Source organism: Mus musculus, chromosome 16 (assembly GCF_000001635.26).
Source record: "Mus musculus strain C57BL/6J chromosome 16, GRCm38.p6 C57BL/6J".
In the NCBI taxonomy this organism is placed as follows: domain Eukaryota; kingdom Metazoa; phylum Chordata; class Mammalia; order Rodentia; family Muridae; genus Mus; species Mus musculus.
This window is the reverse complement of record NC_000082.6, coordinates 30,003,104-30,073,284: the sequence shown is the minus strand read 5'-3', so window position 1 is coordinate 30,073,284 and position 70,181 is coordinate 30,003,104. Positions and strand designations below refer to the sequence as shown.

Below are 70,181 nucleotides of genomic sequence, written 5' to 3'. Positions count from 1 at the left end.
ACCATTGCAGAGGTTTCAAGTCCATTTACATACAGACATCCAGCACCACTTGTTGAAGATGCTTTCTTTTTTCCATTGAATAGTTTTGGTCTCTTTGTCAAAAATCAAAAGTCTGTAGGTATATGATTTCATTTCTGGGTCTTGGATTTAATTCCATTGGTCAACCTGTCTGTTTTTGGCTAATACCATGCAGTTTTTATTACCCTTGCTTGAGGTCAGAGATTGTGACACCTCTAGAAGTTCTTTTATTGTACAGATTTTTTCATATGAAGTTGAAAATTGTTCTTTCAAAGTCTGTAAAGAATTGTGTTGAAATCTCGATGGGAATTGCACTGAATCTACAGATTGCATTTGTAAAATGGCCCTTTTACTATGCTAATTCTACCCATGAACATGGGAGATCTTTCAGTCTTCTGAAATCTTCAATTTCTTTCTTCAGAGACTTAAAGTTCTTGTCATACAGGTCTTGCACTTGTTTGGTTAGAGTTGCACCAAGATATTTTCTATTATTTGTGGCTATTGTGAAGTGTGTTGTTTGTCTAATTTCTTTCTCAGTCTGTTTGTGTTAAGGAGGGCTATTAATTTTTTTTTTTTAGTTAATTTTGTATCCAGACACTTTGCTGAAGGTGTTTATTAGGGGTAGGGGTTTTTCTGTAGAATTTCTGGGGTCACTTATGCATACTACTATGTCACCTGTGAATAGCAATACTTTTGACTTCTTCCCTTCCAATTTGTATCCCCTAGATTTCCTTTAGTTGTCTTATTGCTCTAGCTAGAATTTCAAATACTATATAGCCAGAAACCAGAAACACCCTAAATGCACCCCAATTGAAGAATGGATAGAGAAAATTTACACAGTGGAAAGCTACTCGGCTATTAAAAACAAGGACATCATGAAATTTGCAGGTAAATGGATGGAACTAGAAAAGATCATCCTGAATGACTTGAGTGACCCACAGACCAACATTAGGTGGAGGAGTTCAGGGAGTCCTGTGAATGAGTCAGGGTAAGTCTGAGGGAACGGCTGGAATCAAGGACATCACAAGAAGACCTACAGAGTCGACTAACCCGAGCCCCATGGGGGCTCACAGAGACTGAGCCACCAGCCAAAGAACATGCATGGGTTGGACGTACATATCTGTAAGACATGTAGCAGATGTGCATCTTGGTCTTCATGTGGGCCTCCAAACAATTGGAGTGGGGAGTTTCTCTGACTCTCTTGCCTGCCTTAGAATCCCTTTCCTATAGCTGGGGCTGCCTTATCTGGCCTCAGTGAGAGAGGATGCCCCTAGCCCTGCTGGGACTTGATAGGTTGGTACCCCTGGGAGGCCTCCCCTTCTATGAGGAGGAGGGAGGAGTGTGAGGGTGGGACTGGGAGGAGAGGAGGAGGGCTGAGATGGGGTGTGAAATGAATAAATTAATGACAAAAAACAAAATAACAACAAAACCACAGCACAAACAGATGGATGATTTGATGTGCTCAAGCATTTAGGGAACGAGACCCAGACCATGTGCTTCCAACCTGATTGCTATGTTGCAGTAAAACAAGAACAGAGGCAGGGATGTAAGGCCAGCTTTGCCCTTTCTGAACTCTGACAGAGCTTGTATTTTGAATAGTTAAATACAAAAAACGATAGTAAAACATTAGTTTTTTTTTTTAAAGAGTAAAACTACAACTTCTCCATCTACATTTTAACTGTCTCTGTTCTCTTTGACAACCAAATCCTAAGTATTTTTATTTTTATTTATTTTTGGTTTTTCGAGACAGGGTTTCTCTGTATAGCCCTGGCTGTCCTGGAACTCACTCTGTAGACCAGGCTGCCCTCGAACTCAGAAATCCGCCTGCCTCTGTCTCCCAAGTACTGGGATTAAAGGCATGTGCCACCACTGCCCGCCTTCAAATCCTAACTTATTTCTGTTGTTTTCAGACAGTGTCAGGTAGCCCAGGCTAGCCTAACTAACACAAAATTGACCTTGTTCCTTCACTTCCTACTAGTTCTCCACCTCCCAAGCGCCTGGGGGGATTGCCACCACACCTTGCTCCTGACTTTTTTTTTTTATTTTTAAAGGTAAACCGTTCTATTAGAGAAATGAGGACAGCCGGCTATCCCTGTGGTCCAGGCAGGCGGCTTTGGTCTCCAGTTCCAGTCGAACCTGTGCCAGAAAACAGCAGGACACTAGGGGACACCTAGAGCCTGTTTGTCCTTTGTGTTGACTTTTTCTCCTCCCTGCTTGAAGGGAAAAACTTCCCTGGTTTCTTCCTCAGCAGGAACTCATCCGTCTGGGCGCCCTCTGTTTAAACTTAAGTCCTGGCACCTAATACATCACGCGTGGGATTAGTCACAAGCTGGGCTGTCTCGGTGGCTAAACAGGACTGCATTGCCACCAAAGTTGTCATTTTAGCGCCAGCTGCAGGCTGCCGGGAGCTTAGTAGGTGCTCAAGGTGCTTAGAAACGAGGCTCCCCTCTCTTAGGGTCCCCAGCATCCTTGTCCGGTGCAAGGCATTTGGGGTGGGGGATGTCCGAGGTGGTCCCTGCCTGCCTTCTCCTGTCCCGCTGGCCTGACTCCTGGCAGGGCCCTGCAGGCCTCCGGTGCCCCGACCCTGGCCCCCGCCCAGCTCCGCGGCTTCTAAACGCTGCCCCGAGCTACCGGGAGAACTGGAAAAACACTGGCAGGCCGCCCCACCCCCAGCGGGTCGGGCGGCCGAGACTCTGCGGCTGGGGCCTGCTGCCTGGGCGGCGCTGGCCCGGGGCGGGGAAGCGGGGGCGGCGGCCTGCCTGTCAGCGGGAGCGGGCGCGGGCTCGTGTGTCAGCGGCTCCCGCCCCTCGCCGCCCCCGCCGCCGCCCGCCGGGCCTCCCGCCGCCGCCGCCCGCCCTCCCCGCGGCCTGGCAGGCTGCCGGCTGCACAGGCGGGGGTTCGCGCCGTTCTCACGACCTCTCAGGTTGCCTGAGCTCATCTGGGAGCTATTCATTTCCTGCCAGAAAGCAGCCGGGCCTGCTGGGCGAGCCACCTTGGCCGCAGGGCCGCCGGGGCCGGCCCGGTGTGGCTGCCCTGGGCCGCTCCCGCCCGGCCGCGGTCCCCGAGGCCTCCCAGGAACCCCGAGCCACCCCGGCGGGCGCGCGGCGGGGGCAGCTCGCCCGCCCATCTGGTTGCACTTAGAAGCCCGGAGGAAGTGAGCGGCGGGTTGTTACCGGCCAAAGGGTGTGGGGAAAGTTAATTGACTTTAATGACAGGTTCCCCGTGACGATGTGGGGGTCTGGTTAAACCTCTGGGTCCCCACTGCAGAAGCGCGTGGGAGGGGTCAGGATGAGACCCCGAGGAAGGGGCGAGCCTCAGTTGCTCACCCAGAATCAGGCCCTCACCTCTATCTACCTCTGTAGATTGCTGCCAGAACCTCCGGAGAGCAGAGAGGCTCCAAGGACCTTCAAGGAGAGGCCCTCGAGGTCTCTGGCCTCAAGGACAGAGTTTGGAGCTGTGTCTTATCACAGGAGAGATCTACTCATCCGGATCTGGTTAGAGGGGCAAGGCAGCTGGGTGTGCCCTGAGGTGGTATAATTAGGCCAGGCCCAGAGGATCTGTAGGGATGCCAGAATAAACTGGAATGCTTCATCTCCCCAACCCCCAGCTACTGATTTAAGAAACAGCAGGGATACAGGAGGCAGCAGTGTCTAAGAAATAAATCTATAGCGTTTATGAACTTGGACCTATCCTAGAGAAGGGAAATGACTTATCCAAGGTGGTGCCTGCCATAAGTTCAGTGGTATAGAACAATGTAAAAGCTCCCAACGGGGATATAGGCTTTCTTCTACTCCATATTATACTTGAACAGGCTTCATTTAATAATGTAAATCCAAATTACGGGGGGGGGCACTCCTTTTCAAAAAGAACAAATGGTTTCTTTTCCTCTCACTTCTTCCTGAAGCTGCTGCGTGACACTTTTGGTGACATTAATAAAGATGCATGAAGAAATTAATTTCCCTTGTAGCCCCCTCCTCCATAGATGTAAAAGGAATTACTTTTATAAAATTGAGTTCCTGATGTCTTGATTATTTCTACTACAGAAGCTAGGAATTCTTGGTGGAAACAGAGGACTTTAATATCTAAATTTGGGATGTGTCTTAATGGAGTAATTGTTACTATGTTTATGTATAAACAAAAAGGAAAACCAGGAAAAAATGGAATGACAAAGTATGCGTTGAATACCTTTCTTGGGCAGAAAATAAGGCAAATAGGAGCCAATTAAACAAAACAAAACAAAACAATCTTTTAAACCTCTCTCTCCGGGGGTCGAAGCTGAAGGTCCTGGAAAGAACCGGCTGCTGTCTGCTAGATCATTCCTGTGATAGAGCCGCACTCGGCGCTGGCCTGTGGGAAAGGCTACAGCCAGGCGGGGGAGAGGTAAGGCTTTTGAAACAAGACAGAAAATCGTTGGCTTTATCTTTGTTAGGAAAGCTTCAAAGATTGATCTCTCCCGCCTCATCCTTCTCCTCCCAGAAGCCGCCGCTGTAAGGGAAAGGGGGTAGGGGGTTGAGAGGCGGGCGGGAGGAGCGGGGGCTGGGCGGAGGACTGGCCGGCTGTGGGGGAGGAAGGGCGCGCCGGCCAGACCCACAGCGCGGCTGATGTGTCTGGTCTCGCAGGGCTCGTGGTTTTCATTTCCCCAACACCTGGATGCAGTCAAACACCTGGCCAAATCTGAGAAAATCTGACAAGCCTTTGTGATGGGATTTGGAAGAAATTCCCTGCAGATCCTGGCACAGTTTAAAGCTGTCCGCTTTGAGTTAGGACTTGTTAAGGAGGGTTGTGTGAGCTGAAACCCGAGACAACCCTTTTGCTTCTATCTGGAGCCCACATCTTGCCTGGAAATGGGGCATGACCATGCGAAGGGGTCGCTTGCTGTTTGTATTAAAAGGGGAAAAACGGCCCGTGTGCCTGCCAGCGCAACCCCCACATGCTTTCTCCATTAAAGTCAAGCGCAGAAACTTATCAGAAACATATGTCTGCTGTTAATCATCTGGCCCGGGCTCCACTTGGGAGTCTAACTAGTTGTACCCTGGCAGAGAGAATCTGTTGACCTTTTCAGCTTGCTTGAAGAGGGTGAAGAGAGGCATTTCAAACTTTGTGATACGGGTGCCAGGGGATGCCTAGCTACGCCTGAGTAAGGACAGACAAATGAAGGTCCCAATGCTGGAGGGCTGCAATGTGGCTTGAGCGCGCTTTTACTTTAGGAGGCCAGTGGCTACTACAGGGAGTGAGTTGGGAGCCGCCCTTTGGAAGGTAAAAAAATAAGGACTGTTTATCAGGAAAGCCCCATCAAATGAATTCTCATAAATTAGGTCTTCTTAGATCATTGAGTGTTGCTGAAAGGTTTGATGGTTCCTGTTTAAAACTTTAAAAAATACATCCTATTTCTGAATTGCCAAACTACATGAATTTCAAGCCCCACCACTTTTTTTTTTTTACAAATTTTGAAATAATCAGTTCTAAGACATAAAAGCCTTCACTCTTTTATTATATTTTCTCAAATAAACTTCCCCAAAGGAAGATATTTTAAGAGCATTTTCAAACATCTTTGGCATCACATAAAAAAAGAAATCTCGTGTAAAAAACGAAATGTCATCTCAACTTTTATAATACAAAGGCGCAATCCAATATGAACATATAAAATATATACAAATGCAGTGCATGGTCAGTCACTTAATACAGCTCTCTACAAAAAGTAACTTTTTAGAATTAAAAAAAGCAACAAAATAACCACCAAATTATAAAAGTCTCTCCTAAAATCCAAGTTCGTTTTTAGTGTCCGTCAGAAGAGAGAGGTGGGCTAGGGACTTTACGGGTAGCAGTGGCCTGAGGCTCTCAGTTCCGCCACGGTCTCCACATGGAGTCCGAAGTGAGCGAGGAGCCACTGGAAGGTGACACTGCGTTAGGACCCACCGAGGTCCCACTGTTGCTGGTGTAGACCGGGATGACCGGGCCGCTGTGAGCGAAGGCCCCGTTGGGGATGAGAAAGGCAAATTGGCCGTCAGGAGCCGGCACCACTTGGAAGCCGCCAAAAACCTTGGCAGCCTCTCCAGCCTGGCTGCCCAACTTGCAGGGTGCGCTGCCGGGAGGGGGCGCCGCGCCCCCGGGGATGGGCACAAGCGGCGGCGGCGGCGGCGCGAATGGCGCGTGCTGGGGACCGGCAGGTCCTGACGGGGGCGGCGGCGGCGGCGCCTGCAAGGCGGGGTGCGCCTGCCCGGGGTAGGTCATGGCGTTGATCTGGGTCATGCAGTTGGCCAGGTGGCCCAGCAGCCGAGTGCGCACCTCGGTGTTAACGCCCTCACACGTGGACAGGAAGCGGGTCACCTCGTTCATGCACTCGCTGAAGCCGGCGCGGTATTTCCCCAACACGCTCGGGTCTGTGCTGAGCGCGGCTGCAGGCCAGAAGGAGAAAAGATGGGTCACCGAAAAGCCCTGGCCCCGGAGCCATACAGCCTCCCGCCCTGGGAGGTCCCCGCAGCGCGCCTCCGGAACCACCTGGGGTTGGGAGGGTTGGGTAGGCTAAGAACAGCCAGCTCCTTCTCCCTAGGTTGGGGACATAAGCCAGGACACTCCCTCCATCTAAACCGATCTCAGCTCCAGATCTGCCACCCCTAGTCCCGCGCGCGACCTGACCTTGGACAATGCCACCCAAGGCGCCTTCCAAACCCCACTTCCCCTCCTGCGGCAGGGGTTGGACCGGTGCTAAACCACTGACCCCTACCTTCTATCCAGCCCCAAACTTCCTCAGTCTTACGTCCTTTCGCCCTCACCGGCTTCTACCACAGCCAAGCTGCCCACCACCCTTCTCGGCTACAGCCTCTCCCTCCATTTCCGGAGCAGTAACAACTTGGGAGCTGTGGCTATAAATAAGACCCAGACCGTGGGAACGCGGAGTGAGCCAAGGCAGTAAAATGTAGCTGAATGCCTCTCACAACCGCGGGCGGAAGTCTGGAAGAAATCACCGCGGGCCGAGAGGGACACCCGCAGAGAGGGGACGCACGCGCGGTCCTTACCGGTCATCTGCGCCCGCTGCAGGTTCCGGAGGTGCTTCACAGTCATTTCCAGAATGTCTGCCTTCTCTAGCTTGGAATGCCGGGAGCTCTGCGCAGAAAAAACAAGGGATGAAAGTCAGTCCTCCTTGTCAGCTGCCTCCGAGTTCTGAAGGTCCCCGCCCGCATGTCCCACATCCCAGGGCCCGGCGGCCTCTCTCCCGCCAGTGGGAACGTAGTGCTGGCGGGGTAAGATCCACATGCAGCAGGCTAAGAGCTTAGTTCTTTGTGCCTGGGAAATGCCATTCCATTCGTAATTAAAAATAAAAAAAAGCATTGCTCACTTACATCTTTCTTAAGTGCATCCAAAATCAGTGTTTTCAGTTGGCTTAGACTTTCATTTATTCTTGCCCTTCGCCTCTTCTCCATGATAGGCTTTGATGACTGCAAAGGGGGAGAAAAGAGGTCCTGAGTTCCCACGGGATCTGCCATTTCACCCCGAGGTTTTAAGAGAAAAGTAAAAGGAGTCCCGCTGTGCACAACCCACTTAATTTCTAGACGCAGGTACTGTCTTACCTTTCTGTGCTCAGAGGCCGTCTTTGGTTTGTCCGGTGTCGTGTTGACACTGGCTGGGGTAGCAGCCACCGGGGAGGAGGAATTTTTCTCCATTATATCAGCTGGCATTTTCGTTTTTTTTTTTTTTTTCTTCTCAGTCCCCAGAGAATTTTATTTTTGGAATCCTTCACGCAAAAAAAAAATAATTTTTTTTTGCTTACGTCCTTTTACTTGACTTTCATAAGAAAAACTACTGAGCAGTTGAAGGTTTATTATGTCTTAGGGCTACTTAGTGATCGGTAGCACTATTCCAGGACCAAGGAGAGAGGTAGACAGGGGATTCCGCTGTTATCAGCACCAGCTCCAGATCCTGTGTGATCCGCAGGCCCTGGCGGCCTCTATATATATCTGGGACTGCACGCGAACGGCTCGTGTGAAACTTCCCAAACTTTCTTTCCCACAGTAACTTTCAGCCAATGGGAGGAAGAGACACGCGGCACCGCTCGTGGACTGCGCCCCCCCATTGGCCGCTAGGCACAAGGTCTGGCGGCCAATGGCGCGCGCCTGAGCCCGGGGCACCGGAGGCTACAACGTCAATCAAAAGGATTTTAACCCTTTGCTAACTCTTTCCTCTGGGCTTTGCTTAGTTTTAGTCTAGTCTATTTCTTTTGTGGCCAGGCCTTTGGTTTTTATTGTTCTTGCTGCATGCAATATAACTACTTTGTATAATAAGTTCATTTGAAAAATATTTTGAACAGATATAGGCCAAGACAAAATTTAGTGATTGAAAAAAGGAGGGAACAAGGTAAAGAGGATGTGTTACTCTAATGTCTTCCGGAATTCCCGCTCGAACTCTGTATGTTTAGGGGAGTCAAAACTGCTCATGAGGTTGGGGAGATACTAAACCCCACACGCTAAACATGCCCTTACCGTCCCCCCAAATGCCTTCACAGCCAGGGTTTTCGGAGCAAGGTGTCTTTTGGATGCTTGTCTCCCTCTAGCCCATTCATTCCTCTCTTGGAATTGCAACCTTGGACCTCACGCTTCTCCAGAAAACAATCAGAATAATTTCCTACTGGGCAGAAAGGAAATGGAATTTCAAACGAAAAAAAAAATGAACAAGGGGGGCTTTGATAGCAATGCGACAGGAGGGGCGCGCTCGTTCCTCCGCCACTCTCTCTACCTTTCTCCCCGCAGGCTCCCAGTTGGCAATACGGATAGACGGCGGGCAAGGGAGTCGGGGCTCTCCCCTCCTCACCCCGCGGGCGGCCAAGGCGGCCTCGGCGCCCCGCGCGCGAGCCCTTTAAGAGCTCCACCAGCCGAGCTGCAGTTTGACATCAGCCGGCCGGCGAGGGCGCGCCTGGAGTCGGAGCACGTGCCAGGATGTTTTATTGCCGCCGCGGCTGCGGCCGGGGCCCAGAGGATGTGTGTGTGTGCGTGCGTGTGTGAGTGTGTGTGCGCGCGCCCCGGGGGCAGGGAGGCGGGGGCCGGCGGCGGCCGGCCGGGAGGGAGCGGGGGCCGCCTCTGGTCCCCGGGAGAAGCCAAGAAGGTAAATAGCAGCTGCTGTGCTCGAGCCTGGGAAAACCCCGCCCCCTGCGCCTGGCCAGGGCTCATTGGCGCGCGCTGCGTGTGGGGTGTGTGCGTGCGTCCGTGTGTCCGGGGCCCCCTCCTCCGGCCCGGGCGAGCCAGGAATCCGCGGGGGCGGCGGCCCGAAAGCTGAGCCCCCGCGCTGGCCTCCCTTCCCCCGCCCCGGCCAAGGTCAATCCTTCCGGGCAGGGAGCGCACGCCCAAGGGTGGCGATCGGGGAATTCGTGGGCCCCCTTCCCCGTCCCCACCCCCCATCGCCACCCCCCACCCCCAGCCCGCCGGGACTCCGGGCTTGGGGATCTGAGCGTGGCCGAAACCACCCGGGTGACTGCGGCGGGGGAGGGGTCCGGGCGCCCGCCGCGGTCACGAGATGCCTGACCGCACTTAGGAAGCGGCCGGGTCAGCCTCCTGCCTCCGCTCGGCGGCTTGCGGTTCCAGCGGCTTCGCTGCCGCCCGCCCCTTCCCCGGGTCCCTCGCTGCGTCCAGGAGGCTGCCGGCGGACGGCTGGGAAGAGACGGGCGGCTGCGTGCTGCCGGCTGGCCGGGGCTGCGCGCCGGGAGTCGCCGCCGCCGCCGGGTGCCACGTGGCGGGCGCCGGGCCGGGAGCGCCAGGGCTCTGGCGGCGGCCTCCCTGGGGGATTTGCCGCGCGGCGCGGGCGGTGCGCACTGCCCGGGCGGCTGCCTGCCTCCCTCCTGCCTGCCCTGGCCTCCACCCGGGTGCCCCAGACCCCTCAGTTTTCCCGCCGCCGTGAACTCGGGGCAGCTCGGGATCCCAGCGCGTTGTTTGATCCCCGCCCCCAGTCTTTCCCGCGTCCGGGAGGCCTGGCACACAAGGCGCACCGGCTCGTCCCTTCGTCCCCTCCCCCAACCTCCCACTGAGATCATGTGAAAGATTTCTCCAGCTCTGGTCCCGGACGAGGTGGTGCTTCCTTGACTGCATGACCTTGGGCAAGCCCCCCCCACCCCCCTTTGTGATGGAACGCCAGACACTGTTAAACCCTGGGATTACCACGATGAGAGATAGAGTGGCCGCTCCCACGGAGTATTTATTCTCCAACCTACTGCAGGGGCGCACAGAACCGGGCTTTCTGGACAATGCTTGGGGATTCTGTTTTTCCCTTTGGGGGCTTAGATCGTGTTGCGGGGGGTTGAATCCGGAGGGGTGCCTTTAGGTCATGAAGCCTTCATCGGGTGTAGTTCATTAACAGTGCCTTTAGAAAGCTCGTTGCCAGGTATCTGTGTGGTATGGCTGCCATCTATAGATTCCCCACAAGATTCCCCTGGGAGTGCCTTTAAAAGAGGCAGTAGACAGAAGTAAAAGGATGTAGAGAATCCAGAACAATTAGTCATACGTTAAGCTTCTAGTAGGGCTACTGGTGGAGAGGATCTGTATTCTGTACCTCAGAAAAATATGGCTGAGGTGTTGGAAATATGCTGAGTCATGGGGATGGAGAGGAAGGGAGCTACCGATGGCGTTTAAGGCACAGAACCTGATGTCCTCAGTTATAGAACACTCACAGCGGGTGTAAATGGACATGTAAGAAATTTGAGATCACCACACACAAGACCCTTGGGCATCCTGCTTTATGAAGGACTCTGAACCTTCCCTTAAGACAATGAAGAGCCACAAAGGAGGTTCGCAGTGGAGAAAAGACATCAGGGCTCTCCTTAGGTGACCCTGAGGAAAGTGTCAAGAGCGGACTGCAGGGCTTGGAGACACAGGCCATCTAAGGGAATCAGACTAGTAGAGAGGGCTCCTAAGTGGCACAGGTAGGCTGACATGCTACCTACTTGGTTCAGGTTACCTGACCACTAACCACACACTCCACTGACTTGAGTTAGAAACTTGTTTGCCCTGGGCGAGCTGTTGTCTATTATTTCACAGGCTTCTAACCATTTTTATCTTCTAAGCCTCTCTTCTACCCGCCAGGACAGCCCTCCCCAGAGTTTGCAGATAAACCTTTACCTCAGTGTTTGACTTGCCTTTTGGGGAGAGAGGGAGAGAGAGGGAGAGGGAGAGAGAGAGAGAGAGAATATATATATGCTGCAGAGTGGGCCGGTCCCTATCTTGTTTGAAGAAATGATAAACAATGCCTTCTTTGTTACCCTGCAACCTGGACCAATGAGTTTGGGCACTCCTTTCATGTCCTAAACAGATGGGAAAGTAGTGGCTGCTGAAAGAAAATCGGTTGCTTTTTAAACAGTGGGGTTTTCCTGTATGTTTGAAAATCCTTTAGGTGAAAGGTGGGGTTACCTTCTTTTCAACCCCAATAACCTTCTTAGGCTTCTTTGAAAGCTATTTAAAAAACAAAACAAAACAAAACAAAAACCCTCAACAACAACATTCTCCCAGTGGGTGGGGTGGGGGCGTTTACCCCCTCTCCAGGTTCCCTCCAAGACCCTTCTTAGGCAATAAGGTCTGTTATGACTTTGACTGCTGTCTGCTCTTAAGCCCTCATGCCCCAACCTAGGATACCATCGTCCCTTCTAACGTTTCTCTAGTCTGATTCTATTGCCTCTTGGGCTTTGGTTCCTGGCAAACCAAGAAAGTGTGTGGAGGATGAATAAGTCACATAGGGTCTCCCAGTGCAGCCTCATGCTGTCCCATGGGTCAGGGAGTTAACCACAACTCCTTAACTGTCACTTTAGAACATTTACCCGCTAGAGTGAGCAACTGACTTCACATACACAGTTCTAAGTAGAGGGACAGCAGACCCATGTGATCAAACATTATGTATATGTTTGTGCCTCTGCACTGCCCTCTTGAAATAGTGTTAAGAAGCCATGGAGGTCCTGAGTCTTGACTCTGCTAAGTATTCAAGAACAAGGTCGCTTTGCAGACAGACCCCATAGATGAGGTTTTAGTCTCTTACTCTGGACAGAGAAGGTTTGTCAAATTGGTGCTGTCCACCCACCAACGCCAACGAGGGCAGTGAACTCAATATCCAGAAAGGCTTTTTCGACTTGAAAAGTTCCAAGGAATGTTTTTCAGTCATATCTTCCCCTACTCCCAAAGCAGGAGGAAGACGGAGTCCTGTGCCTCAGTGGGGATGTTTTGAGTGGAGGTCTTTTGGCTCCCATTATGGTGTCAATAAAACAGAATCTTAAACACTGCTTTGTGCCCAGTAATCAGTTGTAACGGGGGCTTCTCCCTGCCTGTCCCCAGTGTAACCCACCACCCGTGAGGGTCTGACTTCTCTGTCTTGCTTTATCACCTGTTGGCTTTTAAAGCATAAAACAAGTATCTGTAGCCTGGGAGAGACTCCCCTTTCCCCACTCGGTTTTTGGGACTGTTTTGTGGGTTTGGTTTAGAGCTAGGGAGGGGTGGTGGTGGTGGTATTTTGCCCGAGGACTCAAAGCTTTTTTTTCTTTCTCCCTCGCATGACTGACTTTCTCACACTCGGATTCCCTGCAGCCTGCCAGAGATGGAGGTTGCTGCCTTGCCAAGAGCTCTCCTGGTAGGGCTATTGAAAGAGCTCAGAGTAAGCACACACTGGGCGGGGTGGATCGCTCACCTCCCCTCCTACCTGCCCCGCACCTGTACTGGGAGCAGCCCTACACATATCACCTGATCACAGCCCTTTCAGACACCGTGAGAAAAATAAAGCCTAGGAGAGAAGAGACGTGTTTGCCTTTCCCCTGGGGTGGCAGCCAGCTAGCTCCTTGCAGCTGGGAGTGTCCAGAAACACATTTGACATTCCAGGCATCCTGTACTTGCATGTTTGTCTGTGGGTGCCTCCTGGCGAGACCGGGGGCAAGAAGGAAGCTGGAGATCATTTTCCTGTGGCCTCTTTTTTAGCCTGATCTCAGGCAGGCATTTAGATGGCATCTGGCATCAGTATCCTTTACTGAAATCATCATCACCATCGTCATCATGATGTCTTCTTAGATAAGAGTCTTTGAGCTCATCACAGAATCCCCAAAGAGAACTTCTCATAACCCTCAAAATGAATTCGAAATTGTTCCTCTATATGTCTTTATGTCCCCTTTGTGTCTATCTAATAAATATGTCTCAAACGAACAAGTGCCTCACCTTCTTACCCAAGGATGACCCCCAGATTTTGGGGTCAGAAAGGTTTAGGCAATCTGTGCCTCCTAGTGGGCACCCTAACCTCCAGAGAGGGAAGGGCTAGCTGGAGGAAATACAGCAATGTAAGCCTTGAGGCAAGGGGTGAGTTGTGGGGGGTGGAGGAGGCATAGCCCAGGCTTACCCACTTCGGTAGTACTGTGGCCCTCAGGTTGTTTTAGGGTGGGATTTACAGAGTTCCGGTCACCAGCCAGGGCCTGTATTTTAAAGTAGAGATATTAATAATGAGTCTTAATTTCTGCAACCCCAGAAACCTAAGCTGATCCCTGGCCAGCATTTAGATGGAGAAAGGAGAGAGATGTCTACTGGGAAAAGCAGGTTCGGGAATGCTTGGAACAAGAGTTTGGTTGCCATGCAGAGGCACTGGAAACAACTGCGAGACTGCATTCCATCTTTGATAAAAATAAGTCGCCACTTCTGAACAAAAAAAAAAAAAAAGGCTTGATTCCTGGCCAAGCCCAGACGGTGCTAAGAGAAGTCGGGAGGGGGTGGAAAACAGAGGCTTTCAACATTGGCTAATAGCCTGTAATGCTCCCCCGCCCCCTAACACTCACTGGAGCCAGCGAGACCAAGGGAATGTGCACTTCCCTAATGGGCTCTGGAGGAGGGTGGCTGCCAAGAAGACCTTCCTCAGCAGGGTGGGGGTGGGGTGCCCACGGTCTGCTCAACTCTCCCACTTGGCTGAGGCATGGGGGACTCAGGAGGCCCTAACTGTGCTCATAGCCAATAGCCTAACCCTCAGTGAGACTTCTGTGAGGTAAGCCTGAAGGCTCAGAGGTGGGGAAGGCATTTCCAGGCACCATGGGATGCTACCTCAGGACTGAGGGCAAGAAAGGTTCCAGCTGGGTTAATGACTGAGGCATGTGAGGACAGGCTCAAGGGCTCTGGGAAGGTTAGGAATGTGGGGGTGAAGCTAGGGCCCTCAAAACCCACGACCTGAAATTATGTGGCTTGCAGATAAGCCACTCAAATGGTGACATCAGACCCGAAGTCTCTCTAAAAATCAAAACCAAAATAAATATAACTGCCCAGAAAAATCAATTGAGTAAAATTCAAGAATGGATATGATATGCGCTGGGCCTGGTGATGCTGGTCTATAAATCCCTCTGAGGCTGGAAGATTACAAGGTCAAGACCCACCCGAGTTAAAGAGTTCAAGACCAGCCTTGGTAACTTAGATCGTGTCTCAGAAAGTCGAGGGCTGGGGATACAGCTTAGTCTTAGGAGGCCCTGTCTAGCATATATGAGACCTTACATACCACTCCCAGTACCTCAGCAGGGTGTGTGTGTGTGTGTGTGTGTGTGTGTGTGTGTATGTGTGTGTGTGTAATGGGTGAATACATACAACATATTTTCAATCTCCTCTGCTCCGCTCCATCCTCCAGTTTATCTCAGATTATAGGAAGCCACAGGCTCCAGGCACCACGGAAAGAGATTCTTCGTTCATGTAACAAGTGAGGAAACAGGCCAGGAGGAAATGGCTTGTACAAGTCCGTGGTTGCCTCTCTAGAGAAGGAGTAGCCAATCCTGGACCAGCCTCAGGCTCTCCACCTTTCGATCTAGAAACTCGCCCTACCCTCTCTATAGGAGAAGAACACTTTGGGTCACTGCATTACCCGGTATTTCAGCTGAGGAGGAAGAGGCCCTGCTGCGGTGCACCTTGGGTAATCTGAAGCATGGAGCTTTTAACAGACATCCCTGAGTTTTCTGGACTGTCTTGCCCAGGTTTGCTTATCATCCTGTCTTCTCTGTGAGGGAAGGAATCTTGACTCCTCAGTTCCAGGAGACAGAAAGGAGCCACAAGTACAGGCAGCCTGGCCCCTCCCAGCCATCCAAGCTAAGCCAAGCCACTTGGCCTTCTCTCTTAGGGTTAATCTTTATGCACTAAAACAATGGCTCCCAACCTGTGGGTAGAGACTGCTCTAGGGGGTCAGTCAACCCTTTCATGGGGTTGCATATCAGATACCCTACATATTTACATGATGACTCATAACTAGCAAAATTACAGTTATGAAGTAGCAATGAAATAATTTTATGGTTAGGAGTGACCTCAACACAAGGATCTGTATTAAAGGGTCACAGCGTTGTAAGGTTGAGAACCATTGCTGGGACAGGAAGATGGGGAGAGAGAATAGTTCTGTCCCTGGAATTTGAATCTTCAGATGCTAAGTTTTTCTCTCAGAAACATGACTTTAGGGGAGAGAACACACAGAGAGAGAGACCTTGCTTGAGCTTTGGGCTAATACCACATTTATCCAAGGGATGGGTAAGACAAATAATGATTTCCCAAGTTGCTGAGAGATGATGCTTGTGTGTGAACTATATATTTTCCTTTGGGATGCTGAACTTAGAGAACAGTTCAGGAAGAGAGTCCAGGGAGATGGCACAACTGTCTGCTATAGTCTCCCTCGGAAGATCTTAGAACGTGACATCGGCTTTCCCACTGAGGTTCCTTGAAAGAATTCTAGAACTTGTTCCCTTTCTCAGTGGTTAGTCATCTGCCCTGTGTGGTCTGTAGCACTGTAGTCATAGATCAAATCTCACAGAATGGAAGTGGGTTTTCATGGCGCCAGGGAATGGGGTGGAGAGACTGCATCCTGCTCTGGGGTCCGCATGGGGGGAAGAGGTTCCCGAGAGGTCACGGGATGGTTCAGGACAAAGGGAGACTCAGGACCAAACTTTAATCTCTGTCATCCCTTCAACTTCTGTGGGTGTGGTGGAGACTATTTTGGGTCCCCTTGGGGTTGCTCAGTATGTGGACATTGTGTGGAGTATGAACTGAGTTTTTCCTTTTGTGGGACTGAACTGCAACAGGGCCAATCTTGGCTGCTATCCTAGAAGGCCCATGGAAAATGAGCTCTCTGGAAACATGCTGGCGCATGCCAAGCTGGCCTGACCTCACAGGAGAGGCCTCTTGATCAAGTATGTTGTTAGCTCCTGGAGGAGGTTGCCAGGCACTGTGTGACTTGCACAAATATCCAGCTGGGCCTTAATCTCAGCAGGCTCCCACAGTCACTTAGGAACCAAGTACCCAAGTTCAAGTACTGTCCTGCATGATCTATACCCTCCTCAGTTACTCTCAAAGGCCTGCTGCTGGGGACAGCCAGCGACTTGGTTTCTGGACTGGTCTGTTGCCTTGGTGGAAGGCTCCTAGTCAGTTTGCCTTGTTTCTAATGAATGCTGTTGACTGTGAATAGAGTGAAGGTTAGATTTTTCCATTTCTGGTTAGTTGATTAATTCTGCACAACAAACTTTTTGAGCACCTAGTATGCGGGAGTCAGAGTTATGTATCTATTCGACAGTTACTTCCATATCTTCCCACTATACAAATGTTATTCATCTGTTTGGAATGGTGACATTCCAAGTTCATAGTTCAGAAATGCCACCCGACACACACACACTTCCTCTATTTTATTATTATTGAATGTTCATTTCATTATTTATTTACTTAATTATTATTTGTGTGTGTGTGTGTGTGTGTGTGTGTGTGTGTGTGTGTATGGTGCCAAGAATTGGAACCAGGTGCTCCCTAGGCAAGCAGTGTACAGTTAAGCTATATATGCTAAGCTGCATCTCACACTCCCAATTTCCCTTGATTCTCTAGTAAATGAGCTATTTGGGAAATAACCTCCTGCAGAGTAGACACTCTGATATCTGGATCATAAACACAGGAATCAGCTTCGATTTAAGGAGATCAGTTGTATGGGCAGTTAAGGGATCCTCAGGCCACACTTACTTTCCAAACTTTTAACTGCTTAGTCAGAGGGGTGGGTTTACCTTTGACCACGCCCAGTGATCACCTGTGGGCAGCCAGCACCCTCCTGGATACTCGTTTCCTGAGGAATCTGTGTCTGTCCGTGTTTTCCCAGGCCTATCTTTATTGATGGTTATTAAACACACACCAGCACACAGCAATGTGCAGGTACAAAGCAATTCCCAGGGTAAGGTACGTGGGAAGGAGCGAGATACTGCACTCTCAAACAATTCTCCTGTAATCGCAGCCTGCCATATCTTTGTAAAGTTAATAAGTAAGATTTAAGCAGGCAGGTCCCATCATGGCAACGCAGATAGAAAGGGTAAAAGTGCCAGTGGGTAGGCCAGGCATCCTCCTGGAAGACTGGCAGAGAAAACGAGAAGGGCAGCTGGGACAGGTGACCCCAGTGGGCCCTCACCCAGGCCATGCACAAGGGCAGCAGATGCCTGGGAGCTGAGACCCTACTTCTTGCGTCCCCTACCGTCCTGCTTCTCTTTTCCTGCCAGCTCCTCGTGGGAGATTCTGTGCAGTCAAGAAGTAGATAGTAATCCTATCCCGACACACTGGGTGAAGTGTGACTGGGGCACACAGAACACCTGTTTTTATAGAGCAGCCCAACACACCTGTGGTTTTATGGTGCCGAGTGATAAAGGAGGCTGTAAAGTCACAGGGGCAATGTCCTGCTATTTAAATAGAGCCTTCCTCTGGGAGTGGCGAGTGATCTCCAGCTGAGGTTTGATTGGCCCGATGATTACTCGCATTAGGAATGTTGGGCATAGACTGTGTATGTGCTCAGGAAAATCGGGCGAGCAGAGTACCTGCAAGGCTGACTTCCTTAGGAGACAGGCTGCCTGAGTTCAAGTTGGAACTTAGGTGATTTCTAGCTGTGTGACATAGTAATTCATAGTAATTCAATTTTCTTACACACACAAACACAAATAGAAAACATACAACTGTATATAATATATAAATATATATTTCTATATAAATATATAAAATATATTTTATAATATACTATATATTGTATATTCAAACATATATTTATCTATATAATATCTTATCTATTTATTTATGTAATATACTAACATATACTAATATATAATAATGATATATTATATGTAATTCATAGTATACATAATATATACTTGTATGTAATATAGGTATTATAGATATATGTATGTATTATGTATTAGCATATTTTAACATATGTAATATATGCATATATATATGTATATATAATACTTAAAATAACTTGCAAATATAATGTACATGTTTAGATGCTTTCATTTTTCCTATATGTGTATTTCTGATAACTAAAGTACTTCCATTCATCTAAAAACATTCACAGAATGTTAATATTGTCAAAGAAATAGATGGAGAAGCACTATAATGAGTTGGTCCATGCCCATATTTGATAGAACAGAAGCTTCAACCTGGTTAAATGAATCACAGCTCTGCAGCCAGGAGAAAGCTTTAAAGATGATCTGCCTCTGCTGTTTTTCCAGGGAGGAGGGTTGGCTAGCGCTTATTTGCTGGCAGATAGGGTGCAGAGCTTGGTGTGGCCTTGACTTCTTTGCAGTGAGCCTGGGCTCACAGAGAGGAACCGTATGCATGGTGCTAAGAGCGTCTGAAAGACTGTGGGCCAGGGTATGGGGTGTCCTTCTCCCACCTTGCCCAGCTCAAGGGACGGGGGACCCAGGACTCCAGAAAGATGCTCAAGCAAAGAAACAAAGCCCCAGACTTACTTAGGAAAGTAAGATTGGTGGATAAGATAAATATCCAAGACCTTTCTGGCTGGCTCCTTGTCTGTGTGGGTGGTCTCAGCTGGGGCACACCGGGGACAAGAGGCAGCGCTGTTCTTAGTAGTCAGCAAGACCAGCATAACCTGGGACTCATGACTGTACTAGATCGCTTGTTCACCTGCTCATTCAGCCATCTCCAGGCCTTCTGAAGGGAAGTGAGACACGATTCATGCTTGGCACCTGTGGGTGATGGATGGAGGTGATGCCCTCCATCCACTGCCCCTTGAGGAATGAGCTTCAGTTTGTTCGTTATTGTTGTTCATTGTTGCTGTTGTTGTTGTGATAGGGTTACATGAAGCCCAAACTGGCCTTGGGCTCCAAATCCTTCCACCTTCTACTCTTTAAGTGGTGGGATTATAGACATGTGACCCCATGTCAAGCTCGAGCCCCAGCTTTTGGCCAAGAAGCTTTAATTTAGCACACATAGGACACCATAGAAGGAGAGAGGGGCTCACTGATAACTGTGCATTCGGCATCATCCGCTGGAATTGGCTTTATCTTTGATAGAGCTGGTGTGCTTGGGACGTCCCTGTCACCATTGGTCACTTTGCTCCCTGGTGTGGCTACAGCGCAGCAATCCCACCTCAGGCACTTGTATCTGCCAGCCCTGGCTGAGAAGGTCCATTTTTCTTTAAGTGTGTGAATATTAAGAAGGCAGGTGTTCCATGAAATTCTTAGGCCATCATTATTCAATAGCTGGCAGAGGCCCCAAGGAGGGAGCCCTCTCCCACCTGAGTATCTGCCCTGTGAGCCTTGAACCTGACAAGTCTCGAATAGTTACGAAAGTGCAGTTATTTTCTGAACAGGTCAAAGACAAACTTTATGCTTTGTTAACTTGAGGTGGGGGCAGGGAGACAGAGAGGGGGAAGGGAGGGGAGAGAGAGAGAGAGAAAGACACACACACACACACACACAGAGAGAGAGAGAGAGAGAGAGAGAGAGAGAGAGAGAGAGAGAGAGAAAGAGAGGTGGAAAAATGGCTCCCTTGATTGTGTATTCATCTATGTGCCTATTTAATGATTAATACTAGCTCCTGGGCCATTGTTTGATGTGGCCTCTGCTGGTTTGAACAGGCGGATACTGATTCACTCTTCAGGCATTTAGGAATCACAGGTGTTTACCCTGAGACAATAAACGAAGGGGGGAGATACAATAACACCCAAACATGCCAAGTGCTTTGACCGGAAACGGAGGAATAACACCCTCTTAGGAACCCAAACCCATGTGGGTCCCGCTGTTTCCTAACTCAGAGCAGTACTGTGAGGAACGCCCCAGACGGGGGCTTGAGTGTTGCTGACGTTCTCTATTGCTTGTGGACAGATCTGAGGCAGTCTTCACCAGTTCTCATGGCTTGTACAGTCATCGCAACTTGCCACTCGTCTGCAAGAGATGCTAGTCCTTTTCTTGTCTCTGTGTGTTTTGTGTGCGCATGTGTTCGTGTGCATGTAGAGGCCAAAGGTCAAGGTTGGGTGATCGTTCTCTAGAGCTTTCAGCTGTATTTTTTTTTTTAGACGGGTTCTCTCACTAAACCTGGAGCATGACAATTCAGCTAGACTGGGTCACTAGTGAGCCTCTGGGAGCCTTCTGTCTCTGCCTCCCAGTGCTGGGATTAGAGGTATGTACAGGCTTTTGACACGGGTGATGGGGACCCCGACTCAGGCCCGAACGCTTGTATAGCAGACACTTTGCACACTGGAGCCACCTCTCTAGGCTACTTGAGAATCTCGTGTCTTTATTCTAGGGAGGCTCCGGGGGCGGGGGTGGGGGTGGGGGTAGGGAATTAGTGTAGCACTGTGGAAGACCGCCTGAAGGAGGGGCCAGCAAAGGACACTTGCTCTGAGAGAGCCTGCAGGATGACAGAGTCATGACATTAAAGGATTACAAGAACCACACAGAGAAATCAGGTGGGAGAGGCTGCAGACTCAAACTGTATGCTCTGGCCTCATAGAGAAGGCGTTCCCTAAAACACCCAGGGAACAGCTCTCTATCTAGACTGAGCAGGTGCAGAGGCAGGACTTTGCCTGCAAGCTCTAAAACCCTCAGGAGGCCCTAGTGAACTAGCAGGGAGGGAGCGAGAACAGGGAGTTACAGTGGCCCAGTGCTGGACCACCCAACTACACCTCAGCCCCACTGCTTCCTCAGACATGTTTGGTTTTTGTTGTTTTTGTTGTTGTTGTTGTTGTGTGCTGGGGATAGAACTCAGAACCTTTGGCTTGCTAAGCAGATACTCTACCACTCATAGCCTGTTTTGGCTTTTTTTTTAAAAATGTGTATCAGCCTGCTTCAGTTCATCACCATCATCAGCATCAGCATCCGCATCATCATCATCATCATCATCATCACCATCAGCAGCAGCAGCAGCAGCATTTTCCATGTATGGGTGTTTGTCTGAATGTGTGTCTGTGTACCACATGGGTGCATGGTGTCCTTAAATCTCCTGGGACTGAAGTTACAGACTGTTGTGAACTGGCACGAGGGTGTTAGACTTGAACTCAGGTCCACACTGGAAGAGCAGCCACTGCTCTTAGCCACTGAGCCATCTCTCCAACCGGGTTCAGCCTTTGAAAAGAGTCTCTTTGGTTGCTCTGAGGTAGACAGAGATGAAGGCAAGAATGCCATCGTGGCATTGATGGGGGGGAGGTATAGATGGCTTGGAGCAGCATGGTAGCCAGAAAGGGACTGGACTGGTATGTACCAGGAAAGTAAGCTGACCATTGCTGGAAGGTGTCCTAGGCGGCTAGAGATGAGGCCTCTGTCCTCCCTCACCACTCTCTGTTGTCCATCACTGGAGCCTTCCACAGTCTACACATTTTGCTTTATACTTCACGCAGATTCATGGTTCCTTTAATATAAAAACTCCTATCTCTGCCTCTCCCTCTGCCCAACCCTTTAAGTAAAATGCAATTTCCCCGTTCCCTTTGGCTATGACCCTTTGTACCCTGGACAGGGGCAGGTGGGGGAGGAGACACCGTGTTTTACTGGGACGAACTGTCAGATGGTTTCATTGCAAATGAACGCAATGAAAATTTTAAATTTTTAGAAGTTTTCAATAAACCAAAACGTATATCCTGGAAAGTGGGCCCTTAGTCTGCAACCTCTGAGTCCTAGCTCCCGTATGCCTACCCAGGGATTGTCAGTGAGCTGCTCTGAAGGTCACAATCAGCACAGCCAGCTGTGGGGTGTCCTTTCTATTGCTGCCCTTGGCTCTGACCATGTAGAGGTGCCACACTTGAGTGGAACTGGAATAGTGGCTGTCACCCTGCTTGGTTGGCTTGGGTCTGTACCCTGAAGGGGAACTTGTTGAGACTCCCCAAGTTGGCTGTTGTCACTCCCTCAAAATCAACCGAGCAGGAGAAAAAAAAACATATCCCAGCATGCCTTGGGAGGGGAGGCAGGTGGGAAAGCAGGTGTGAGGAGGCCAGCACTGAGGAAGATGTGAGGGCAGCTGTGTCATGCCTCCTGCTCCTCTCGCACCTGACAGCCTTCAGCTGCTCACCTGGAAGGCAGCACTCCCTGCCACCTTTCCCGTGGGAATTCAGTGCAGCGCTGCAACCCCTGACCTCTGGGCTGTTGCCAGCAGCTCTCCAGCCTTTCTCCCGTGCCATCACAGCGACATGATGTCATTTTTATTGAGGCAAGATTAGATTTAGAAAAAAAATTTTTTTCAGAAGCATATTTCACATGATATCTGGACCTTGCTTGAAGAATTGTCGATTTCAATTGACTTCAGCTTTTCCCACCAAAAGAATATACACATACCACACATACACACACATACAAACACACAGAGAGAGAGAGACAGAGAGACAGAGAGACAGAGAGAATGAATGAAAATATTCTTTTTGTCTCTTGAAGTGGTCACCCACATCACCTCTCCCTTGGTGTCACTCCTGTGACCACGAAGACATCAGGGAGCTGAGCACCTGTGCAGTGACACATGATGGCCAATAGACCCAAGACCCAAGAGTTCTTGTGCTATAACCAGAGAGGGACTCAGCCTGAGGCCAGTCACAGTGGTCCTCAGAGTGCCACAGAGGATGCTGACCTGCAGGACATGGCACAACTAAATCAGAAGCATTTTAAAACTATTTTCAGAATTCTTATGCTGAGTGGTGGTGTCTTACATCTTTAGTCCCAGCCCTGGGGAGGCAGAGGCAGGAGGATCTCTGAATTGGTTACACAGAGAAACATTGTCTTGAAAAACCAAAACCAAAACCAATCAAACAAAAAAGACAAAAAGCAAGCAAACAAACAAAAACAAAACACCTTAAAACAACAAAAACGACTTCTTCTCTTTGGAGGCAAGATTTTTTCCCCTCCACCCACACACTTGCATTTATTGAGCACCTTCTATGTGCTTGGCTCCCACAAGGTGCAAAAGCAAAGGAAGCAAAGATAGAACTATTCACTTTATTTATTTATTTATTTATTTATTTATTTTTCATTTGTTTGGTTGTTTGGTTTCACCTTTAAAGGAAGACACAAAAATGCCTCTTTGCTTACAGGTGCCAATTTAGTCATTGAAGTGAACAGCGTGAGGAACCACCCTAGAAAACATGAGAGCTAATTATGTGGCTTTGATAGGAAATCAGAGAAGAAGAAACTCGAGGAAGGGGCTTGCTGAGACCCTAAAGACCACACACCGCATGGTGTGGGAACCTCACAGTAGAGACATTGTTTACATATGGTGGCCATTTAACTAAGGAGCCTCCTCCTGACCTCTAACCGGCTGATGATCTCTGCAACAACCTGAGAAGCCTGGTGTGTGTGTGTGTGTGTGTGTGTGTGTGTGTGTGTGTGTATGTGTGCGTGTGCCATTACTTTACAGGGCTGATTGAATGTTTGCTGAGCAAGACCATAATTTATAGCTTTTGAAGCAGGTTCAAGAATAATGAAGAGATAAGTCCCATGTCTGCTAGCCATCTGCAGAGCCCTGCTTTTCATCGTAGACGTCCCGAAAACACACATCACTGTCACAGAGTGGCACCACCCTCTGGAGATTTCTGCAACCTGCTGCCTTCCAAGTGACCTCACAGCCCACTCTCATAGACTCTTCAGTGAGGTTTGCAGAGCCATTTGGATGGGTAGAGGTTCAGGGTCCAGCGTACTTAAGGTACGCTGGCCATTTCATGAAGAACCTGACTCCTTGAATAGGTTCTTCGAGGAGTACGTTGGTTGGACCAAGGACACTGTTATTAGGTGTGAAATTTTAAATGGTATGTGTCAGCTGAAGACACTGTTGGAGTTTGTTTCATTTCAGAATTCTATGCACTCCCCACCCCCACTCCCAAGCCTAATAACAATTATACAGATTTTTTTTTTTTAAAGTGGGATCAGGTGTGATGGTGCACACTTGTGTGATCCCAGCGCTTGGGAGGCAGAGGCGGAGGCGAAGGCAGGTGGATCTCTGTGTTTGAGGCCAGCCTGGTCTACCTAGTGAGTTTTAGGACAGCCAGGGCTACACCGAGAAGCCCTGTCTTAGAAAACAAAGGACCAAAAACAAAAAGCAAACCGAAGGACCCACCGTCTGTTCACACCTCCTGACTCTTGATTAGTTTCTTTTTTCTCCTCGGGAGAGGGACTGAAGGGTGGCTGTGGGTGTGGAGTCAGTCCCAGGTGGTTCTCTCAGAGTGGCAGAGCCAGGAACTTTCAGAATGGAGGCAGCATCGGGAAGTTCCTTCCTGGTCCCCTGGGACTGGCAATGGAGGAGACAGAATTCCAAGGCACGATTAGGGTCTTAGGGTTGGATTTGGGTGACATCTCCCTCCACCAGGGCAGTGTTGGAGAAATGTGGGGGCATCAGGAAAGGGTAGTTGGTCTGGTTGACAGGGGAGAGTTGGGAGCATTGGTATCCATGTATTTTTTTAAAATAATTTTAAAAATTTAATGTGTTTTGTATATCTCTTCACCCATATCCCCACCCACCTGCCTATCTATCCATCCATCCATCCATCCATCCATCCATCTCCCCATCTACCCATTCATCTCTCTCCATCCATCTCTCTCTCTCTAATTTGTGTAGCGCGCGTGTGTGTGTGTGATACCCAAGGAAGCTAGAAAAGGGTGTCAGATCCCTTGACACTGCAGTCACAGATGGTTGTGAGCTCCTATGTGGATGCTGGGAACTGAACCCTGGTGCTCTGGAAGAGCAGCAAGTCATCTGCACTTCTGAGCCATCTCTCTATCCCTGCATAAACAAAATTACATTTTGTGTACGTGTGTTTGTATGTGTGTACAACTTGAAAATGTCAGTCTCCCTTTTTACTGCGTGGATTCTGGGGATGGACCTTGGGTTGTTAGGTTTGTCGGCAAGTATCTGAGGCTTTATATCTGCTGAGCTATCTTGCTGCCCACCTTTTCTGTGTTACCCCAAGAATCTGTAAGTGTGGTAAGTTTTAGAAAGGAAATGAGAGAGGATCTGGGTTCCAGAGCCATCTCTGCACACTCTGTCACTGTGTACTCCTCTGATGAGCAGACACCGCCAGGAGAGGTAGAAACTGGTAGACTGTCAACTTGACAGGATTGAGAAACACCCAGAAGGTTGGATAAGCACATCTCTCTGTGTGCTCGGAGCACAACTCTGAGGGTGTCTGTGATTTGTTTCCAGAGACAGATCAAGAGGGTTCCAGACCTAATGAATGGATTAACATGATGTCATGATTGAGAGCCGGTAAAGGTGGGAGGTGCGCCCTAATGAATGCAGTCACACAGTCGCTGAGGGCGTGTCCTTGGAGTCCTGGCTCTGTACTGAATCCCTATCTCAGCTTCCGGGCTGCTGTGGTGTTCCGCCTTCCCCATTACAATGGACGGAATCTTCTGAAACTGAGCCCAAGTCAATCTTTGCTCTTCTAAACTGTTTTCTCAGGTGTTTTAGTCACAGTGACTGAGAAGTGCCGAACACAGTAGCCTACTGTTTCCCTTTTGATCACTCCTGGAGGAGTCTGCTCCTGGTGACTGGGTGAGGGCTGAGCAGGAGTCGCTCTTGTGAGCCCTCTCATCTGCCTATTGCAGCATAACAGCCTTGTGGTTACTCACTCCGTGCATACCTCCTCATAGACTTTCGGTGCAGAGGACTGAAGCCATGGCTTTGCACATGCTAGGCAAATGCTCTACCACTGAGCTGTACTCCGGCCCATGCCTTGATGATTTTCATTTTGAAATGTGAAAATCCCCAATTAAGATACACTCAACAAACAAACAACCTCTGCGGCTTGAGAGTCCTCCTTCTCCCACCCTGGCCTTATGGTAATATGTCCTTTACCGCGTAGCATGCTTCTTTCATCACTTGGCATTTGGTTTTCCTGTTGCAGAGGAGTATTGCAGCATACACTCATACGTGAGTGTGCGGGATGTAGTATACAAACAGAGGCTTGGGGCCGAGTACCTGGCCCCAAACTGCCCAGATGTCACCTGCATTCAGTAGGAAAAAGAATTCCAAAATAACATTGTCTTTTAATATTCTCCCCAAGTGACACAGGCCACCCGCAGCTGTGTATCTAGGGCACACCAAATCATTCTGAAAGGCCAGGCAAATGGACAGCTTGCCCCTCTCTTGGGATGGTAGAATTAGCTTTGCTAACATGGAAGGTTTCGGGGTGGGGGTGGGGGTGGGGGGCTGTGTGGAGCCTGTAGGTGCGCTGTGCTCTTTTGATCCGATTCTAGCTGGTGTGTCACGTGTTATGGGTCGAATTGTGTTGCTGACAGTGATCTTCATTCCTTATCCTCAGTGGCCTCATTTGAAAACAGTCACTGCAGATGTAAGGAGTTAAGGTAAAAGTCCTAGAGAAATCCAGTGGGCCCTTAAACAATAGGACTGGTATCACAAAGCTAGCAGATGCCTGCGCACAAGGCCAGGGTGTTGAAGGGGGCAGGGCATGAGGAGGGACTAGGGACTAGATAAATTCCTTGATAGCCAGCCACCTGGGAATGTCACCATCTTTCTTACCTAGCCACAGGACAATGGAGAGAGAAGCTGGAGCTGTCTGTCTTCTAACCACAGAGAGAAAGAGGCCATCCTCTTTCTATCCTCTTGTCCTTTGAGACACATTTCAGTTTGAGGCACCCCACAACACCTATGAGAACAGTTAAGCCATTAAGGGCGGGAACATGGTAGCTTCTCACAGCTGTTAGGAGAATGCTGGAGGTGTATTAAAAAGAAAATGTTTTCTTAGACTTGTTTTGTTTTGAGACAGGGTTTCTCTGTGTAGCTCTTGGAACTCACTCTGTAGACCAGGTGGGCCTGGAACTCACAGAAATCCACCTGCCTCTGCCTAGGATTAAAGGCATGCACCACTACTGCCAGACTTGGACTTAACTTTTTTGATGTGGTTATTACAGTGTCTTATCAAGCTAGTTCACATGTTTAAATTGTTAAATCTTTCCAGGCTGGTCCATATATGTGGCATAAAACCAAGTCTGAGGCTTTGCCTTCTCCTCTGGGATCCAAGCCTGACTGTCTGGGTTACACAGAACACAGAATCCTCCTTTTCCTGCCGAGGAGGTTTCTCTGAGCACCTTCCTCCTGTGCTGCTCCACCCGCCCATCCTCCTGGGGGCAGGTTCCCAACACTAGTTCTCCTTGGGTGCCCTTGATCAAACCCACAGACGGGAAGCAGGTTGCTCTCCCTCCCCCCATCCCTCCCTCCCTCCCTCCCCAAGGAGATTCAGGGATCTGGAGGACCAACCCTGTTTCGGGTTATTCAATAACCAGTGGGGCATCAGGTGTCAGGGCTGAGGAAACAGAGGGCCTACCTGTGGCACCACGTGACCTCTCAGCCTGAGCTGTTCTCAGGGTGTCAGCTTGCACTGTTTGTTAGGGTGTCTTTCAACAGGAGCACAGCTTCCATCCTGCTGTATTAAACACCTAACTGACCACTGTGGCGCTGCTTACCTCAGGATGGCAGCAGGTTAAGGTGCTGACTAAGCCCAGGAGAGTCTTACTTTTTTTTTTTTTTCCAGACCCGAGAAGGGAAAATGTGAACTGAGGGGAATAAAATGAAGAGGGTTATTATATCAGAATCCCAAACTTACCACTAACAACCCCACACCCTCCTCACTCCACACACACACACACACACACACACACACACACACACGCTCCCAGCTCAAGGCTCCCCTGAAGAGAAGAGCAAACCATCTATCTATCCCATCCTGGCCACTCAAGATCTCAGGGCCACATGCAGGCAAGGACTACACCATCCTCAGAGCAGTTGCACTAACAGATGTCTTTGGAAGACATCTCTGGCCCTTTTGTCCACATCCAGAGGAACTCTTCATGGAGCACCTTCATACACTGGGCCTTGAACTCCAAGGCAAAGACTGATGGATTCTTCCAAAGATAGGGAGACTGGAAGTCATCTTGGCTAGCCAGCCACTGCTTTCTCCCATGAGAACTGGGGAGACAGGGGAGGACGGAATGTCAAGTAAGCCTTCCGTGTGATGAGACATACATGCATTTATCAGTTCACCTGTTCCTGCAGTCACTCAGCCACGTCCCCAACAGGCATTTCTCTACAGCTGCTCTGGGACACACATCTGGCCGCCACGTCCCGAGGGAGGGAGAAGAATGACACCAACATCAGTTTGACTGATGCACAAGGAGATACCTGTCCTGAAGGCTGAGAGAGTCAAAGCAAGAGGAAAAGTCAGGTTGCAGCCTGGGGAGCGGGAAGGGGTGAGGGTGGGGTTACAGAGTAGGGTCAGGCAAGTAGATTGAAAGCACCAGTTTAGGTAAAGTGTCTGGGCAAAGTGTCTCAGGCAGCTAGAGCGTAGGTAGCAGGTCTGAACGGTTCCATAATGGAAAGCAATGTGGCATCAGTGTCACTGCGTGCTCCCAGGCTCCCTTTGCCTTCGGATCAAGTCTTTGTATGGCGTAGTTTGAGTGCTTCAGCATCGAGAGAGAAAGAAGCCTATAATCTCTATATAATATCTCTCTCTCTCTCTCTCTCTCTATATATATATATATATATATATGCACATATATATATAATCTCTCTATGAAGTCCTCTCTGACCACCCCCCCAACACACACACATCTCCAGTATCATTACACTAGCAATTAGGATGCCAATATAAGATTGGGGGGGGGGAGCAGAATTTAGTCAGTTGCAGGGAGTTTGTTAAAATGCTGATTCTGAACATCTTCCCTGGACCTTCAGAAACAGCCCCTGGAATGTGTAGGGGATCTGCATTTGGGTCGCTAGCTATGTTGATATTGGAGAAGGTTCTCACTAGGACGATGTCGACTACTGTATTAGAACATCTTTCTAGTGAGAGTGGAGCCAAGGAGTGCCAGTGTGAGCAGGGAGTCCTGCTCCAGGGAGAGGCTCAGAGCTCCAACAGGGCTGTGACATCACTAAGACCTGAGACCTTGATTGATGCAGAGCTGAGTTAGAAGATGGTTTGTGAGATATTTTTGCAGGATGTACGAAGAGAGCCTTCCGTCTCAAATCTCAGTCGATTTCAAAACTCTATGGAATCACTATTTTGAAAAATAACATTGTAAATTTTTGGTGCAGTCTTGTGTGTGTCGGGCCCATACCGTCCCCCTGAGCTCTGCCACCAGCCTTAGCTTCCTGTTTGTTTCTAAGGAAGGTCATCTTGTATAGAGAAATTTAAAGCCACACCTGCTCACCTGGGAAGACAGCTCAGTTGCTAAGATCCTTGCCTCATAGGTGTTAGAACCTGAGTCCAGCCCCTTAGCACTGAGATACAGAGCTCTTGCACAGGGGCACGCACTCGTAATCCTGAGCTGAGGAGGCTGACACGGGCAAATTCTTGGAGATCACTGGAGATCACTGGCCAGCCAGGTTAACTGAACTGATGAGTTTCAGTCCCAGTCAGAGACTCTCTCTCAAAACCAACCAACCAACCAACCAATAAGGTGAACAGGTCTTCAGTACGACACTGAAGGCTGATCTCTGACCTCCCACACATATGAACTTGCACATCAACTCCAAAACACAAGTACAACTCTAAAGAGACTACTGGAGGTAAATTACTTAGTAAAATGGCTGTTGGGCAAAGCCCTGATTGTTCACCATTAATTCTTAGTTCCCCAGTAACAAAGCAAGAAAGCCAGAGAAACATGGTAGTTCATGCCTGCAACCCAGCACTGGAGAGGCTGAGGTAGAGAATCTTGAGATTGAGGCCAGAGTGGTACATAGAAAGACCCCTGTCTCATAAACCTGACAACTGGGAGTGTAGGCCAATAGTAGAACACTTACGTAGCCAGTTCAAGGCTCCTAGTTTAGCCCTCACTATTGTAGGAACCAGAAAAAAAGAAGAGACAAAAAGAAATGAAAGACGAATGAGCTCAGGGTTTCCCCACACCAGACTGAGCATGCTGTTGGTAATTTGAGTTGGAAGAGATGAGATTTGCGGTTCCCTTGCCAACCAGTCATTGCTTCAACAGTTCCTGGGGATCATTCGGGTGAGTAAGACAGTCACTGCCCCTCCCTACACGACAGTATTCATCATCTCTAAGGGAAGCAATTCAAGTGAGCAGCAGATTGCAGTGAAGTTTGGTAGTAGAAGTTATGTTAATTCTCTCTTGGTCCCTTTGGGTCCTTGGAGACTGTACCTAGGCCAGGCTGGATGGCTAGATGATGCCTGAGACATCTGTGTTGTGTTAAGTTGTTCCTTCAATGACAAACATGCCCAGAAGCGTCACATTGAGTGGGTGTGCTCAGGCTATGTTAGCCTCGAAAGGAGATTTATAATAGAACAGAAATGCGAAGCCTTCTCCAGAGTCAAGCACCTTGCAAACCGGCTGGCATAATGATTCAAATGGCAACTGTCCCAGGCCACAGGGGAATGTGGAAGCAGGTATAGTGGTATAGGAGAGATACTGTTGCCAGATGAAGGAGCAGGGCACAGTAGACCCACAGAAGCCATCAAGGAACAGGTTTCAAGCTAGACCTTGAAGTACATGCAAAGATGTTCCTATTCTTCCCGGACATCTCTCAGTTCTGAAGTTCAATTCTGTTTGATTGCTCCAAATCCGAGAGACAGACCAGCTAGACCGACAGACCATCACGTCACCCTATCACCTATTGTTCCCTGATGGATGACAAGTCATAGTCAAGACTGTAAACAGAAGTAAAGAATTTGTCTCTCTGTCTGTGGGTTCAAGGCCAGCCTGGTCTACATTGGGAGTTCTAGGACAGCCAGAGCTATATAGTGAAACAATGTCTCAAAACCAAACAAATGCATTTCTATGTCAGAGAGTTCACATCTAAACATATGACCTGAGCTGTCCAGTTACTCCCAAGGCTTCTTTGAGAACAGGAAAGGGCTCGCACTACTCGCAGTCTACTCTGGGTAAGGTTACGGTAAGGAGGCATCCAATAGAATGTCCTTGCTAAGGTCCCCCAGATGGGCACTGGTTTTCCAGACAATGGTTATACATATATATATTAAAATAATAAAATTCATTTCTCCTCCCAAACTAATGCACACTCATTACAGGGAGGCCTGCAAGCCCACTCAGAGGGTAGAGGGTAAAGATGCAGGAAGCGCAGCAAGGAGTCTCAGACAGCTTGGGTTTGATCTCTGGGACCCACATTGTGGAAGGAGAGACTCCTGAAGCTTATCCTCAGATCTCCTCACATGTGCATGGCGCAGCCTCCCTCCCCCAGAGAAGTAGATAACAATTTTAAAGAGAGAAAAAAAATCAAGGGAAGGTAGATAAAGCCCATTACTTTTTTTCTTACCTACAAGTTTGATCGCATTCCGTATATGATCATTTATAACCTGCGTTTGTCATTTAACATGATGAAAAAATAAAATCCTTGTAACTTTATGTGAATGTGTAGATCTATTATCACTCAGGTACCGTGGTCTTCTTGCTTTACTTGAGTTATGTGGCTTTTTAAAACTTTCATTTTTCCTTAAGATGATTTTAACAGTATGGTTTTTTAAGCTTAGTGTTTTTGTGGGACTCTCTCTAACAGTGGGTGTGGGGGTGTCTCAAACTCTTTCGTCTGTTCTTGGGACCCTTCCCCTTCTACTGAATTGCTTCACCCAGCCTTGATTTAAGGGTTTGTGTCTAGTTGTATCTTGTTATGCTGTGTTCCGAGGATATCCCTGGGAGGCTTGCCGTTTTCTGAAGGGAAACAGATAGGAGGAGTGGAGAGGGGAGGGAAAGTGGGGCTCAGAGGACTGGAGGGAGGTGAAACTGCAATCAGGATGTATCAAAACAAAACAAATAAACTAATTAATTGGAGAAAAGAACAAAGAGATGACTTTGCAGAAATGCAATTGTCAGTGGAAATGAAGAATGTCACGAAGACTCTCAATGTAGATATTGTGGATTTTCCCCTAAATGGTAAATTGGTTTGTATTCTCTTAGTATGATAGAACACAGATGCTCAATTCTAAATTATTTGCCATTATTTCTTTTCTTTCTCTCTTTCCTTCTTTCTTTCTTTCTTTCTTTCTTTCTTTCTTTCGTTCTTTTTTTTTTCTTTTTTGTTTTTTCGAGACAGGGTTTGTCTGTGTAGCCCTGGCTGTCCTGGCACTCACGCTCTAGACCAGGCTGGCCTCGAACTCAGAAATCCTCCTGCCTCTGCCTCCAAAGTGCTGGGATTAAAGGCGTGCGCCATCACTGCCCGGCGCCATTATTTCTTTAAACACAGTTGAAATAACAAATTAAGACTTTTAATATCTGATTGGGTCAACAGAAAGCCACAGGTCTTTCCTTTCTGTGTTGGGGGGGCAAACCCAAGGCCTCACACATGCTAAATCCTGGCTCTCTCACTGAACAGTCACAGTCCTGTACCCGCACAGTGGATGGCACAGTACTCAGCCCATTACAAGCTGTTGCAGAAACCGGCCACGTACAGAGAGTTCTGCTCTGGCTGTTAAACTGTCACTGGTTCTGTTCTGGGATGCTGCTCTTTTTCATTTTGGCCGTATTTGCACTTTAGCATCAGAGGCGCATGCCTTGCCTGGCCTTGTGGAATCGAGGAATCCCATAGCTACTGTTCTTCATTACAGTGACTGAGAGTGGGCTTCACCTATCACAAAGCAAACTTCCAAATAACGGCTGAGTCGGGGAGTGCAGTGTCCCCCATGTATCATAGGAGTCTTAGGCCTCTGATCTTCTGCCCAGCAGTTGTGAGTCTCCCTATTCAAACAACTGCACACATAGAATTAGAGGGCTGCTTCTAGAAACCCTGGTGAATAGCAACCAGCAAGAGACCATTCTGATTGGTGGTGGAAGTGAAGGGCCAGTGAGGGACAAGTCCCTGAGCAGGTGACTTATTCCAGGAATCCACTAGGGAACAGACAATAAGGAACCACTCCATTCTGGTGACACCAGAGGAACCAAGGGCAGTGACTGCTTCCCAGAGCCCCTTAGTCAGCAGGGTGGGGGGTGGAGGGGGGTGGTGGTGGTGGGGTAAATACAATCCACTCTCAAGGGGAGAAAGCTGGGAGAAATTCATTCCAGTCTTCCTCTGGTATGCACTAGGGAGCTCAAGTGTCCTCTCTACAGAGTTGTGAAGGGCCTTCTGGATGGCTGGGACCACAGGAGAGTGGCATTGTACCTGACTCACTGTCTTTAGCAGGCCAGGCGATCTGAAATTTAGCCCATGTTAATTTCAGCATGTCTGTCCTACCTGGAACACAGGTCTTCCCTCGGCCTTCTCTGTAAGAACTGTGTTCAGAAAAATGGACTAATGTGACTTTGAATTGGTTGGAGAGAGCATCAGCTAGACTTTTATCATACTGGATGTCTGTTAACTGAGAGCAAATTGTGTGTGCTGCTGGCTGGAGGGCACACCGTAGTGGAGAAGCCGAGAGCTAAAAAAACAAAACAAAGCAAAGAACCCTACTTGTTTAGGTGCGGGTGGGCTGTCAGAATAAGGGGTTGTGAGAAAAGGGGAAGGAGTAGGAAGCTAGACAGGAATGCAAAGAAGATGCAGGAGGATGAGGCGAGGCCCGCGGCTGCAGGGAGTGGCCCATTCTGAGGTTGGTTTTGTCACGTGCCTTTGCAGAACCAGCCCACGGAGGGCCATTCTGCTTTGACACGGGCATGGCCCTCTGACAAGGTGGCTCTAGAGAATGAGCCTGTCTGCTCCTCCCCCACCCTCTAATGGGCTCTCCTGGGACTGCAGTGCAGAGCCCCTCCCTCCATGAGGAAGTCAGTGCTGTGAGGTGCAGCAGAACACCTGGGACCCAGTGACAGTGACTTGCTATGCGCCCTCTGGGTAAGTTATTTCTTCTCCCTGGCTCCTTCCTCTTTCAGAACTGGAGAGGACTCCTTGTAGCTATAAAGGTTTGATGGTGATTACTGCAGAACTGCAGTGTGTGTGTGTGTGTGTGTGTGTGTGTGTGTGTGTGTGTGTTAGGCTTGCTGTTTAACAGGGTGCTAAGGTGGCAGGGAAGCCATCCTTCCCTCTCCCCCCCCTCCCCGCCCCCCCCAGCTCCACACGTGTGTGTGTGTGTGTGTGTGTGTGTGTCTCTCATTACTGTCAGGAGGCGTTAAGATGGCCCCATGGAGATGAGAACAAACCCCTTAATTAGGCACTGTTCCCACATCTAGAGAGGAACCAGCCTGGGCCCGGCTGCTCTGGCATTGTGGGGAGCCTAGTCCGTGGGGGCAGGAGGGGGCAGGAGGGGGCAGGAGGGCACAGGAGGGCGCAGGAGGGGGAGGCTGCGGCCAGGGCATCTGAAGGACTCAGCAGGTTTACACTTCGCTGACCTGATGGATGAATGGGGCCCTGTCCACCCACATGGGGTCTGGAATCTTCAATTACGGCAATTACATCAACAGGTCGGAAGGGCAGCACTTTCCACTGAAGAGGTTCAGGGCTTTAAAGAAAAATCCTAAAGCCACCGTTTTCCCTGCTTTCTTTTAAAGGGACTAGGCTGATCAAAGACGACCCCCATCTCCAGTCTAATTGGGCCATAGGTAGAAAAGAAAGACACGGCCGAGTTTTCTGTGAGAGGTGGCTGCCATACGCTCGCTCACCTCTGGACTCCTGGCTCCTCTCCTATTCAGGTTTGTGTTTGTAGACCCTGGTTGCCCATGCTTTGCACTCCGCATCTTTCTGAGGATAAGACCTGGAGCCTTCCCCTCTGAATCTCCCAGCATGCATCGCAGTACAATCAGGATGCGTCTGGACTGAGGTCAGAAGGATGGATGCCATGGAAAGGTCATTTTAGTCTTTCTGATCATGTTTCCCCCTTCAGTAAAATCAGCATACTACTGTCCACCTGTCTTTGCTACAGTCCCAAAGGGTCCAGCTGCAACCACATACCCCAACTAATCCAGCATTTTCTTTTTCCTCAGACACCTGTTAGGTAGTTAAACTGAAGGGAGGTTCTTGCCTCAGCAGCAAATGGGTGGTCCCTGAGAATTTGCTAGAAGTGTAGCTCTTGGGCCTAACTCTAGGTAAGTAGGAATCTGCCTCTTACTTACCAAGCTCTCCAGGAAAACTGTGGACACATTAAAGCCTAAGGAGGGCTTTTGTGGACTGAAACTTGACACACTGAGCATGAGGGAGCCGGTAGGAGGGAGCCTGTAGCTCATTTTCATCTGAAAACGAAGATTTATTCTTTCCTACACGAGGGATGCTTTGAGGCCCGGAATGAAGCAGTTTATCATTGCAAAGGTATTTCATCCAGCTAGTGGGTCATTCAATTGACGGACATTTGCTAAACAGCACTGTAAGGAAGGCTTGAGGCTTGTGAAATATATTCTCTGCTTAGGAACAACTTGAAGAGGTCCCCCTGAAGTTCAGAAGAACTCCAACAAAGTGCAGCGAGCGTAGGACTTCCCTGAGGAAGACGTAATAGCTTCTGTCGGAGTGAATGCGGCCCAAGCAGACCCTCCTAGACGGAGGGCAACACAAGCAAAGGCTCTGTAGTTTTTAAGAGGGGGGAAGGCAGCACACCTGAGCCCCAGGGTCTCACGGGAACCAGCAGAACCATAGCACATTTGCAGATGGTACCACAGCTTGATCAGTGAATCCACCACACCTTGACTGTTAAATCCAATGAGAGTGGTTGTCCTGGGTTAGTTCTGTGGCGATCACTGTCTGGTTTACTTTAGGTCTGGCCCTTCATCGGAGCCTTTCGTATGCAAGGTACTATTATGTTTATTGTACTGTTAATTTATTTGAGAGGCGTATTCCTTCAAACTCCTCATGGAGTCTCATGGCTGAGGTTTATTGGTGGCTTCATATTCTACTTCTTGAGAATTTTAAGATCATGCTAAGCTGGGTGTGGTGGCACATGACTTTAGTCCAGTACTTGGGCAGCAGAGGCAGTCGGTTCTCTGAGTTTGGAGCCAGCCTGGTCTATAGAGTGAGTTCCAGGACAGTCAAGGCTAAACAGAGAAGCTGTGTCTCAGAAAACAAAACAAAACAAAACAAAACAAAACAACCATCCCCTCCCCCAAATCTTGAAGATTAGGGAAATAAGGGAATAGGCCACCAGGTATGTTATCAATGGGTGTGGACTTTTTGAAAAAGCATGGGATTATCCCCATGTTAACTGGGCATTGTGCTATAAACGTGTGTTGCTTGTCATCAAAGCTGTTGTGTAGAAACATGGGAGGTTTGCCTCAGCCTCTCTCCCCTAGCGTCACCTGAGTATGTCCACAGCAGCAGTGGGATGTGTGTGGCTGCCAGGCTTAGGACAAGGGACAGAAATGGAGATGCCATGGTGGATACAAAAAAATATGACTTCTTAGGTGCCCCCTACGAGGTAGCTTGCACACCGGATCAACCAAGAGTGTAAGGAGCATATCTCCCGAAGGGCTAATGTGATGTGGAGTCTTTGGTCACAGCCAGTGAGACAGGGAGTGGGTTCATTCATGTGGCTGCATGAAGATGCAAAGTCACTTCCTGTTAGGGGCAGTATGAGTAGAAAACAAGGCCTGCAAGAAGTGACCAGAGGGTGAGCTCTTGGTGGCTCCTCCAGGCCACCATGGGTCTTGGTTCCTCGTGGAATGCAGTCATAGCAAAGACTTAGGTATCAGGACTTCTTGGTAGTTGAGGACAGCAGTGTGTGCTGTGTAGCCAGGTTCTTCTTGCTTAGTTCTCAGTGACTGAGCTAAAGGCAAGGACTTTGTTTTGCTTGTATTGGATAGCACCCTTGGATGCTGAGTTAAAATTTAACCAAACTTGCAAATAAGGGTTATCTGTCCATCCCTGGCTTGGACATCAGGGCAAAGGCTTCTTTCTTCACCACTGCCCTCAGCGTGCACCCTCTCTCTATTTGGACGCAGAGTGAGGTGTTTCCCTGTCATCAACCCCTGTCAGTATATAGGGACGTAGGTGAACAGTGTTTAAGTAACCCAGGACCTTGAGCTCCAAGTGGATCTTTGCTGTGAATGTGGCAAGCAGCACAATGCCATAGACAGAGCCTGAGATTAGGAACCAGGCCTGGCTGGATTCAGATATGAGTCTCTCATCTGGCAGGATGCTTGGACTTCGCTTTCCCACCACTGAAGGCGTGATCTGCCCTTGCTGCATCACGAAGACTGAAGGAGGCAGGACAGTCCCTCAGTCGTTAGGTAGCTAAGAATCTTGGTGTGACCCAGCCTCCCAAGAGCCTAGGGCTAGAGAACCAGCTGCCTTCTGTTCATGAAGCTGTGTCAGCGTCAGAGCTGGGAACAGGAGAATCTAGCATAGACCTCACATCAGCTGAATAAAGAAACTGAAGACAGGAAGGTTCCACCCTGTAGCCCCATGGCCACATATCTATCCTTAGAAATGTGTATGTATGCATATATGTGCATGTGTCTATTCAGTTATGACACACTTATTGGGTTTACATATTCCAGTTTCAGGAGAGCCAACCCCCTTTTCTGGCATCTGAAGGCACCAGAAACACACAGGATGCACAGACACACATGCAGGCAAAAACACCCATACACATAAAACAAAAACAAATAAATCAGTTGGTTTTACACAGCTGTTCTGAGAGCCCTCCCTGTATGTAGGATGTCTTATTTTAGTCAGGATGGGCTAGGTAACACTTTAACAACAAACAGTCCCCAAATCTGTGGCTGGAAGCAACACACACCCATTCCTCAGGGTTTTGCTCTTCAGTAAAGAACCTGCTGACACCTGCTCTTCTGGCCTACACCCACCCTCTCAACCTAACTCGCAGAAACAGCTGCAACAGGGGAAGAGAGGGTGGAGGGTCCTGCATCTGCTAGGAAGTGATACCTGCTGCTTCATGCTTCGTTGGCCAGAGGATGTCAGATTGCCACACCCAACTTCAACAGGCAAGGAGTAGCAGACTCCTCTGGGAAATGAGATAGGGAAATACCAAGAGCCCTATGATCGATACCGCTGAAAGCAGCAGTCTTTACATCCAACCTCTGATACCTTTTTTTTTTTTTTTTTTTTTACCCTGAGCTTTAGAGGAAATGGAGGCTGAGTTGGTCTTGCCCATTCACCTGTGGGATTTCATCTGGAAAGTCTGACTGCAAAGTCTGTCACCCATGATCCTTTGTCTTACAAGTGGCTGTATTCATGACAGGAGACGGCAGAGGATGGATGGCAAACATGCTTCAGGGTGTCAGTGGCTGGGTGCCACAGCCTTTGAGAGAAAGCCCTGCTGGAGGAGGCGACTCTCATCTCTAGATCTTGAAGAGGCCAGATTTGGATCCCGAGAGATGTTTATTCTTTCCATTCTTACCCCCCCCCAACCCCCACCACATCAGTGTGAGAACCAACTCTAAAGTTCGGTTAGTCCGTCCATCCATACTCTTGGCTTACTGCCCTCTGGCAGGAGACGCCTGGAGGGATGGGGCCTTACAAGGAAGCTCTCTGGACTGGGCTTGACCAGGGAGCTTTCCTGGAATGTGCCCTAGGGAGAAATCAGATACAAGGGCCAAGTAGGAACTGGGGTTGGTTACAGAGTTAGTGCAGGACCCCTCCTTCCCTCTCTGCCTCCCTCCCTCCCTTCATATCTCTTCCTGTTCGCCCCTCTCTTTTCCTCCCTGCCTCCCTCTTTTCCTCAGCCCTCCTGTCTGTTTAGGCTGGTGCTGAGTCTGTGTGTATGGAGATGGAGTTGGGGTAGGAAGATAGGTGTGGGGGAAAATGGTTGAAGCAGGGAGAGGAGGAAAAGTTTTGGTCCCTGGGGTCTTATAGGGAAAGGTCCGAGTGTTTGGCTAGAAACTCAAGGAGAAACCTCCACAGGGAGGCTGTGACCCCATGGAGGAGTGTGTGTAACCGGAGGAAAAGAAAATAAGCCTCCCACAAGGTGTGCAGCCTGTGGGTCATGGGGGAGTGCCAGGCTGCCGCTCAGGCTCATGCTGATGAGTCAGGAACAGAACATTTGCCAGCTTGCTGCAGCCTGAAGGCTGCTGCCTGGGGCTGGCCCTGTGCACCTGGCCTCACCCACAGCTGGGTTCCAGCAAGCTTCTTGCCCTCCCCTTTCCTCCAGGAGCCATGTTTGGGAGGGCAACTGGAACAGAAGCCAGGGTTTTTGGCCTCCTCTCTGGCTTCCTCCCCGACTCAGAGTTGGGGAGAATTTGAGGGTCAGGGATAGAACAGTGCTTCCAAGATGGTTTGGATACCTGGGGAGTAAGAGGAGCTCGGGCCACCCTTGTATACACTCAACAGCTAGCCACACATGTGTCCCTTCCAAGTTCATCAGCTGCCAGTGTTAGGGTCCAAGAATCGCTGAAGGAAGACTCCCCCCTCCCCTCAAATAGTATGTAAAAGCAAAGAGCATTTGTTCTGCAGAAATTACCAGCATGCAAGGGTCAACCATTCATCAAAAGGGGTGACCCTCAGAGGGACTCTGAGGTCCCCTTTATAGACAGGGCTAGGGGAATTTTCCAGAAGGGTTAGCTAAGTTCTATTATGATTGGTAGGGAGCAAGGCAGTGACATGAATGAAATTCTGATTGGCTGCTACGTTAGTTCTATTACAACTGCTGAGACCTTGAAGAGTTTCAGAGGCCGGCTCAGTTCTGGCTTTGATGTCTACTCCAGCTCTGAGTCCCAGAAGCTGACTCAGCTCTAGATCATCTTCCCTAAGTCAGGGGCCATCAGTGACTAAAGGGACCATCGGCATTGGCTCCCTCTGAGGACCCCAGACTGCATCCCTGGGAATTGAAACTTTTCTCAATTTGCTGAGGTTTTTTGGACCTCTCACCAACAAAGAGCCTGACTAATGTTCCTCAACTAGGAACACTGTTGTGTGTGCCTTTCTGGGACCCACACACAACACTATGCAATTCTTTCTCAACCCTTTATCTTGCTTCTCTTCCATACTGTTGGAGAATATCAGCACACCTCAGAAGGCATGTAGGCCAGCAGTTGCTAAGCCCAGTGGATCATCACCCAGGAAGCTCTTAAAAACATGGTCTCTAAGCTCGGGATGAGGCTCATCGGGTAGGGTACTTACACTCATAAGTTGGGCACGTTGGTCCATACATGTAACCCTAGCCCTTCAGGAGGTAGGTGCAACTATATACTGAGTTCAAGATTTCAAGATCAGAAAAAGAGGGAGGGAGGGAGGGAGGGAGGGAGGGAGGGAGGGAGGGAGGGAGGGAGAGAGAGAGAGAGAAAGAGAGAGAGAGAGAGAGAAAGAGAGAAAGAGAAAGAGAAAGAGAAAGAGAAAGAGAAAGAGAAAGAGAAAGAGAAAGAGAAAGAGAAAGAGAAAGAGAAAGAGAAAGAGAAAGAGAAAGAGAAAGAGAAAGAGAAAGAGAAAGAGAAAGAGAAAGAGAAAGAGGTGATTCTTAGCCTTGGTTCTCAGTTCTGACATTTCATTCCTGGGCAGGAACTGATTTTGCAGGTCTCATGCCCTGTGGGCCATCCCTTGGGAGGTCACAGTGGGGACGAAGTGTGTTAAGGGCTTGGTCTTGGCAACAAACTTTCCATGTGGATTTATGGCTTGCATTAAGGGCTAGTTCTCCAGACCTGCTGAGAGAACCAGCATTGCCCCTCCATCTCATTTCTGCAGGTTGCCTGGATGCAGGCCTCCCGCAAGGAGCCAGTTTCTGTACTGGACTGCAGCCAATCCATGAAGGGGAAGGAGCCCATGGGTTGGCCACAGTGTCCTTCTGGATGCCTCCTTTAATGTGGTAAATCAGAAATGGGGCCCCCAGGGCTTCAGTCTGTTTGGCTCTTAGGAAATATTGCCAGTCCTACCTCTGTCCAGGCCTGGCTATAGGGGAGGGAGGGTGGATTTTGTATGGGCTGAGACTAGTGTCTGCATGGGTACATAGATACTTTCATTTTCTTTTCTTTCTTTCTTCCTTCCTTTCTTCCTTCCTTTCTTTCTTTCTTTCTTCCTTCCTTCCTTCCTTCCTTCCTTCCTTCCTTCCTTTCTTTCTTTCTTTCTTTCTTTCTTTCTTTCTTTCTTCCTTTCCTTCTTTCTTTCTTTCTTTCTTTCTTTCTTTCTTTCTTTCTTTCTCTCTCTCTCTCTCTCTCTCTCTCTCTCTCTCTCTCTTCCTTCCTTCCTTCCTTCCTTCCTTCTTTCCTTTCCTTCTTTCTCTCTCCCTTCCTTCCTTCCTTCCTTTCTTTCTTTCTTTCTTTCTTTCTTTCTTTCTTTCTTCCTTCCTTCCTTCCTTCCTTCCTTCCTCTATTCCTTTATTTTTGAGACAGGATCTCATTATGTAGCTCTGGTTGTTTGTTTGGAACTCACTATGTAGGCCAGGCTGGACTCAAACTCACAGCGCCTACCTCTGTCTGCTTCTCAAGTGCTGGGATTAAAGGCATGCACCGCTATGCCTGGGTCCATTTTCACTTATTAATTTTCAGTCCTTTATAGAAAGAGAGTACCAGCTTTGCTGCAGATACCCAGGTCTTTGAACGATAGGACTTGAAGGCCTGGCAGGCAGAGAATGATGGGTAAGCCTTCTGCACCCATTGACATACAGGATTCAGAGGGGGTGTAGCTCTGAGGATCTGTGGACCTCAAATTGTGTGTATGCATGAGTATGTAGACATGTCTATTACTTGGTGTGTTGTGTGTATGTGTGTATGAGTGTGTGTGTGTGTGTGTGTGTGTGTGTCCTCTATACCCTGCCTCTGCTTCTATGGATTCAACCATGGCTAGAAAATATTTGAAATCTGTTCTGAATGTGTACTAATTTTTCCCTGCCTTTATTATTTCCTAACAATAGAGTATAAATATCATTTATTTATTTATTTTTAAAGATTTATTTATTTATATATATGAGTACACTGTAGCTGTCTTTAGGCATACCAGAAGAGAGCATCGGATCCCGGTACAGATGGTTGTGAGCCACCATGAGGTTGCTGGGAATTGAACTCAGGATCTCTGGAAGACTAGTCAGTGCTCTTAACCACGGAGCCATCTCTCCAGCCCATAAATATCATTTATATAATAGTCATACAGTATGAGGTACTGTAAGTAAGCTAGATATACCTGAAAGAGGATGTACTTAGGCTTTATGCAAATTCTATGCCATTTAAATAATTCATACATTTCTCTTTAGAGACAGGAGGTTGCTATCTGAGTTGGTCTCAAGTGCCTGGGTTCAAGCCCCTGCTTTTGGAACAGTGGGATTCCAGCCACCCACTGCTCCTGTGCCTTTTTATATAAGGAACTTGAACACCCACAGATGTTGATACCAATCTCCTGCAAACACCAAGCGATGGCATTTAAAAGCCAATCTAGCAAATAGGGTCAAATGTTACCGTAATGTCACATGGGCTCAACAGCTATAGACATTCACTATATTTTATTTTTGGTATTTTAAATATATTTGGTTTAATTATTTTCTATGTTTTACTGTGCTTTAAAACTTGCTTCCAAATTTAAAAAACAAAAAACATGTAAAGGGCGCTGGGCATGGTGACTCACACCTTTGACCCTAGAACTCGGGAGGTAGAGGCAGGTGGATGTCTGTGAGTTTGAGGCCAACCTGGTCTACCAGCACCGCCAAGGCTACAATGAAAAACAAACACAAACCACAGAGGGTATGTGTCTTGTTCAAAGACACAGAGCAAGCTAACATTTGGAAGCCCTGTCAAGGAGAGTCTCACCTGTCGCATCTGACAGTCTCTGGACTTGACTCAACTGAAATGCCAGTTCTTGAGAGAGCAATGGTCATTTCTCATGCTCTTCCTCCTTGCTCTGTGACAGACAGAAGTGGATTGTTTTTCACTTGACCTGTGCTGCTCTTGCTGGATGATAAGTGCCATGGGGACAGTGTCTCATTCCCAGCTGTACCCCGAGGGCACATAGTTACTGAAAAGAATGAGCCACAGAGCGAACTGCAGATACACACACACACACACACACACACACACACACACATGGACACGGACACACAGATGCCATTATACCTCTCCTCTATTCTCTTTTAAAGTTTGATTGCTCTGTGTGCCATGCAGATGTGAGGAGCAAGGACTGAGAGGGCCTCTGGCAGGGAAGCATGATGTCTCTGGAAAGGATGCTGGGAATACAGGAGGGTGGCCCTTCCCGGCCACCCACCCACAAAGGCTCTTTTGGGAAAGAACGAAGCTCTAGCAAGCAGGTGTCATGGGGATCCCAGAGATGGGGCAGAGAGAGAACAGGAATGAGAGTGGAAAGTACTATCTCTCCAGAAACAAAAAAGCCCTTTAGGGTCACCGGATATGTCTGTCTGCCCTGGGCCAGTGCTAAGCTTCCCTCTTCTTATTGTGGATGAGCATCAACAACACAGATCTGACCTGCATCTGCTCCTGACGCACAGCTGTGGGAAGTGGGGGCAGGAGGGCATGGGAGCCACAGGCAGGGCAGGCTTACGGCCAATGTGTGCATTAACCAAGGCATTGCTTTTTCAATACCCATCTCATCTGGTACTCAAAACTCACAAAGCGCGAAGACAAAAGTCAACGGGTGTATTATGAGTCACACCGGTCTTCTCTCTCTCCTCCCTCTCCCGAAATTCGTCTAGTTGTCCCTGCTGATATTCTCACTTCTCAGGATGACTCAGACGGAAGGTTTAAGCATTCACAACCAGCTGTGTGTGGCACAGGGTTCCACATATGTTGCTTGTACCCTGCTCTGATCATTTAATGATGTTCTCCTCCTAAGAGAGTCTGTGACAGTGTCTGTGGTTGGCTTCTCTCTCTCTCTTTTTTTTTTTTTTTTTTTTTTTTTTTGCCTCCATAATGTTCTCCCATGTGCTGGGGAACATGCCCTTAGTATCTGAGGAGTCAGGTTCCAGCCTTTTGGAGGAGTCTTTTGTTGTCGTAGTAACAGGGAGTATCGAGGCATGATGGGATATGAAGGAAAGTGAGCCCTGTGCTTTGCTACCGCTAACCACAATGCAATTCCACCTCTGAAATCTGGCTGGTCTTGCCAAGATTGGCTACAAAAGTAAAATGCAAACTAGACTTTGAAGAGTTAATTTTAAAATGTAAACCATCTTATTTAATATATTTTTTTTAAAAACTGATTGCAAGTCAAATTGTATTTTAAATATATCAGCAATACAAAATATGTGACAAATCAATTGCACCTGTTCTTGCTTTTGTAATATGTAAAACTATATGATTCTAAATGCTGGAGGTGGTGTAGGTGAGTCCGTGCATGCATGTGTACATGCGTGAGTGTGTGCTGGTGTGTATCCAACACTCTTCCATTGAGCTAGGCTCCTCTAGAGACTTGGTACAACTGAAGGTGGGAGGAGCTGGTGGGGCAGGAAGGATTAGCAAGAATAGCTTAGCTGCCTTTATCTATAAATCCAAGGCTCAGGACACAGGGCTGATGTGTCTAGGGCCTGTGGGTACTACCATCAGACCAAGGGACACCTCCAGTTTCATCACTCCATATTAAAAAAAAAAATCACCTAGAGAAATGGCTGAGTGAAATTTCTGCATACAGGGAACCTTCCTAGCCAGGGCAGCCTCCTCCCTTCAGCCCTTTCTAGAATAGGTAATGGCCCAAGGAAAAATGGCCCAGCAGGAACTCACTGGCACCAAAGACTCACATTGTCCAGAGCCCTCTCTCTAGTTGCCTAGACAGGGGCCTGTGATCTTTCTTGGCCTCTTCTCCATGGGCCTGAAGAAGCCAGAGTCAGCCCTGAGGGAGGCTTGAGGAGCCTGCAGGCTGGGCTCAGCAGCCTCAGCCCCTAAATCATTCATGCAGGGGTGGGACAGGCCAGGCGGCACGAAGGGGATTTTCATAGATTATATTGAAAGAATTACAATGGTTCGGGAAAGTAACCGGGTTCCCACAGTGTCCGGTCACTCCTGTGGGGGCTGTGGGAGCCGGGCCTGCCTGCCTCTTTCTCTCTGAGCAGCAGCACACACAGTTTTTTAATAATTAAGTAACTTTAATTGTCCTGGGAAAGCTTAGCTTGCCTTGGGGCATGCTGCACAAACTCATAATGTTACCAAGAGAGATTAACAAATGAGGACTGAGAAATGATTCTCTTTTGAAAAAGCGCCTCACTGTTAAGCCTTATTATCCAAAGTTTAGAACCTCATTTATCTGCTTTGGGGAGGGGGGTGATGGGAAGGGGGGGGGGCAAGGGACAGACACCCAAGACCCAGAAACTAATGCACATGAAATTAAAACTCCATGCCTCTGCAATGCAGCCTTGAGAACATCAGACAGGAAAATGTTGCCATTTATTGATTGCATTCCGGTGACTGAGGGAAAATTCAAGACAGAAGAATTAATAAATAATAGCATTAATAAACATCCATTCTTCTTCAGTGCATCTGTTGCTTAGAAGAGATCTCACCTTAGCGTTTGGGGGTAACTTCTTCTCTCTGGTTCTTTTAAAGAAAATTATTCTAAATTCTGTGATACCACCAGTGTGATTGGCACACGAACAAGCAGTAAATAATTGATGAACGAATGAGCACAGCAATGAAAGGAGGAAGGACCTCAGGAAAAAAAAAAAAAGGATTGTCCTCCCACAAATATACATGGTCAATATGAAGGACAAGCAATAGGAGAGCATTACAGTTCGCACACAAGGAGCCCAAGCTGGGAGACAGGACATCAAGCGTGTGTCACACTAGCGGTGACACAGCTGGGGAGGAAGGGTGGAGAAGCTGGAAAATTAGGGTAAGAGGTCTGAATGTCTAATTAATAGCCCCTAATAGTTTGATTCCCCTGGACTGCGGCTATTTCCTAACCAAACCCTAGCCACTCTGTGGCACGGCCCTGGAGTCTTCTTCCGTTCACATCATAAGTATTTGTATCCTAAATGGTAAGTATCCCAGTTTTTGTGAGCATGGGTGCAGGCTTTCCTTCTCAATAGTCGATCTATACTGACTGGCTGTGCTCATGTTCCAAGGACCATGGAGCTACACTGGTAGTTCTCAACCTGTGGGTCCTGACCCCTTTGAGGGGGGGTCAAATGACCCTTTCACGGGAGATCGTCAGAAAACACAGATATTTATTTAATTTATGATTCATAAAAGTAACAAAATTACAGTTAGGCAGTAGCAATCTGTAATTGCTGCTTCAAAAGAATTATGAAAATCATTTTATGGTGGTGGAGGGAGGCAGTCATCACCAGAGCCTGAGGAACTGTGTTAAAGGGTTGCCGCATTAGGAAGGTTGAGAATCGATCTAGATGGACAGAGACTTTTTGGCTTTGGATCTGGAGTTTCAATTATTCCCTTCTCTCTGAGCCTCTGTTTCCTTTTCTATGAGATGGGCATGGAGATGTGGACTCTGGTGTGTGTGTGTGTATGTGTATATGCTGTGTATGTGTGACAGACAGCAGTAGAAGTTGCTGGTAGAGTTTTCCAGGGACTTCTATGGGGAGATCATTTTGAGGGGTGCTTCTTTCCTTCTATCATCTGAAGCTTCGGGTGTACCCCAGTTCTCACTCTGTGTGCCTCAGATATGGCTCAGGTGGCCCCTCCTTATGAGTACTAGAGTAGGAGCCAAGAAGCCATTTGTCCTATAGTGTCACCTTGACCGTGCACAGATGTCCTTGCCTGACATTGCCTTCCCGGCCTGTCAGTCAGTGTTCACAGAGAGTCAGGTGGCTTAAACAAGGAGAATGGCCGATAACACTCGGGGTCTATATGCGTCACAACTAGGGAAAGTCATTGTCTTCCAGGTTCTTTGTGCTCTTGTGTCACCTAAGGGCCTTCAGGGAGCCACAGCAGAGCTCTACGACATGGAGGTCCTATGCATCTGGAAACCAAGGCTGTGAGGATTGACGCGCCTGGTACCAGGAAAAGCTCCCAGGTGCGTGGCTGGCTGGGCTCTGCAAGGCGAGCTGACTGATGCTGAGCACCTGTCAGGGAGAGCAGTTTCTGAAAAGAACTAGTATTACTACTAAGGACCCCAGCCGTCCAACCCACTCCCAGCATGAGCTATTATAAAGAATGTGTGTGTGTGTTTCCTTTATCAAAATGGTGGCAACTCACGCAGAAGGGCTGCTGCGTGGTCATTTCATAACTCCTATACTTGTTACTGGGCCACTCCGTACAGGAACACAGAGAGCAGTGCCAGTCTTTGTAAATTTCTTCTTTTGTTAAATTTTTACATTTTATTTTATGTGCATTGGCGTTTTGCCTGCATGTACTTCTGTGTGAGAGTGTCAGATCTTGGAGGTGCTGATAGTTGGAAGGACAGAGGTGCCATGTGGGTGCTGGGATTTGAACCCTAGTCTTCTTAATAGCAGTCAGTGCTCTAAGCTGCGGAGCCATCTCTCTAGCCCCACACCAATCTTGGTACATGGCCCATTAGCATTTCCTTTTATTTAACTGTTAATTTTTTCTTTTTTCTTTTATGTGTATGGGTATTTTACCTGCATGTTTGGATATGTACCACATGTGTTTATCCAGGCCAGAAGGCATTGGATGCCCTGGAACTGTTGTGAGATACTATGTGGGTACTGAGAACTGAACTTGGGTCTTCTGGAAGAGCAGCCAATGCTCTTAACCACTGAGCCATCTGCCCAGTTTCCCAAAATGATTAGCCCAGGTTGGCATTGGACTCATGATCCTCCTGCCTCCATCTTCTGGCATATCCTATCAGTGTGCTACAACAACTGGCTTAATTTTTTTTTGCCTACTGATAGACCTTGGGTGGTTTTGAGTTTGTTTGTTTGTTTGTTTGCCTGTTTGCTTGTTCATTGTTTTAATGACAAACTTGACATTATCTGTCACTGTAATCTGGTGCAGTGAAGATTGTGGGGGACAGAACTCTGAGGGATAAATGTTTCTGTCCTTAGTTTGCTAATTAATTGTTTGACTTTGGGCAAGTATCACTGCCATTGTGGGCTTTGGTTTCTGTCAGACGGGACCACTGAGCCCTGTCTGTTGTCTAGTGTCCCTCATAAGATTCCTGTCTCTTACCCCCCTGAGACTCCCCAAGTCCCAGATGCAGTGGGGGCACCACCGAAAGGGACAGTCCCAGCTACAGCTGTGGGTGGGGCAGCCCGGCTGGGTGATGGGGTAAGCCTCTCTCCTTGCTCAGCTCTGTGATGCAACGCTGGATTCAGACAAGTTTGGCCTTGCTTTCCCCTGGGTCCAGCATGATTCAAGGCCTGTAGCGTGGCTTCTCAACTGGCTGATGAGCTCCAGACACCTCTCTTGGCAATGGTCTTAACGAGGTCTCTGGGAATGTCTGGTTACTCATGTGTTTTGCAAGGGCAGCAAGAGCTGAGAGAGAAGGAGGCAGCTAGCGTGGCTTCCTTCCTGAGTTAATGACTTCAGCCTCGTGAATGACTCATCCATTCTGTGCCCAGGAGAGCTGGGTGGTTGAGCTGGGGCTGGGGTGGCAGGAAGATGGGTGACGCCAGATGTGGGGGCGTGTCCTTATCCTCCTTGCATGGCTTTGGGTCTTGATGCTCTCTTTAAGGGTGTCAGAATGAGGCTAGGTGTTCTACTCAGACACCTCTCTCCGCTGTCTACTCAGAGGTCACAAACTTCCTCTCTAGTCTCAGCTTCAGTCACGCAGGAAAAAGCTAAGTGCTTCGGGAGGAATCCAACTGGAGAGGGACGAGTGCCTGTTGTCTGCTTAGGTACATTCTGCTCTGTACCTAAGGGGGCCTTTTTCACATTAACCTTTCACCCAGAGAACTGGGATAAGATCTACATTCAGGTGAACTATAGAAGAACTACTTCTTCGAGGGATGTCCACACTACCTGGCTGGCTTCTTCACCCCTTGTATCTCAGCCTATTGTAGACTCCAGCGCCAATGGGAGCGGGACTGTATATACCTGCTTTAGAGCGGCGTGTGAAGCCTCGTTCTGTTGTTCTTTCCTTAAGGGTGCATCTGCCAGGCCTGCTGCTGGCCCTGCTCCCTGTCTTCCAGTGGGTGTTAGTTATTGTCAGTGGCACGAGGACATGCCCATGTTGTCATATCCCTATAAGCTGCATGTGGGCCTCACATATCAGGTCTCCCTGTCCCCTGTCCCCAAAGTCCTAAGATGTGCCTGTTTAGTCTGGGAACGGGTTCTCCTGGTTCCTCTTCCCCTAGGTTCATGTTGAATTCTCCCTGAACACGTAGACCCTTCGAAAAAAATGGTTCCCTTCCCATTAGCTCTTTACTGGGATTTGTGACATCCCATAGTCTGTCAAGGATGGGAAGGACACCATGTGACATGGGTGCTCGATTGCTGAATAGGTTGCTATCCCAGGCAAGCCCATCTTACTCTTAAAACTGAAACTGCTCTTGCCCTGTCTCCAGTCACTCACAGGACGGAGCCTGGAGAGTGCAAACCTCATCAGGTATGAGCAGATCTGTGGCTCCATCAGCGTCCCGCCCCAAACATGAAGACTGCAATAGTATTGCAGAAACCGTCCCATAAGAAAGAAATCTTCGTGATTCAGGACAAGGCATCCTGCTTGGGCTTTCTCTTGGGCTATCCCCACAGACTGACTTTATATGTTCGGAGTAGACAAAGGAGACTCTAGCCAGGAGGTAGGGAAGCAGGCCTCTACTGAACGGGAAGTGAAAAACGAGAAGCCTAGGGCTCAGTATAAGGTGTCCTGAAGAATGACACCCCCATCTGAGCCTTGGGTCTGGGCAACTGCCTCTTCTGCTTCCTGTCCCCCACCATTCTGAGGAACCGAACCAACATGTGTGTTTTCTGAGACGAGGGGAAAGCCAGTGCATTGCACACTAGGGTCACCACGCTGGCTGGCTCAGAGAGTACCCCCCTCCCAAGCTTTCTAATCTTTTCTGTTCTGTTCTCGATTCCCCCCCCCCACCCCCCTTCCCCTTTGCTGTGCTTTTAAACTCCAAATTACTGCAATCACAGGGCATGGGTGGTATTTTTCTCTTTAGAAATCCTTTTCCAGGCAAGTACGTAAAAGATGTTTTCATACTTTGGGCTGAAAGGGAGGAGAGGGATAAAAAAGGCTTAGTTCCCAAGTTGAGTATTTCTCTGAAAACAGCCTTGTGAATGTGAATGCTTGGCCTGTCAGGCTTACTTCAGAGAATCATGGCATCCTGCCTGCTGAGCCTGAAGACCTGACAAGCTGGCGAGGGTGTGTGTGTGTGCTCGGGGGGAGTCCCGATGGCTAAGCTAAGGGGATCTGAGAAGGGCAGGAAAGCTGTGTGCCACATGATGGGACAACAGGGAGCATTGCCGGGAACACTTGCCGGGAGCACTTGCCAAAAGAACTGGGTACGATCTCATAAAAGGGGCTTCCTCAGACTCAAATTGTACAAAGACACAGACAAAGCCAGATGCCAGCCCACGGATACCCCCAGGACTGCTCTGCAGGAGCACGTAGGCACTGCCACATAGGCATTTAAACCAGCTGGTGAAGCACATCTGTGCCAACATCCTCTAACAGTAGTGACTTACAAAGAAATGGCCCTGTGCAGGTTGCTTTGCTGAACCTAATTTTCCTTCCACCAAGGGACTGGGAGCGGGGAGGGGCAGGGGTAGCAAATACTTCTGGAAAACCACCAAAGAACTGCAGAACAAACTGCTGGGTCTTACAGGGGAAGTGGGGGTGGGGGCTGAGTCAGACTTGCTATCCTATCCACAGGTGGGAGGTAGCTCATCGTTTCTGGATGACAGAGCACAACGCAGGATCCATGCTGACGAAGAGCTAGACCCAAACCAAAAGGAGTGTGAATGGTCGTCTTTCTAAATTGTACTTCAAGCATACCAGGTGACTGTGGCTGAAACATTCACTGTGTCTGCAGTTCCGAGGAAAGCCCCCTTACTGCCCCACTCCCCTACCCCTTACTTGATCTTGCTCTAGGATTCATTTTTGACTGGAGAGAGTGCCAGTCACACCATCGGTCTTTTAGCCTGTTGAGTGGTGATTTCTAATATCTATTTGCTTGTTTGGAGACAGGGTCTCACATTGTTAACTCTAGTTGGCCAGGAACTCAGAGCAATCCTCCTGCATCAGCTCCCCAGTGCTTGGATTTCATGCATGAATCAAAGCATAGCTGTTTGTTTGTTTGTTTGTTTGTTTGTTTTCTCTAGTCATCAGTGCCTCTTGCCATGCAGAGGGGGCTAAGGAAGGCTCAGGAAGCTGACGGGGCCTGCCCCAGGCCTCTGTCCTACCTGAGGAAGGAGCTGAGCCTGGAGTGCAGCTCAATTAGCCGTGGAGATGAGGCTCTTTTCACAGAGTCCAGCATGACCTGGGACTGAATTAGCCTCAGTAGGCATGCCGCCATGTCAGGAGAGGGAGGGATTCCAGGGGGAAAGGTACAAGGAGAGGCAGATTTTCCCTTCCCTCTCCAAAGACAGTAAAGGCAGTCTGCTTCTCTGTACTGTGTGAGTGATGATTGTCACAGAAGGTGAAATTTGTCTAAGGCAAGCAGAATAATAGCACACATTTCTTCTTCCTCTCCCCCTCCCCTCCCCCTCCCTCCTCCTCCTCCTCCTCCTCCTCCTCCTCCTCCTCCTCCTCCTCCTTCTTCTCCTTCTTCTTCTTCTTCTTCTTCTTCTTTTTGTTTTTTGTTTTTTTTTCAAGACAGGGTTTCTCTGTGTAGCCCTGGCTGTCCTGGAGCTCACTTTGTAGACCAGGCTGGCCTCAAACTCAGAAATCCGCCTGCCTCTGCCTCCCGAGTGCTGAGATTAAAGGTGTGCGCCACCATGCCAGCCCTCCTCCTTTTTGAGACAGAGACTTTCTATGTAGTCCCAGTTGACCTGGAGATATATATGATATACTACATACTATATATTAATATATTTTATTTATATATAATATCTCCAATATATGTTATATATGTAAAATATAAAGTTATATATAATATAATGAATTATTATACCATATGTTATATTATAATACATTTATATATTCTGCAATAGTATATATTAGTGTTCAATATATAATATGTATTATATTATATTAGTGTTTTACACACACACACACACACACACACACACACACACACACATTAGTGTTGCTTCAAGCTGTTAATTTGTAGTAATATGCCACAGAAGCGATAGGGTGTGAACAGAAGGTTAGTGCCAGGAGAATCCAAGGTGTAGTATGGGAGCACAGGTGTAGTCTGTGCCCTGGATTCCCAAGACAGAGCCCTGGTATCAGGATCCTGCCATCTCTCTCTTCCTGCAGCCAGGAGGCAGCTCAGCAGCCTGAAGACCATACCAGCGCCCTGCCTTGGGGTGACAGCACACACGGCTCCTGCTCTGACCGGTGTGAGAGTGACACTCGCTCTTGAACATCTTCAAGAGGACAGATGCCTTTAGGTTAACGCTTTCCTCTTTCACTTATGGGGTGGACAGCTCTCGGGTAAATTTCTCAGAGTTCTTCAGAAGTTCTCAAGGTACCAGGCCCTGCTTCTCCGCCCCCCAACCCCCCAGGGTAGCTGCTCAGCAACTATTCCTCACATGTCTCTCCTCTGTCTCAGTCCCATACTTCTTCACTTCTGAGCCTACGGTTGACCCAGAACAAACATCTGTATGCGAGCCTTTGTCTCTAGGCCAGAAGCAGAGGAAACTGCTAAAGCAGCGTAACAGCAGCCCCTGTGGTGCTTGCTCAGGAGGGTACCCCAGTCTCCAGAGTTGAAAGGAGCATCTGAGGGGCGGTGTTGTTGGTGCCCTGAGACTCATGGACCGTGGCATAAACACACCTCTGTCCTCAGATGCCGGCAGAGTCTCCAAGGATACTTGCGGTTTAGTTTGGAGATGACCGATAAAATCGCAGGGCTGGTTTTGAGGCCCCTGGCTCCTAGTTTTTTAGTTGCTTGAGTCCAGCCTCCCTCAGAGGGCAGCCAGTGGTCCGATCATTCAGAACAGATGTTCTCCTGATGAACTTAATTGCATCATTAGCAGCCCGGCTACAAAACGGGCGATTGGAGAACTGCCGGGAAGCGGGGAGCCTCCAGGGCAGCTGTTCCCGGGGCAGGCTGAGCATGCCTTTGCAGTGGGTCCTTCCTGTCCCCCCACCCCCACCCCACTGGCCTCTCCAATTCTGAGCCTTTCTCACCAGCCAGAACGAGAACAGATGGAAACAGACATCGTGGGCATCTCCAGCTGATGTGGATTTCACAGTGGGCAGAAGACTGAGGGGAGCAGACAGCATAGCCCCTTCCCACGGCCACTTGGGAGGCCATACTGTCCAGCTGTCCACCCTCACTTATGTGAAAAAGACGTAGGACTTGAGACTTTGGGGTCCAGTGGTGTCGGGATGGGGGGGGGCAGGGAATGCAGAAGCTAGAAACACACACTGCTCCAGAGCGTTGCATTTAAGCCTGAGTTCCAGAGAGCCGTGGGGATGTCAGGGAGCAGTGCTTTGGCCAGATCAGCGCTCAGTTCCAGCTTTGCCATTCAGCGCACTGCTTACAAGGCTAGACTCCTCACTAACCTCCCCCCCCCATGTTTCTTCTTCAGCCCGCATTGGCTGCTCACTGGCCTCTACCCTTTTCTGTCACCCATACCTCCACTGTGCTCCCTGGATGTCACCATCCTCTAAAACTGTCTGAGCCTGGCTTGCCGATTGTCTCTTGTCTGTGTCAGTGGAACTGATGGTGTCATGCCAGTTTCTTCAGTACTTGTCCATGTCTTTTCACAGTGCAGCGATGACACTGTCTTGGCTCCATAGTTCCTACAGACATGTATGGTTCTGTTTTGTTCCTTGAATATATGTCCAAAAGCCAGTATCAAATGTTCTTCCTGAAGACCAACATGAACTCAGACGACTGAAACAAAGCACTCAAGAGCCAGCCGCTCAAGTCACATTTATTCCTCACGGTTCTGGAGGCTGGGGAGCCCAAGATCAAGGTGACACCCTGTGTTGCAACTGGTAGGGGCTCTTCCAGGATTACAGAGAGCTACTGTCTCACTGTGTCCTGACATGATAGAGGGAGACTCCAGCTGCTTCCTCTTCTGGAAGGCACTGATCCCCCATCACAGGGGCTCCCTCCTCATAACCTCATATGCACCTAATTAAGAGTCCTCCACAAATGCCAGGAGACCAGGATCAGGCTTCAGTCTATGAGAAAGAGCAGAAGCATTCTGTTACTAAAGCCCCTAGCTTATAACAGTAACAACCTCTGAATTCAACTGTTAGTCTGCTAAACAACACCTTTGTAACGTCTCCTGTGTGACAGGTGGTACCCGGGGCTTGGGGAAATGTCAAGGATGAGTGACCCAGACCCTGTCAGCTGCTGCTGCAATGCATCCTCAGTAGCAGGATAGGATGTATTCAGGAGAGAGAGAGACATTCTTCTGAAGGCTGCCTCAGGGCCCGTTCTGCCACCCACTCCAGGCAATCTTGAGAGAGTCTTGGGAGGTCACCATGTATGAGCTAAGATGCCACTTCAGCTTCTAGCTGGTCTGTTTATAGTATTATTCACTCTTAGACAATATAGCCTTATACAATATGATTATTAATAAATACAACACAGTTATGCTATTTTAGTTGTTTGAGACAGAGTCTCACATATTCCGTGCTAGCCTCTAACTCGATACATAGCTGAGGATGGCCTTGAACTTCTAATTCTTCTGCTCTGCCTCCCTGGTGCTGGGATTACATTGTGTACTGTGCATACCGTCTGGTCGCCCGTCAAACCCAGGGCTTCAGTCATGCATTCTGGACGGCATCCGCCTGAAGCATTCAGAGCTTCCACACCCGCAGTCCATAAGGCCTATACATCTATTGGATGGTGGTGATGTGGGTATACAGTGAGGGCTTGTGATGACCAGCACAGCAGCTCCTGGACACACACAGCCTACTTATGTTTGTTTAAATTAGTTAGAGTGTAATAAAATTAATGAACCCACTGATCAGAATCAGCTGCATCTGTGGAGCTCAGTAGCCACTGGGCCATCCTCAGTGTTGATACTCTGAGGCCTTTTTGGGTCACCCACAACAGCTGTCCAATGAGTTTCAGGGCATCCCCAGGGACAGTCACAATACATAGGGGTCTCCATGCCAGGGGCCAGAGTTGGCAGACTGAAGAGGAAACCCTCATGGCCACTATTCCTCCTTCCTTCTCTCAGATTTTCCTGGTCTGTCCACATAGCAGTGGGCCTAGAGAGACAAGAGACCCAGGCTCTTGTCTGTGTGTAAAGTCTGCCCAGAACTTAAGGACGCAACTAGACTATGTCTGCTTCAATAAAAATCGTTTTATGCTGCTAGGCGGTGGTGGTACACGCCTTTAATCACATCACTCAGGAGGCAGAGGCAGGCAGATCTCTTCGAGTTCAAGGCCAGCCTGGTCTACAGAGTAAGCTCCAGGACAGCCAGGGCTACAAAGAGAGAGACCCTGTCTCAAGAAATCAACCAACAAAACAATCCTGTAGCAGTGATCAGTGGAGGCAGTTGGTGTGCACTCTGGCTCTTGTTGCAGATGCCAATTAAACCTGCTCAAGTCGATCTGGCAGCAGCGTGTTCACACTACCCACCCCAATATTCTGAGTTCCTGAATGAAAGATACACACACAAGCAGTCTTATATTTTAATATGCCTTAAACAGTTCAATGGCAGGGCCACTCCAAGACCTCCACGTGGCTAATACCTCCCCTCTGATATTCCTGAGTTATTACTTACTAAAATCTATATTCCAGTTTTGCTGCCCTAGATCCAATGGGGATGGGGGAGCCCCCTGGGGCCGCTCTTCCCCTGACTCTTATATGTGGGCTATGTTCTCTCTTCTGCACCTCTCAGGCCTGGTCTTTACTCCCTTTCTGGCATGGTGGCTCTGCCTTTTCTTCCTCCTTTGGTACCCTTGCCCAGGAATCCTAAAGTCCTGCCTCTGTCTCCCTACCCAGCCATTGGCTGCTGGTAACTTTATTTACCAATCAAAACCAACTGGGGGCAGAGACCGCCTGAATCTTACATGCAAATTCTCATGCAATTGCAGGGGCGGGGGAGGCCCAATGAACATAATAAAGCATTAGATCAAATCCATAACGGTGTCTATCTTTACATTTGGATGTCGGTTAAATCAGGCCTCTGACTTCCTCCTGTGGAAGGTGGACGTGGTGCTGAGGGGGACACAGAGATACTCTGTGAGGATCTGTTTCCTTCTCTTAATTAAAGTCTGTGGTGGAGAGGCAGCTCGCATCATTTTACGATGTAGGGTGTGGTCAGCCCTGTAAGTGAGCCCCCATGGACAAGTGTCAGTGGGAAGAGATACAGCCTCATCTGGCACCTTGCCAAGAGCCTTTAGAACACCCCCCTCTCTGGTTGGGTTGCATGATCTCGTCCCGGTGGTCTTCCCTCAGGTCCCCATGGATGTGAATGGCCTTGCTAACTGTCATTTCACAGGCAAGTGGGGAGGCCCACTTCTCACCCCCTACCCCAGCCTCAAGTGTTACTGATTCCTTGCTGGGGTCAGCAGAGAGAAACCACTTATTATGGTCTCCGTTGAATGCAGACCATTGAAAAGGCTATGAACAGGTTGGTCTAGAGTCTCACACTTGGGGAAACTGAGGAAGGGAAGCAACCCCCTTTGAGGCCCTATGAAGCAAAGTAGGGGCTTAGCGTGCCCTGCAAACCCTGGAGTCTGCGATCTTGTATTTGTAGCATCTGAAGAACAGAGAAGGAGGGGGTCCTGCTGCCTGCCGCACATTCTCTGAGGTGCTCTGTCAAGGGAGGGAAGAAAAAAAAAACCATCAGTGAACAAGCTATCCATTCTTGTCTGCACCATTTTCCCACGTTGGGAGCAGACTGCAATGAAAAATTTAGATTTTTTCCTTTCATGTCTCCTTTCACGGGACTGTGGACAAAATGCCTTTCTTCTCCCCCCCTTTTCTTTGGCGGGATCCCGACCAAGGCTGCAGAAAAAGAATCTTTTAAAGACATATATATCTACCTATCCATATACATTCAGCTCCCAACAGTGGCTGAGAATTTCAGTGCCTCTTAATTACTCAGGAAGTGACAGGGTCAAGAGGTGTCTGTAAGCTGCCTTGTGGTTCTGGGCATTGATTTCTCAACATTGTTGCTGCTGTAGTACAGAGAGACAGCCCATGGGGTTTTGTCTACTGTTTGAATTTCTCCCTTTCTTCCTTTCTTCCTTTCTCTCTCTCTCTCTCTCTCTCTCTCTCTCTCTCTCTCTCTCTCTCTCTCTTTCTCTCTCTAACATGAAAAGAAACTTCTGGCATTTTGGGCATTGGTTATAAATTCATAAAAGGAGGACATCGTTGTGGTCGACTGACCCACTGTAATCGCCACTTGGGCACTGGGAGAAGAGGCCAAAGATTTGAGGTTTCCTCCACTCTGGTCCCCTACCCTACCCTCTTTCCTGTACCTCTCTTTATTTTTTCCTACTGTCTTTAGTTTTTCCAAGGAAAAATGACAATTTAAAAAAAAAAAAAAAGAATGCCCACAAAGAGTAGCTAGCTGTCTTTATGGTGTCCTTATGTAAGTTGTACCCTTCCTTAGTCACACTTTTGAGACAGATGGCAGCTTTAGCTTACTTGATATTCTTTTGTTTTGCTTTGTTTTGTTTTTTTGTTTTTGTTTTTGTTTTTCGAGACAGGGTTTCTCTGTGTAGCCCTGGCTGTCCTGGAACTCACTTTGTAGACCAGGCTGGCCTCGAACTCAGAAATCCACCTGCTTCTGCCTCTCGAGTGCTGGGATTAAAGGAGTGCGCCACTACTGCCCAGCTAGCTTATTTGAGAGTTGAAGTTTGTAACCATGGTCATCAGTTATAACCCAAAAAACAAAAACAAACAAAATAGCAAAGAACAAAACCACCACCACCAACAAAACAAAACAAAAAACCAAAAATAGAACTGAAGGTGTTTTTGGAAACTGTGGGTCCAAGTATGGGAGGCTCCAGGGACCGGTCTCATTAAATCATATTTTGACTTAACGGGGCCAGAGCCAGGGTGTCCCAAAACTCAGTAGTTCCCAGGGTGTGCTTGAGTATTTGGTTCTTCAGTAAGAACTGCAGAGAATGACTATACCCCCAGAGTGGAGACGTGGCTAATTCTCTGTCTGGTTGTAGGGGAGCATTTCACACCATTGCCAAGTCATAGCAAATGTTAGTAAGTCCCGCTAAGGATGGGAGTCTGAGCCAACAGCGTGAAGAAAGGTCTCCAGTTCTTCACTTCCCAGATGTGTTTAGTGTGCAGATGTGCAGGGACTCTCCAGTGCTTCTGGGAAGGAATCTGGGACACTATGCCTTCTTTTTCTCCCTTTACCCTCGAGACCCTGAGTAGTGCAAAGGTTTCATGAAAAGAAGACTGAAGAATCATTCTGAGGCCGAGGAAAAGGCTCAGTGGTGGTTCAGGGCACTGGTTACTCTTGCAGAGGGACAGGACTAGATTCCCAGCACCCACAAGGAAGCTTACAGCCACCTGTACCAGGAGATTTAACACCTTCTGATCACTGAAGGCATCAGGCATGAATGTGGTACATGGACACACAAAGATGCAAAACACTCATAAAATAAAATAATCACAAGGAAGGCAGAGAGAGAAAGAGAGAGAGAGAGAGAGAGAGAAGAGAAGAAGGAGGAGGAGGAGGAGAAAGAGGAAGAGGAAGAGGAAGAGGAAGAGGAAGAGGAAGGGAAGAGAATCTTGGTCCTGAGGAGCAAGCTAAGCAGAGATGCCAGTGCTGATCTGAAAGGCTGAAGGGTCGAGAAGCAGCCATCTTTACTACAGAGAGTTGGAAAGAGCATGGAGTGATGAGTCGAGAGGGCTGGAGTGACAAGACCTTGAGGAGCCAACTTTGTTGTAGGAAAGCACTCATGCAGAAAATACAGAGATGCAGCAGGAAGCCCCGTGTGTCCCGTGAAGTTTTATCAGTGTTTCCAGTTGGTCTCCAGAGCGCTACAAGAAGCTTTAGAAAGGCGAGAAGTCAAGAAGACGTAATGTACCCAAGAGACTCAGTAAGGGACAGACAGAAGAGAAGAGACAGAAAGCCCGCCCACCTTCCTGAGCCCAGTCTTCCTTCCATGGGCACATTTTTAGAGTTACAGTGATGGCCGGTGGAGACCCTGGCAGTGGGCCAGGCCAGATGGTCTTCCTTCCTGGGCTATGGGTTGAGAGGACAGACTGGAAGACTCCAGAGGCCTGGTGTAGACTGAGCCTAGCTCCCCATCAGGTGTGTGACCTGGGAGACTCACGCAGGGCTGTGAAGACAGCATCACTGAAGCGCCCCTGGAAGGACTCATTACAATGGAGTTTGAAAAGCCACCAGCCAAACGCTGAGATCCTCAGCTGGCACACGCTTTCCCGGCCTCTCACTTCATCCTGAAAGTAGAGCCCACCCCTAAAATGATTACCTATTCTATAAGTAAGAGGATAAAATGAACTCCAGCTCCTCGAACTCAACACACTGGCTAACTTTGGCAGAACACGGAACCACTTTTTTTTTGTGCTTGAACAACTAGTAGAATTCTGGGAGGCAGGGATTTCTTGTTGGCCTGGCTGTCAATAGTGGACATAGCTCCCAGGATATATGTTTGTTAAGTGCATTTACATAGGCGAGGGATGGAGGAAGATGAATAGGAGAAAGCAAGAGTTGGAGGGAAATATGGGAGAGTTAGAGAACTACCTCAGAGTCATTTTTCAAGTTTGAAGAAAGGATTCCTCAAACATGGTGGCAGAAGCACTGGAGCTGGAAGGAAGGTGAACTAGGCTGAGGGAAGAGCAGGTCAGTGGGCCCCACAGCCTTCCCCGACTGCCCTTCCCCAACTGCCTCCCCCCACTCCTCCACTGCCTCCCCTACTGCCTCCTCCACTGCCTCTCTCACTGCCTCCCCCCACTGCCTCCTCCACTGCCACCCCCTACTGTCTCCTCCACTGCCTTCCTCATTGCCTCAGGACACTGCCTCCCCCACTGCTTCCCCCACTGCCTTCCTGCTGCTCAGCCTGGGAGGGATCAGCTCTGCCCTTTGGCCAGCTGAACTAGAAACCACAGAGGGTGGCAGAGTAAATAACGCTTTGTTGATTTTTTTCTAAAAGAAAATAAGAGGAACCCAGTTTACTCTCTGCCCCTGTTATGAGGCATCTGCCTTGTAGCTCCCATGTTGGTCTGTGATTTCTGCCTCCAAGGAGCCCAGGGTACATGTACACAAGAGGAAGAAAACCAAAGCTTATCACTTGTGACAAACTTAAAAAAAAAATAATTTTATACCTCGAAAGACTCTGATCCTAAGGGTTCCATTCTGACCAATAGTTTTTTGGCTCCACCCGCCCCCCCACACCTCATGTCAGGAGCTGGACTTAGGGCTTCTTACCAACCAGGCCAGTGCTCTGCCACTGAGTTACAGTCCCAGTCTAAACAACACATAGTAGGTCTACATAGTTCTGTCATTCGAAAGTGCCCTTTTAAATCAACTCTATCTCCATCCTCCACCCCTTCACCTCAGGAGTCTTGGTCTCATCGCAGCCAATCTGCAATGGTATAGAAGTGCTACCACACAGCCTACTCTGCTCCAGTTTGCCTCATTCCACACAGCTTGATGGTTTCAAGATGTGGCCACATTGCTGCACATTGTCTCAGGAGGTCATTCCTTTTCGTCCCTGAGTAGCATTCCATCCTGGGTCTAGTGCAGATCACTTCTCAGTCCTCTTGCCTTTAAGTCTGGGCCTCGAGAAACAGAGCTCATTCACACAGGGAGCTTTTGGAGTTATATTTCTATTTCTCCTAAAAAATGCCCAGGAGTAGGGTTGTCGGGTCATGTCACAGATGCATGGTGGGTAGAGATGGACGGGGATCATCTAGCAAATGCCATTTGTGGAGATCCTGTCTTATCTCTGTGTTTAAGAGGATGCTGCCATTATGTTGAGGAGGGGTTCCTAAAGTGACTTCTGTGTTGTGCCTTTGTCTTGGTCTATCTTATGCTCTGTAGCAAAAGACCATAGTTGGGCAAATTTTTAATGAGCATAAATGTATTGGCTCATGGAGTCTGGAAAGGCCAAGGCGAAGGAACCAGCATCTGGTGAATGCCTTACTGTGTCATCTTGTAGTGGAAAGATGAAAAGAGGGAGAGATTCGTACATGCACACACAAACACACAAATACACAAGCACAAACACACAAGCACACATTACAAGCAGGCTGGACCACGATGCTCACAACTAACCTAAGCTGGTAGCAACAACCTGTCCACTCTTCCCTCACGGCCTCATGCCTCATTAGGCCACCGCCCTGCTCCCCAACCTTGCTTTATTGAGCATAAAGTTTCCAGATGTGCCTTTTGGAGACACACGGAAAGCACAGGTGCCATGAGCAGCTCTCCAGACAGATACCTTAAAGGCCATTCCTCCGTTCCTCCACACTGAGAAAGTATAACTTGATGCTTTATGTTTGACAAAGAAAACGGGAGCCAGACATTAACAAATAACAACATCGCAAAGGTACACCCGTCTTTGCATATACCCAAAATGCCATCAAGAATGTAAACAGGCAGACACAGACCCGGAAAAAATACTCACACATGTACACGGGTCAGAGGTCAGACATGCAAGACACACTAGGACTCTTGCTGCTCAAGAACACACAGAGAGAAATGCAAGGTTTTAAATGGCCCTTACGAGAGAAGATGTGCAAGTAGCCACGGTCAGCACAGGAGAAGGCCTCTACTGCCATCAGCTTCCAAAGAATGCCAATCAAAGGACAATGGCTAAAATAAAAACTTCACGATGCCAGATGCAGGAGAGGATGTGGGGCGATGGATTGGAGGTGATGCAGACATTTGGAATGCTGCATTTGCTTTATGAGTCGAACACAGGCTAGGCGTGCTGGTGCATGCTTTTAATCCTGAACTCAGGAGGCAGAGGCAGGAAGATCTCTGTGAGTTCAAGACCAGGCTGATCTACATAGTGGATTCTAGGACAGCCAGGATTGTGTAGCTCCCTACATGACCCTGTCTCAAAGAAAGAAAGAAAGAAAGAGAGAGAGAGAGAGAGAGAGAGAGAGAGAGAGAGAGAGAGAGAGAGAAAGAAAGGGTTGAATACAGCAAGTAGGTGGTATTTGTTATGGTTTTAACAGTGGACGGTTCATAAGGAAAGCAAACCTGATTACTAGAACCGACTGCTTCCTGCTGTAAACTCTCCTACAATAACCAGTTTAAAGATGTCAGCACAACATCACTGAAATCAGAGATGGGATGGGATGGCCCAGGTGGCATTTGCTAGCTGGTCCCCGTTCATCTCTACCCACCATGCATCTGTAATGTGACCCGACAACCCTACTCCTGGGCATTTTTTAGGAGAAATAGAAATATATCTCCAAAAGCTCCCTGTGTGAATGAGCTCTGTTTCTCGAGGCCCAGACTTAAAGGCAAGAGGACTGAGAAGTGATCTGCACTAGACCCAGGATGGAATGCCACTCAGGGACGAAAAGGAATGACCTCCTGAGACAATGTGCAGCAATGTGGCCACATCTTGAAACCATCAAGCTGTGTGGAATGAGGCAAACTGGAGCAGAGTAGGCTGTGTGGTAGCACTTCTATACCATTGCAGATGGGTGAAAACTGACCAATCATGGTGGCAATGAGACCAAGAGCCCTGAGGCAGGACCCCTACCTGGTCCATTCATCCTTTATCACACTAGGATAGAATTAACTCCTTAGGAGACTTTCTAATTGCTTGATTGAGAGCCCCAACTGGAGATCATGGGACTTCAGAGTAACCTTCCTCTTCCTCTGCTTCTCTCAGTGTCCACTGGCGCCATCAGCGTCTGCTGTGTCTCCTCTGGAGCCGTGCTTCATGCTGGCTGAATGACCTAGCATATACCCCGTTGACTGTGGATCTCCAGAGGGGACATCTCGGTTGGTCCTTTGACACACTAGCATAACTGAGCACTTAACTGACTGAGTCACAGGGCAGGGGTGGTTTATTTCCCCAACCAAGAAGAGTTCGAAAAGTCCTACCAGGGTCTACAGAATCTGAGCTGTGGAAGATGCAAATGGCGATTGGGCAGGTCCGGGGGCGGGGGGGGGGGGGGGGCTCACAAGTGAGTGCTATGGGGTAGTGAGAGCAAAGGCTGTGTGTGTGGGATAACCTGAACTACATCTAGACACCGAGGTGACATTTACAGGTCCCAAACTTCTGGCAGATGGTTTCACCTAAGTCTCTTTAATGATAAACCAGGTGCTGGGTGTGGTGGCACGCTCCTGTAAGTTTCAGGGTCAACCTAGGCTACATTAGTAAGACCCTGACTCAAAAAAAAAAAAAAAAAAAAAGCGCGAACTTTGAACCTTGGTCTGTGGGACCTTCAAGTCTGATGAAAGCTGCGGGCTTGTGTGGTCTCAGAATAGGTAGATGCAGATCGGGGTGGGGATGCACGCAGCAACAGCTGCAGAAGTCATGTAGAGTTCACACACGCCCAAGGGAAGCCAAGGTTGGAGTGCTCAGCCTTCCCATGGGGACAACACCCACCACAGTCACAGTCCCCCGCCTTTTTTAAAGTGTGTGGTTATGTGGGTGTGCATTTGTCCGCGCAGGCTTCCAGCTGTTTGCTTCTATCTGTACAACGACTGCCAGAAGGAACTGCGACCTAGACTTTTGATCCAGTCAATAAACACACGGGAGCTGGGCCTGGCCACAGTGGTCAGACTCAGAAGCGAGACTCTAGATGAAGGGACAGTAACGATAAAAGCCTTCCCCTCACCCCTCCAGTCTTTCTGGCAGTTCGTGTCTGAATCTAAAAGCCAGAAGTGGCACCGTCTCTAACGAGCAACTTCTCTGGTTTTCTGCTTTGTAACTAGGAGCATCACCAGGAGTTTGAAGCCACAATGAATTCAGACTAGTTTGGATTACAGATACCCCCTCCCCCCCCCCCCCCCCGGTCTAAAAAAAGCAAAGAACGCACAAGGAACACAGGGTGTGTAGGTATCCGCCGTGGTGATGTATCCCCCACCCCTCTGTCCCCCCTCAATGGACAAGCATCGGAGCCTCTGCTGCTGTACGCCTAGGTAGCCAAGGGTTAACCGGCGTCCCCCTCCCCCCTCCGCCCCCGCCGGGCTGGGCAAGGCGGGAAGGCGGCGCGCCGGGTGCCAAAGTCGGAACCTGCTCTCGGCAGCTCCCCGCGCTGCCTTGACTCACCGCCAGGCCTGGCGCGGCCGCCGGCTGTGGAATGTGTGAGCGCCATGTGTCACCGCCCCAGACTGTGGGAAAACGCTGCTCCGCTCACCTCCCAGCAGCTGGCCCGCGCCCGCCCGCCCGGGAGCCGGGAAACAGGAGCCGCCCGCCTGGGAGGCCGCCCGGGGCCACTTCCGAGCGCGCGCCGCCTCTCCGCCCACACGCCGGTCCCTGCCGGCGACCCGGGGCTGCGGCGCCACCCGCAGCGAGTGGCCCAGCACGCCCTTCTTTTGCCCCCGCTGGCCTTATGCATCCTCCTGCTCCACCAGGCCGGCCTTAGACACAGAGAGCCCCTGTTCTGAGAGCTCCTGGGCGGTGACCTCTTTCCGGGAAAGGGCCAGAGAACTGAGGGCTATGCAGGGGACTGACCTCATGGGGTTGTGTGACAGCTCCAGTCTGGACCTTGCCAGCCCTGAACAGGAGGTTCCACTCTGCCTGACCCTTCCCCCGGAGAGCTAGGCAAGAGCCCTGCACCTCAACGCGGGGGCAGCCTCCCCTCTAGTCATTGGATGAGAGTCACATGGGTCCAGAAGTCAGCCAGGGACAAGGTTTCCAATGCCTAGCCATGCAGGGAGATGTAGGCAAAGTCACATTCTGGGTGGCAGCCATGCAAGACTGGAGACAGCGCAGTGCACCTTGTTCCGAGCCTGGCTCTCCACTCCGTGGCCAAGTGTCTCTTCAGCCAAGGCTCCTTGTGGTGTCGCTGCCTTCCAGGGCAGTTGGGACGAAATCAGATGGGGGTGGGGGCAAACCTCGGGGTCCAGGGATCCAGGGTCTTCACCTAGCATCAGCCTCTGCTGCTTTCTGAGGGGTCGAGGTGTGTGTGTGTGTGTGTGTGTGTATGCCACCCCCGTAGGAGGCTCGGGACCTGGGTGGGGTCTCTGCTGTACCCAGCTCTCCTCCAGCATGATCTGTTTCTGTTTTTTCTCCCTGCCTGTTCTTCACAGTGGGCGATGAGGTCTCACTTCTGTGGTTCTTCCCAGGCTAACCTAATCCAGTTCAACAGCTGCCTCTCCTGAAGTCCCCATGCACTTGATTTCTGTCCCCGCTCTGTACCGGTCATGGCCTGCCTAACTAGTCTTTCTCTCTCCTGCAACTTCTTATTCAAAGACGGGCTACCCTTCTATGTACCCCCCCCCCCCCATGAACAACACTGAATTCTGCATGTGACAGCCACTCTGCAGATTGAGTGCACCCCCACATGAACACTTGTCAATACCATTTATCACAGGTTCAGAACCTCATTGCCCAGACATGTGACCTCGGTCAGGCTAATCTTGCCATCTCAAATCTCTCCCCTCACCTGCAGAACATAAATCTGAGTAGGGTGTGGTGCCACAGGCCTATGATCCCAGCACGTAGGAAGCAAGAAGATCACAAGTTTGAGGCCAGCCTCTGCTTTCTATTGGGGAATCTAATGAAGAAGAGAGGGAGGAGGAAGAAGAAAAGAAAAAAAGGGGGAAAAGAATGCATTCGGTGGTATTTGGTGCGCTATAAGCTTTGAATAATGAAACTCCAGTTAACGACAGGATGCATCATGGCAGTGGTTCTCAAAAGAGTATGTCATCTAGTGACACCTTACCCATCTTACTTTGTATAAGTGCACTCTATGAAGTTCCCATAATGATAAGGTCAGTGAGAGATCCCTGTCATTAATCCATATACAATTGCTAAAATACCATAGACTGGCGGCAGACATTGACTGACGCCCAGTTCTGGATGTTGAAGTCAAAGAATAAGGCACAGGTGACTCAATTCCCCTGAAGTCCCTCTTCCTTGGCTTATAGGCAGTTTGTAGATAGTCTTCGCTTTTTGTGGATTCTTCTTTTTCCCATCCTTTATTCCTCCACCCCCTTTTCACTACCTATCACTAGATAAGAAGGAAAGGATAAAGGGGAGACAGAGATCCTTGAATCTAATTCTTTCCTTTTGTTTCTTCTCTGAGTATGAGAAAACTGCATCCAAAACCCCACCCACCCTGCCTATTGTGGCTCTAGCATTTACATACCCTCTGAAAAGTTCCCAGAATTCCAGAGGTCACACAACTGCAGAAATTGTCTGCAGCTGGCAAAACTGTGCCTCTGTTAGGGCACGAGGAAATCACGTCAGCTGCTGCAGACAATCTGAAGCAGCCCCACAGCCCCACACTGGGATTAAAACAAGAACACTTTCTCATAACATTTCTGTGTTATTTAAAGAATCTGAAATTCCAGAATTGTCGCCACAGCAGCTACTTTCTCTGTGTCCTCCCATGGCAGAGGGCTCGATCATGCCTTTTTATAAGGACACTAGCCCTGTTAGATGGGGGATACTGTTCTTAAGACCTCAAACGGTTTCTACAAAGATCTGCTTCCGAATACTGTTACGTTAGGGGTTAGATTTTGACTTGTGTTTTCAGGAGAGAGTTCAGTCCACAGCAGTAGACCTAGGTGGGTTCCAAGAAGCAGATGCTGAAGCCGATGTGTGTTTGGCCTGCTTGGTGCCAGAAATATGGGCATAAATAGAGGCCAGAACTAGCAAGCATCAAGGGGCAAGCATGTTTGTCTTGGAAGACTGCTGTGAGGGAAGTCAATTAAAAAAAAAAAAGGGATGCTACAGATTCTGCAGAAATTGGGATGCTGGGTTTGTAGTGTGACATTGTGACATGCCTGAAAACAGCTGGAGAAAGTGAGGGGCAGGGCGTGGAAGAACAAGTCTTTGGAATGGTGTGGCCACACCAAAGCTGTGGGAATGCTTCCAAGGGCACAAGGCACAGGAAACCTAGTTCCAATACACAGGTGGGAAAACTGAGGCTGGGTAAAGTCAAGCGATCAGCCAGGGCTTACCTAGTAGTTTGCAGGAACCGACGAGTCAGATGTGGCTCTTGTCTGATTCCATGGTGGGCGATGAACTTGCTACTCCTACCCGCGGCACCTAAGTGCTGGGTGGGAACAAGCTTAGGTTAGGTCTACAAGCTAGTCTGTGGCCAGCGGGTAACAGAGAGAAAGAACAGAGACACTTGTCACCTGGAGCTTCTAACAGTGACCCTGTCAAGACACCTACCCCACACATACTCTGGTGTAGCTTGGCCAAGGTTAGCCCATGTGCAACTGGCCAGCAGATGCAGCCTGAATCCTGAGGCATAGAGACAATGCTGCATGGGAAGGCATGATACGTCTGAGTACTTTCGTTGCTGCTTCTATGAATGTTAAAGATGGTACTCTGATTATACATTCAAGTGAGCATTTTCAATAATAATGACCCTGCTTTGACCACCCCAGGACCTTGAAGCAATCCGATGCTGTGGACAGGAATCAAGTCTTTGGCTGGGAGACACAAACTATAGGGGAGCTGTAGTTCTTCTGAGAAGGTGAAATCAAGTTCTAGGGAAATAAGTTTCTAGTTCAAGTTGCCGAGTCCCAGAAAGAAGAGAAGGTTCACACGGTAAATGGCAGAGCTGGCTGACCCAAGAACGATCTGGCTTCAGTATCTGTATTCTGTCCATCCACGATGTTGACGCTGGGTCAGATAGCCAATATGGGAGTTGTACTTCTTAAGCCCAATAGGGACTCATGGTCTCACATATGTGAAGGTACTGATGGGGACAAGAGAGGAGACTGTTTTAGACTGCAACCATCCCAGCAACCCCAGGCCCTCCAGACCCCAGCAGTATCTGGGGGCTGAGGGTTTGCCCTATGCTGGCCTGAGGCAGCTTCTTGCCATTTAATACTTCTTTCCATCCGAAAGGCCCAAGGTCTATTTTTTGGTTGGAGCAAATGCCAGAGACAAGTGAGAGGCATTTAAAAAGAGCAAACAGCTGGAGGACAATCGCAGCGGACAGGATGTTCTTTTTTAGGGAAGCCTTAGTAGGGGAAAGGGCAGGGGAGGGCAAAGAAACAACAGCAGCTCAGAGGTAAAAATTCAAAGCCCTGAGTACCAGATGTAAGGACCAAGGAGTGGGCCTTCCAGCACCCCCAGCCTCCTTCCACAAGTTACCTCCATTTTCCTCCCTTCCCCCCTTCTTCCTTTTCCTCTATCTCCTCTCCCCTTCCTTTCCCTCCCTCTTTTTTCCCTCTCTTCCTCCCTCCTCTGAGTGTGTGTCATGGGAATAGTTTGTTGACTAGCTGGGTGGTTGCCCTGAACCAATTTCTGTAAAATGGGCCCCTGAGATAACAAGTTATGATAAAAACTGTAGGGGGCCAGATGTAAAAGTGTCCCAGAAATTGTATTATATTCTGTTAGAATTAGGGTCAATTTTCACATTGAAACTGTCAGAACAAAATGCCCAGCTTAGGATCATTTACTCAGAGAGGCGTAGCTGAAGGGATTTGGAGTTTATGTGCCTGAAGTTCCATGTTAGGCTTATTTAAAATAGTACTGCTGGCCTCCTAGATAAAATATGGAGAAATTAAAGAAAAAGTGGAGGGCTGGAGAGATGGCTCAGCTGTTAAGAGCACTGACTGCTCTTCCGAAGGTCCTGATTTCAAATCCCAGGAACCACATGATGGCTCACAACCATCTGTACAGCTATAGTGTATTCATATACATAAAATAAATAAATATTAAAAAAAAAAGAAAAAGTGGAGTGCATGTGTGTGTGTCGGGGGTGAGGGTGGGGGGTGGAGGGGGAAGCTAGCATATACCAGAAGCCATAGGGCTGTACAGAATTAGGGCTGAGCCTTCAGAACACATTACTTATCCTGTCTTCTTCCTGTAGACGGAATCTCTAAGGCCGAACTTGAAGCTTTCTTCAGTCTGCAGGATCGGTGGTTCATCAGTGGCCCCTTTACGCTCAGTTTCCAAATCTTTCAGTTAGAGTTTAAGATGTCCATTGCTAAGGCAGGCTCGGCCCTAATGTAAGTACCCTAGATGAAGAGCCCTAGAGGACTCAGAGAGAGGGAGGAGAGAGAGAGGAGGTGTGGGTGGGATGGGGAATGTGACATTCAGGGTCAGGATTTCCAGGCTTACAAGGAAGACCATATATATAACCATGACCTCTCCAAAGAACGGTTCAAACAGACCTGGCCAGGATGTAAAGTCTAGGGATAGTGCCCAGGTCCTGTGAGAAAGCTGGACATAGGAACATAGTGCAGGCTGGGTGACTGAAGGGGTCTACGTGGACAAGCAGACAGAAACGAAAACTAGTCATCTCTTTCAATGATGGCGCAAACTGACTTTTGCCTACTGGTTACTAAAGTCTCACATTCTCTGGTGACCACAGGATTGCTCTCTCTTTCTCTCCTCTCTCCTCCCCGCTTCCTCACTTCTCTTTTCCCTTCTCTTCCCCCCTCCCCCTCTCCTCTCCCTCTCCCTCCCCTTCCCCCTCCCCCTCCTCTGAGAGGATGTAACTCTGCTCACAGGCTTTATCTCTCTGAGTTCCCTCGGTCATAAATCCAGAGCTTCTCCAAGGGGCTATACATGGTCAGAAACAAGGTCTATTTCAAACTCTGCTTCACTGGCCCTGCGTGGCGTAGTAAGATGGTCCTGAGTGGTGGCAAAGTCAACTTGTCCTGCTGGGGTTCCTCCCCTGTACTGTGCTGAATTCGGTTCAGAAATGCTCTCTTGGCAAGTTTCTCTTGAAAGAGGACCAACCAATCACAGACAATGATTTGCTTGCCTTATGTAAATGGTACCCCCCAGAGTAAACTCTTCTAGTTTCCACTTTAGCTGGAAACCTGGCTGGAAGTCTCTGGAGGACCAGGGACTCCGGTTTATTCGTTCCCATATCCTCCATGACAGCCTGCTTTGAGTGCTTGCCCAGCATTTGTTCTGAGAAATCGTTTGTAGACCAGTTTAGCTCCCAACAGTACCATAAAAATAGCCTCCATTGAAAACCAGTGGCACATCTTAATTACTTCAAATCTCTCGCCCCTCCACTGGATCCTCAGTCTGTACCTGTGTTTGTTGGTGCTCAGTTGTGGTGGTAGGAGCCTCAGCAGGGTCCTCAGCTTAAGCCATGCCACTTTGTCTCTGTGTGTATACACATGTGTGTGTACATGTATGTGTGTACACGTATG

At 48.9% G+C, this 70,181-nt stretch overlaps 1 protein-coding gene and 3 long non-coding RNA genes across 8 annotated transcripts; 2 read left to right on the top strand and 2 right to left on the bottom strand.

The window, feature by feature from the left end:
- Nucleotides 1–2,846: 2,846 nt before the first annotated feature.
- Gm32998 lies at nt 2,847–5,422 on the top strand. 4 transcript variants are annotated; one of them, XR_875999.2, is made up of 3 exons: nt 2,847–3,172; nt 3,381–4,398; nt 4,638–5,422. It is a non-coding gene; the product is annotated as a predicted gene, 32998 (long non-coding RNA). The 4 variants fall into 4 exon arrangements; XR_876001.2 differs by having other exon boundaries at nt 3,355–4,398; XR_876000.2 differs by having other exon boundaries at nt 2,847–3,201.
- A 66-nt stretch (nt 5,423–5,488) lies between these two features.
- Hes1 (hes family bHLH transcription factor 1) lies at nt 5,489–7,928 on the bottom strand. Of its 2 annotated transcripts, NM_008235.2 has the most exons (4): nt 7,587–7,928; nt 7,359–7,454; nt 7,035–7,122; nt 5,489–6,413 (listed from the first exon to the last, which is right to left on the bottom strand). In NM_008235.2, exons 1-4 carry the CDS (start codon nt 7,692–7,694, stop codon nt 5,857–5,859), a joined length of 849 nt encoding a protein of 282 aa, NP_032261.1. In that variant the 5' UTR covers nt 7,695–7,928; the 3' UTR covers nt 5,489–5,856. The 2 variants fall into 2 exon arrangements, with proteins under 2 accessions (NP_032261.1, XP_006521860.1); XM_006521797.3 differs by lacking the exons at nt 7,035–7,122; nt 7,359–7,454; nt 7,587–7,928 and adding an exon at nt 6,743–7,020.
- A 25,877-nt stretch (nt 7,929–33,805) lies between these two features.
- 9030404E10Rik (RIKEN cDNA 9030404E10 gene) lies at nt 33,806–51,443 on the top strand. The gene is made up of 4 exons (NR_045878.1): nt 33,806–34,004; nt 34,658–34,798; nt 46,810–46,940; nt 50,706–51,443. It is a non-coding gene; the product is annotated as an RIKEN cDNA 9030404E10 gene (long non-coding RNA).
- A 411-nt stretch (nt 51,444–51,854) lies between these two features.
- Nucleotides 51,855–64,618, bottom strand: 4632428C04Rik (RIKEN cDNA 4632428C04 gene). Its single transcript, NR_033631.1, has 3 exons — nt 64,555–64,618; nt 56,642–56,728; nt 51,855–54,131 (listed from the first exon to the last, which is right to left on the bottom strand). It is a non-coding gene; the product is annotated as an RIKEN cDNA 4632428C04 gene (long non-coding RNA).
- Between the last annotated feature and the right edge of the window lie 5,563 nt (nt 64,619–70,181).

What these genes read in the sequence shown, in the direction of transcription:
- Hes1 (NM_008235.2), bottom strand. Translation starts at nt 7,694, where the DNA reads ATGCCAGCTGATATAATGGAGAAAAATTCCTCCTCCCCGGTGGCTGCT. An exon ending in CGGCCTCTGAGCACAGAAAG is followed by an intron (nt 7,455 to 7,586) that starts GTAAGACAGTAC and finishes CCCCCTTTGCAG; the next exon opens with TCATCAAAGCCTATCATGGA. An exon ending in TGGATGCACTTAAGAAAGAT is followed by an intron (nt 7,123 to 7,358) that starts GTAAGTGAGCAA and finishes TTTTCTGCGCAG; the next exon opens with AGCTCCCGGCATTCCAAGCT.